Below are 68317 nucleotides of genomic sequence, written 5' to 3' on the forward strand. Positions count from 1 at the left end.
GTAAAATTTTTCCGGATTTTTTTTCGGATTTCAGTCGAACACCGAAAATTTGTGTCGGTTTTTCTTGAAGAGTGGCTTTTTGAAAAATATTTTCTAAACACGTCACATCTTCCGCGAAACAGACAGAGCCTTAAACTCGTTATGTAATTCCCTTCACCTATATTAAAATTACGCGAAAAAGCTATTTTCTTAATTTCTGTTTTTAAAAAAATACATTTCTGCTTAATCATTTAATGATATTATTTTTATTTTTGGTCAAGAAAAGTGCCCCCCCTATATATAAAAATGGGGAAGGAATTCGTTCCTGTTAAATTTAATATTATTATTGCAGCGACGAAGGGGGAAGGTGGCTCAAGAACGAACTTCCCCGTTAGCTCGCCACGCTTGATCTCAGGCGAAAACACGAGAAACCACGACCGTCGGTCAAACCACCATATCTCTCGCTTCGTCGGCGGTCGTCGTCGGAGGAGGACGAAGAAGAAGAAGAAGAAGAAGAAGAAGCGGAGAAGCGGAGCAGTTACGCACATGGCTCTCTCTCGGCTCCGGAGCCCGGTGATCTCGCGCGCGCCTCTTCTCTTCCGAGCCCGCTCGCTCTCCGCCGCCGCCGCCGCCGCCGTGTCCTCCTCTCGACGCGCCTCCCGGTAATCTCGCGGATCTTAATCTGATCGAGCCATCGCGCGACGCCGCACTAGTTTTACGGATAGGAAGTACATGGATTTTGTTTGTGTTTTTGTTTTTGTTTTTCGTTTGCAATGCCGCTTGTAGCTTCGTGAATCGGAACGAACGGTTCATGGCGTGCGGGTGGGCTTCTCGAACTTACGTATGGGAAAGGGAAACAATTCTCTGCTGCGCATTGAGGATATTTGGGAGAGAGCTTGTTTCCTCTCTGCATTTTGTGGGTGCTCGTTGAATCGAGCGACGATTCGGATTCGGCGCCCATTCGGGTGTAGATGAGACTCGAAAGGATTATTAATGCTCGTTTGTTTCGTGGAAAATGAATGATTTGAAAAACGTTTTTTTTAAATTAATCTCTTATCGTGCTGATAATTAGTCTACGAAAGATATTTTCATTGTTAACAATAATTTATGCCTAAATATTTTCATGGATGATGAAAATGTTTTTCGTTTATTTATTTTTGTAAGCGATACAAGCGATCATTTTCAAGAAAATGTTTTTCAAATCATTCATTCTGCGAAACAAACGGATCCTAAATTATGGGGAAGGTTGATTAAACTGTGGATTAAGTGGGTTAGTTTAATACTGTTTTTACGTGGCGGTGGTCGAGCGTTGAGGGTGGTTAGGTGATTTTTAACTTGTGTCTTGGATGATGGCAATACCTTGCTTTTGTATTTTTAATTGTATTCTTTTCCTTGTGTTGTTATATCTAGCCAATGCTTTGTGTTTGCTGGTTTTCTTCGTGTTTTGATATGAGGGATCATGGAAGACATCGTGACAAATGCTGTCCTTCTTAGACCACAAGAACTTGTTGCATCTTGTTCCAGACTGTACTTTACCACCACACCAGATTTGTTCCTCTATGTATATTAATCTTTAGTCGATCTAACACTAGAGTACCTGAACACCAATTTTTTGAGAAATTGATCACAGGGGAAACAATTTTCCTTTTTTAAAGTAAGGGCTTTGCTCCTTTATTGCAGGATTTGTGGAGGTTTGCTCTATCTTTTCTATACTATATTCTCTAATAACTCAAAGCTGAAATAGTATCAGAAGAGTCTGAGGATGCCATTTCATCTATTTGATATGAAAGGAAAATGCATCAGTTAATTGCATTCCATTTTCTCTCAGGCTGTATTTCTTTGATTCCTAGGTATTGATGAGAGTAGAGATATGTTACACGGATGGTTTTTGTGTGTCTGGATAGTGTTATGGTTATGATTTCTCATCTGGTTTCCTGTACTTATGTACATGAATATCCGGTTCAAGCTTTTTTGGGTGATAAATGGATAATCTAACAATTGCAACTTTTTTGTTTCTTTTTTTAAATCCTCATAAGGCAGCTCCAGGATGGTAAATTTCTAATGAATTTGTTTAGCTTGTTGGGTGGGATTCTTTTGCGACGATCATGTGCCTTAAACTAAATTGAACTTGTTGATGCAGCTCTTGCAATAGGAGGAACTCTTCTGTGATAGATGAAGCAACATTAAGGTCTGTATTTGTTGCATTTCTATTGCTGCCTGCTCGCAAATGAATACTGTTATCCTTTTACTACATCATGGTCTGCAGCTTTTATGTCCCATTCTATGGAATAAGTCTGTGTGCAATGCATTCCTCCTTTGTATGCTTAATTTTTGGCCCTTAAAGTATTTACTTTGGGAAGGTGGTGGAATGTTTCTTTTCAACTGTCCTGTTTGGTTTTATGAGGGTTTGATCGTTCTGATTGAGTTTTAACTTGGAATTAATTCAAGCCTGGTATTGTCTACAACAGAGGAATAAGTTGAACTGAAGCCATGTTAGACTGTCAAACTAATCCAACAGTGTCTCAATACATCTTTTTGCCCTTTTTCTAATCTATGTATATGCATTCCATGCATGAATCTGTGAACAATTTTGTGAACAGACATGCAAAAATGAGATTTAAACCAAAGTTCTTTGGGTCCATTCCTTGTTGTGGTACTTCATTTGATAGTGATGCCATACTATCTGATTAGACCCCTTTCCTACTTTATCTAATCATCACTTTCATTTCTGAAGATTTTTTTTTTTTGTTTCATGCTTGATTATCTCAATCCCTATGCTATAAGTTGCTCACAATAAAAATGAAATATTGTCAGGCCTTCTTCTTTCTCCACCACTGGGGTTCATGATACTTATTTGAAGAATCGGGTAAGTATGCAAATTCTAATGTGCTGGAATTTGTTATAAGCTAGTTCTCACATTTTTCTCAATGGGCAGCTGCAAGTTGGTGTGCGATACTTCTCATCCACAGGTACATAATCCTCTTTTAATAATGTATAGTTGCGAGTGTGTTTAGGATTTATATATACTATAGAAAGTTCTTTTACTTCTTGAATAAGTTCATTGTTAGAGCTGCTGAACAAGCAAATAGATCTTTGCTAAAGCTTCTATGACATTGAGTTAGGAAAGATGTATTCACGATAGGTTGTGGCAAGGTCATGTTTTCTTCTTTCTAGTATCTTGTTTCACTTTATCAGACGTTGTGTGGCTTTAGAGCCCAAGTGTGAAACTAGTGTTGCAATTGGCTTGTGAGTCAGATAAGAAAGCTCATTTTCTTAATTGTCAATAGAATTGGCTTGTGAATGATAAGATTCAATAATGAGTTTTAGGATGGTTTAAAATGCAGCTCCCCTTTCTAATTTGGTATTACTTTCTGGGATTTGGGTAATAATGTGACATTTTAAACTATACCTAAAGGTTCCCTAAAGGTTCCTTATCTCTTTTGGTTGGACTAACCTGACCTGTGAAGGTTGATGCTCATTAACTTGTCTCTCTTTATAAAGAGGCGTGATGCCATCGACAATGTTTTGACGTCTTAGAGGTGAAGGCAACATTCACTCAACCAATTTCGGCTAGGAATTCTGGATTTGAAACATTTTTCTTGTCTTCCAGACACCACTAATTCCCAATAAGAATCATACTAATTTAACAAGGAAAATGTGAGGAAAGTCTAAATGAACAATTTGAATGAAGGGTTGGATCCAAACACACACACACACACACAAATGGGATTTTCTTCTGGAAGTTTTTCAATTCTATATAGGCTTCTTTGTTGAATCAATATTTCTGCTCTTAGCAATTTCTGTAGCAGTGAAGAGTCTAATATTTTGTTACCATTAAACTTGTCATCTTAAAAGAGCCTGATTTTCTTTACCCGGTACTGTTTATTTCTGCAGATGTTCCTCCACATACCGTTCTCGGGATGCCAGCCTTGTCCCCTACAATGGTGAGATATTCGTCTGGAATTTCTGGAGGAGTTTCCATTATATGTGTTTTCCCATTTCCTTTCTCTATGATTTATGTACATTGTGCTTGGACAGAACCAAGGGAACATAGCAAAATGGAGGAAGAAAGAAGGAGATAAGGTCAGTGTTCGAGAAAGGGGGCAGTTTTGAAGATAGTGTGCATTACCTGTTAAACAACAGTAACCTGCAGTTTTTCTCTTTCGTACTCTGATGGAAGAAGACTTTTCTTTTGCTAGGGCTAACTTTACTGATTTATCTTTCTCTTTAACAGATAGAAGTGGGAGATGTATTATGTGAAATAGAGACAGACAAAGCAACTTTGGAGTTTGAAAGTCTTGAAGAAGGGTAATTCTACTGCTCTGCTATTTCTGTTACCTGGAATGTTGTGTGCAAAGAAATTCAGTCCCTTAGTTTGGCGTTTTTGCTGTGCCCCAACAGTCTTTGTTATAGTACCTACGGGTCATCTTTATTTTCTTTCCTAGTGAATTTCGGATCTCATCTCACATGCAAGTACTATTCTGCAGATTTTTGGCTAAAGTATTGGTACCTGATGGTTCAAAGGATGTTCCTGTTGGACAACCTATTGCAATAACGGTAGGATTCACCTTGATCCTTTACTCCATTTTAAATCACTAGAGAATTGCTTGGGTTCTATATTTCTTAATATTGTTCGATTTATTTATCTTCTGATTTTGGGATCTTACTTTGCATTAGTTCAGTCTAATGTCGTAGTATAATGCAATGCCTGTTTTGGCTGCAATCCTTCTTTTTATTCTGGGACTTTTAACTGAGTGCCCAGGGAAATTGTTAAAGTTCTAATTAAGGAAACTTTACAGTTTCCAATACACTAACTGAGCTCGTGTTATGTATAATCAGTGCTTTGAATTGAAGCACCTTAATTTCTTTTGTGAGACTTGTTTAGGGGTTTGTTATTAGTTTGCTGAGTATTTGAGGCCGTTGATTACTTTTAGACAAATAAAGCAATCCACTGTGGAAGTCCTTGTTTGACTGTATCCCCTGTGTTTTACTAGCAATATCAAGAAGCTTATAGGATTGTATCTTTGCTCGACAAAGGTCACACTTGTATCTAGGGTTTTATAAGTTGAAGAATGGTTTGGCATTAACGAACTTTCGTAAGGCATCTATTTTCATGTAGTAATTCTGTATTATAGTTTGACCTCGGCTTTGTTATAGTTCTAAGATTCCAGGCTCTCCATTTGTCGTTTTAGAAATGGAACATATGTTCCTTATCATGTTTTTGGAATGTTGTTGATATTTGGTCGATAGTTATTTTTAATCATGGTGTCAGCTTTTCCTTGTGGCACTGTTACTGACATTCTTGCTCTATGAGTTTCTCATTTATAAAAAATAATGAGAACTTCTGCAGTTACATTTATTTGTGTTGCTTACGTTTGCTTGTTTGTGCTACAAGGTGGAGGAATTAGATGATGTTCAGAAGATACCAGCTTCCATCACTGGAAGATCAGAAGCTAAAACTGAAAAAGTTTTTGATGAGAACATAACTTCTGAAGGTGGTGTGCGGGAGACAAGTTCTGTTAATATCAACACATCTGAACTTCCTCCTCATGTTGTCCTTGGAATGCCAGCATTATCTCCCACAATGGTAAGGAGAGGTTGGTAGTTGGCTTTGAATTGACAAACGAAGTGGAGCTTATTTTGCTGATTTATTTAGGAGCTCATTTTCTGGTTTGCTTGTGCATATGCAGAACCAGGGGAACATTGCTAAGTGGATAAAAAAGGAAGGGGAAAAGGTTGGTGTTATGAATAACTTATTAAGTAAACTTAAGATATAGGGTTTTAATTTCCTGACTAGTTCAGATCAACTAGTCAAATCAGCATGTTTTTATTGTATGCTTTTTTCTCAGATAGAAGTGGGCGATGTGATATGTGAGATAGAGACAGATAAAGCCACTCTTGAGTTTGAAAGTCTTGAAGAAGGGTAATATTTTGTAGCTAAATAAGTTTGCATATCATATATTCTGTTTCTCTTTCTGATGTTTCTGCGACAGTGTTGCCTGAGTTTAGTCATCTATTGGCTGTTATTGATTGTTCAACAGTTTCCTGTTCCATCTTTAACCTGTGAAGTTCCTTTGTACTATCTTTGCAACAATATGGGGTGCCAAAAAAGATGTCTAGGAGATTTTGGCAGAACTTGGAGAGAGATTAGTTTGGTCAGGAAGTATGAGAGAGAATATTTTAAATGCATATCCAATTTATACCAATTCAGCTATAGATCTTTGACATAAACCACAGAACATCTCTTCGTCATGTCTATAAAATAGATATGCAGAGTTGCACTATATGGTTTCCGTTGAATAGAGTTCAATAGAATTAACGAATTGATACAGTGAATAGAGATGGATGTCTGGGAATGAGAGACAAGACGGGAGAGAAGTGTAACTGGAACTTAGGAATTGAGCAAATGCTTATGTTAGAGTATATTTGGTAGTTTAGGAATTAGTTGGTAGGTGGTTATTTAATGAATTAATTATGATTTTGTGAGTCTCTCTGCATGCTCTATACGTAGAGTGCAGAAGTGACAGAAAATTATTGATGCATGTTGGTCTAGCTGTTTAGACTCTGTCAGTTTGACATTTAAATTGAAGAGGAGATGATGAAATTACCATCCTTATTATATGTAAAATGAAAAGGATCTGTAGTCTTAATTTGTATCCCCTTTTTATAGCCTGACAATGAAGCCGTGGAGAGTGTATATTGAGGATGTTAGCTGAGTTCATGTGAACTGGAGCTTCTTGATTGAACTTCAATTTCTCTAATCCCCATGAAGAATAGATGGTTGATAGTAGAGGTTTTGGATTTATTTGGATTTACAAGTGTTGGTTTCAAGACTTGGATGACCGGTAGAAAGTGGTGAGTCTCTCAAAATGAGTTTGTTAAATGGGATTGATTCTCAATGCAATTTTGATTTTTAATAGATTGGTAAACTGATCCTTTTTGGGTCGATGCTGGATTGGATTTGCTCGAGATCTCATGCATTTGAAATTGACTGGCATAAATTAAAACCTTGCTCCTTGATAAAGGTAAAATTAGGTAGTTGTGCAATGCTTAAGGCACAAGTGATTAATGAATGATAATGTCACATATTACTCAGTCGCTCATCAGAGATAAAATCTCTGTCTGACTCCCTCATGAGAGCGTGTGCATGCATGGAAAGTCCAATAAATAAATCTTGTTGAAGAGTAAAGAATCTGGCAAAAAACATACATGATCTATGTCCTAGCCTTTTTAATTGAAGTGAAACAGAAAATTCTTTGTGTATGAGGCTTTAATTTTGATGAATTATAGAATCAGTTTATGACTTTTTTTAGGCACGTTTATTTGTTGTGCCTTTGGATGTTTAACCAGAGAGCGCAGGACTGATGGGGAAGTTACTGTTCAAGTGTATTATTTTAAATCTTTTGTTTAACTTTGTGTGTTGCTATGAGCCACAGCTTTTTTGAGAAGTTTTTCTTTATATTCAAATCTAGAGATTATCTGCACTTTTACTTGTGGAAGTTACTAAATGCTGTAGTCTCTTGCTTAATAAGAATGTGCAAGATCTGAAGAACTTGTTGTGCCTTTTGGTTTCACTTGCTCATACTTTTCCTGAAATTATGCTGGTCTTAGTTACTTGGCCAAGATACTAGCACCAGAAGGTTCAAAGGATGTGCCTGTTGGACAACCAATTGCAGTAACAGTAAGTCATGGTTGCAAATACCATTATATGTTTTTATCCCCAATTATCTAGGATTATAGATACTTCTCATGTTGGTTCCTTCGAACTTTAGTCTATTTTCTCCCTATAACCTTTATCTTGTTGAGACACATCGAAATGCTAATGCACAATCCTTTTCAAGGTTGAAGATCCAGATGATATCGAGCATGTGAAAAATTCTCTTGGCAGTGGTTTGGCGCAGGAAGAAAAGCCCATCCATGAAAAACCGAGAGCTGAAGTTAATCCGGGCAAATCTACTTTTTCAAGGATCAGTCCATCTGCAAAAATGCTTATTGCGGAGCATGGACTGGACTTATCTTCATTGAGGGCAACAGGTGCCCATGGCACTTTGCTAAAAGCAGACGTTCTAGCTGCGATTAAGTCTGGAAAAGTATCTCCAAGCATACACAAAGATAAAAAACCTTCGATCGAGACTTCCCCCAAGTCAACAGCCAAAATAGCAGAGACTAGTGCTCACGTGAAGCGGTCAGATTCTTTTGAAGATCTGCCAAACAGTCAGATTCGCAAGGTTGGATTCTTATCACTGTTATTGGAATTGAGTTAGGTTCTACTTTTTCGTGTTTGCTTTTGTTTTTATGTGATTCCATTTGGGTCAAGATCTGCCAAGCATGTTCAGGTAGAGAATATCATGGCCCTTCTATCTTTCTAAAATATGTGTACTCTACTGATCAATATATGTTGGCTATTCTATTACATATTACACTAACAACAAAATAAATAGCTGTTCAGAGTGAATGGAAAGTGGCAAAGATACTCTGATGCCCTTTCATCACTTCCTTGACTTGACTTGACTTGATTAGTACTATATAATTCAGTTTGTCTATGGAAGATCAAATAACACCTTAATCTGCAGCTTACAATGAGATTATTCAAATGGATAACAAGTAGTTATTAGACAAACAAATGGATAACAACTAGTCAATTTGATATGACTGGCTTTCGGCATTCAATACGGCCATACGAAAAGAAAGCTCTTCAATAAGCGACTTGCAAAATATGTCATTGTAACATAATATGCCTGCGTTTCATCTTTTGTAGTAATCTTTGACTGGTGAGAAAGTGCTCACTAATAAAGCACCCACAAGTTGCCCATCTGTATATACAAGAGAATTTGGAAGAAATAAATCTTATCATCTCTAGAAAAAAATTGGGACTAGTGAAAGTTGGGAATTTTTTATAAAACAAAAAATTTCGGGGCAAAATATGGACTGGATGTAAAGTTTGGGGTTTTTTAAGGAATTAGGCTGGAAATTATATTCATTGTAGTTTATATTTCTGGGTTTCTTGTTATTAATGTTTTAGCTGTGTTGTAGTGGTGATTCAACTAATAACGTGTACGAGTATGACACGAAATAAGATAGGTGTTCTCATGAGGAGAAGAGTATCATTTAGCTGATGATAATAGATATTGGGAATATAAGTTTCAGTCCATCATAGTAAGGTTTTTTTCTTTTTTTTTCTCTCATTCTGTTTTTCCCCCTCGGGGTGCTCAAAGTAGTAGTTTTTCGAGCCGTGCTCTAATAATCTTGTTTTCTTGAAGGTTATCGCAAAAAGATTATTGGAGTCGAAGCAGACTACACCACATTTATACTTGTCTATTGGTTAGATATTGTCTGCTTCCCTTGCACATGTCCTTTTTTCATTCATCATAAAACTGAAATTCCGTTCTGTATTTCAGATGTTGCACTGGATCCTCTACTTTCATTTAGAAAAGAGCTGATAGGTTCGAGAAGCCACCTTCATTTGTTTTGTTCAGCTTTTACAGGTCTTTTCATTCTCACTAATTTTGTCATTTCCACCTTTCCAGAGCAGCATAATGTGAAGGTCTCAGTGAATGACATTGTCATCAAGGCTGTATCCGTTGCCCTCAGAAATGTACCAGAAGCAAATGGTGAGACACATATAGCACAGTAATGAAATAATTTGGGAAGTGAAAAACTGCTTTTTGATGCATTTTATGAGTAGTCACTAGTATTCTTCTCAGACTTTTGGTTGAATGGTGGACTGTCATAGTATTGGTCTTGTCTATCACCAACTGAGGCTTTTTTGACAGCTGACACAAATAAGTTTCTATAAGATCGTAGGACCTAACATAACACTAGATTCCTCTTGTTCATGTTTGAATATGGAAGATTTTCAATTTGGAGGTATTAAGGAGCATATTCATGTACTTTCTCACAGATTATGTAAGCTATAAAGGGGAGAGAATTTCTGTGGACTTTTATGATGAACTCACCATTGGATTGAACTGGCAGTGAAACAACCATATTCAGCTGCTTTTGTAGGTTTCTCATATAAGTGAAGTTTACAGCATTAGTGGCTGGGCTGTTGTTTGTCTTTGAATTTACATAGATAGTACCCATTGGATTGACATGTAGTTACATTCAATTTTGGTATGTCTTGTTCTGGGTGGGTTCATGGATTTGTATAAGGTCCATTGCTGGTGTCAAATTCTCACACTTGTCAACCATCCAACAATGATTGTGGGAGTATCTTTTACATCTCTATGGACTTTATGTTCTGTGAATTTATACGCTTTGCGTTTCCCAGATTAATATGGGCATGGGTATAGATTTTAAAAGTAAATATCGCATGTCTTTGTCTGTGGAAATGCTTTTTTATGTAGAAAAGTGATGGAGAACTTTGGGTAACATTTTTATTATTTTGAAACCCACTGATGTCCTGTATATCCACATTATAGAGAAGAATAACTATTGGTTCAGCCAAAATTGAGATATAGAACTTTTTTGTTGGTCATGTTGCCACTTTACATCAAGGATAAAATGGGTCTGCATATTAGGAAGTTCTTTGGTGAACAAGAGAACTGTCATATATAAATTAAGTTTTTTTGGGTGATTCATGGCAGCCTATTGGGACACTGACAAGGGGGAGGTGATTCTCTGTGATTCTGTTGATATATCAATTGCGGTCGCAACTGACAAGGTAATTGAGTGAGAATCCTTTTCTGTATCTTCATTGTAAACCTCTGCATAAAATTCATCCTGTTTGGCTCATTTTACAGGGTTTAATGACTCCAATTGTCAGAAATGCAGACCAGAAGACCATATCTTCAATATCCGCAGAGGTACTTAGTAGAATAATTCAAAAGTTTCATTAATTTCTAGTGATGCCTGTGTACTGGATCGTTAGCCAGTTAAATCATGACAAACTTATTATCTTCCTTTTAAGCATTGAATATTCATTTAATGTTGTTGACAATTAATGATGCAACTTCATCATTATCTTAGTTGTATTGTTGTTCACACCAGAATTGCAAGTTTCGGCAACTATCTAGATATAGATATTGAAATTATAACTTGATAGGTTGATATTAACCATTGGAATGTTTAGGTTCCTCTTTCATTCTCTATTTCTTTCTTGTTGACCTCGATTCTTGTTCAGATCATATAATGTTTGTGAGTCTCTTACATTTAGGTGAAGGAATTGGCTGAAAAGGCCCGAGCAGGGAAACTAAAGCCAAATGAATTCCAAGGAGGAACTTTCAGGTTTATAGATGTCTATAATTTGCTGTTAAGTTGCATTTCAGTTTCTCACTCATGCTTGACCAACAGAGCAACTGTTTGTCTTGCAGCATTTCAAATTTGGGAATGTTCCCAGTGGACCACTTTTGTGCAATTATCAACCCCCCACAGGTATTCCTATTTGCCTTGCACATTTGAGTGTATGTACTATACATTCTCACTAGTTCACTCATTCCAATATGCATGGATGCTGCCATAATGTGCTAGTAATTTTGCCGCCCTCAGTAAATAGCAGATGTGCTGGTCGAAATTTTGGGTTTAAAATTAAAACAAAAATCATGCATGTCCTCCTTTTTCCCCCCCTTTCTTGGAAGGCTTAAGCGTTTGGTTCTTTCAAATTTAGAATTAATTTTACGAAACTCCTTCAGGACAGATTATTTAGGTAATTAAATCTTTTATGAGAATTACTTTGCTATATAGTTCAATTACTGTTGTTTATTGATTTTGTGGAAGCATCAAAGCATACATGACTTTTAAGAATACATATAAAACCTAAATTAATTGGTAATCGATTTGTATTCCAATTCCATCGAGAATGACTCGAGCACACGTTGGCTGAGAAGCATGTACTTGACTGACCACAATTGATGACAATCTCGAATATATGTGCGTAGTTGGAGAAAGTGCCTTAAAAAGGATAAATATTTACAGTTAATTGAGATATAATACCACATGATAACATTTTCCTACACTATTATTGAACATCTTTTAGTTAGGGTTATTCAACTCTGCTCTTTTACTTGTGTCGACATGCATTGTCTGTGTTCCATACTCCATATATGTTAATGGAAGGAATGCGTGTTTTGCCTTTTTCTGTTTATTAGATTATTTTCTATCCATAAATGATGGGAAAAAAATTCATGCACGACCACACCCTCTATGAAAGTGTCAATGGGCGGCGACACTCCCTCAGTTTTGAATTACAAAATTAAAAGAGGAAGTAAGACTAGATTAAATTATGGGAAAAAATTCTTGTGCAACCACACCCGCTATGAAAGTGTATACTTTTGAAGGATAGTTATTTGCTTAAATTAAAGTGTCAATGAGCGGTGAGACTCTCAGTTTTGCACAAAAAGAACACTAATTGGATGAAAAGATTTACTTCTTTAAATAATTATGAATTAGCAGATTAAAATAGGAAGTAAGAACAACTAGATTAATTGATGGAAAAAAATTCATGCATGACCACACCCGCTATGAGAGTGTATACTTTTGAAGGATAGCTAGTTGCTTAGATTATAGTTTCATTGAGCGGTGACACTCCCTCTGCTTTGGATAAATAAAGCACCAATTGGATGAAAAGCCTTAGTCCTTAAAATCATTTAGGAATTAAAAATACTAAAAGAGGAAGTAAGAAAAACTAGTACCCTAGATTTGTTGATTTTGCAGAACCTTTTTCTCCTTCATTTTCCCTTTTGTTATGTGCGTAGTGTGCTTGTTTCTGCACTTGTGTGCATCCGTCTATCATATGTGCAGGCTGTGGTGAATCTTACGATAGTTAGCTCCTGTTTGATCAGAATTAGATGTTATTACCTCTTACAAATTCTTGTGCTTCTTTCCACACAGTCTGGTATACTTGCAGTTGGGAGAGGAAATAAATTCGTTGAACCAGTAACCGGAAGCGACGGTAAGATATTATTGACTGAAACTGCACTTTTCTCCGTACTGTGCATGTTTAAGGTGACTCACCTAAGCTTACCTACATGCTGCTCAGGGGTCGAGCGTCCTGCAGTTGTCACGAAAATGGCCTTGACATTATCTGCTGATCACCGAGTATTTGATGGCAAAGTCGGAGGTACTTTTTGCTGAATGATACAGTGCCATATTTCTCACTAATCATAGTGTGATAACTCTTGCATATATTATTTTTTAACTCTCCCTTGTATCAAGGATGGACCGCATGTTTCTACAATTCCTGTAGCTGGTTCCACACTGCTGAATTCACGTGTTTCTAGACCCATATGTAGATGTCACTCATTTCTCTTCTTACATCTTCGCCACGTGCATTGGAATTCATGATCATCAATGGTTGCTCAACAAGTCCCATTTTTCCCATTTTAAAATTGTCAAATTTATTGTTGGCAGTAGAGAATATGATTCTGGACTCAGCATTCTAGAGTGGTAAATGCATGCCTAATTTCCAGTTTCTTTTATCTTTGCTGAAAATTTGTGGCGTCTTCATTTGGTTCGTTTGTGATTGCAGGTGCATTTCTTTCGGCTCTCCGTTTGAACTTCAGCGACATGCGAAGGCTTATGTTGTAATAGCATGGAAAATGCCCTAGTCAGCTGTCGGGCGCTTCATCATCTTACCGAAGCAGTGGCTTCACTTCCTAGATTGTTTAGAATGATTCGGGACGATCTTTGCTACTTTATGTGGGGATCGATGTTCCATTGAACCCCCTTGCTAGTCCCATCGAAGGATCAAATTTTTGTCGATTCGTTGCACCCAACTCGCTTGAGAGGGAATTAAGTTATCCAGGCGAGGAATGATTTGCGGCACCTGACTCGGGCTTTCAAATTTTAGCTCCAGGAATAAAAATCTCATTCCACACTGCCTGTTTTGTTCCTTCCTCATGTTTAGTTTTTCTCCTTTTCTTTCCCGTGGTTTCTTTCTTTCTTTTCAAACAGACTGAGCGAGGTTTCTGAAGATATGGGGGTTACTCGGAAGATACTATGAAATATGTTGGAATGTGAATGTGTCTTGGTTCTTCTACATTTAAGGATATAATTATGTCATGAAAACATTCTCTCTTGGTTCATCGTTCTACATGTCATTCTGTATGTTTCGCACATTCGATGTCGGAACATCAGCAGGTGATAATGTCCGATCATTCGGCCGCTTTCTCTACCTCTGTTGGTGCCATTGGTGGAAGCCGGATCGACCGGAAGTACGTGTGTGGGATCAGTTTTTTTTTATTTTGGTCGAACGTGGGATCAGTTGGTTCGGTGTTTTGAGGCAGACTCAAGTTCATAACACAGTATATCTTGTATCTTGTGATAACACGGGGAAATGACAGTAAGGGTAAACGGAAAACTCAATATTTGAAAAATATTATTCGAAAAATGATTGATTATATTGCCGAGAAAAATTAGTTAATGAAAAATATTTTAATCATCGATAATAATTTGTACTTAATTATTTTTTGCGGGGCGATGAAAATATTACTAACATACGTGTAAGAAATGTTTGGCTCGGAATTCATGGAGATTTGAGTATAATTTTAGATTCTTGGTCGGTTTTGGTGAAGACCAGAGTCACGTGTGTTGATGGCACATGAGGTTAGTTGTCCTTTGCTCACATGATCTGTCCTCCCTTTTCATCTTCTTACTTACTAAAACCTAATAACGTGCGTATTGCACACGATATTATCACATGAATACGATCTCTCAGTTTCGCTGCTTGATTATTTTTTATACATAAATATTGTTGTAGTAACTGAGTGGCCTATACCTGGGTATCTTGTTTGTTAAGGTAGTATGATCTTCATAGAACTAGGAAAAAATTTCTAAATTGATCTTAATTTGTGGTTGGAGGGAACTTTCCCTCCTCGTGCAGCATTGGCGGTAGGGGTGAGGAAAAAAGATCGGGAGCCCGAAAGCCCAGATTGGCCTGAATAGGCCCGGGCCACGATTTTGGGTTTGTCCTATTTTTTTTTTATTCATTTAAAAAAAAACACTGTAAATTACCATGACACCGGTGCGCTCAACCACCACCACCACCACCACCACCTTGGCCATCACCATTACTAGACTCAATAGTCAGTACCGCCATTAGTACTCTCAAACTCGGCGAGGACCATCATCAAGTGACTTGGGGATCACCACCGGACATGTCCGACACACCACCACCTCTAGAGTCGTCCACTTCCACCACTAGCAACAATAGGCTCGACACAACCACCACGAACAGAAAACATAACGGCTTCGGACGCCAACATCACCTACAACGACTCTCTCTCTCTCTCTTCTAACTCTGAGGAAACTCGCAACAACTTCATATTCAAGATCGTGCCCTTATATTAGGGTATAAGTCTCAAAATAGGGAGAGGACAGCCTCATATTGTACACTTATATTAGGGTATGCGCCCCAAACGAGAGAGGGAGAGATTAATAGAAAATCAATATCAATCTCTTATGAAAAGAGGATTTCTACGGTCCGTCCAGATATTAGTTCTCGTATCGTAACCGTATATATTTTGATTGCAGCTTTCATATGAAATGCGATGACGCGTAAGATAACTACAAAAACAAAAATCAATAAATCAATGAGCAAGATCTCATTCCTCTTTGATTCAAGGATTATCGACTTCCCGAAGTAGCAGGATCAATTGAACAAGTCGCCAATCTTAAAAGAGGGAAAAGAAAAAGAACATAACGAAGAAAAAACCAAACAACAGCTAACAGCGTTATCAATTTTATGGTTAGCTGTGCTACAAATACTCCTGCTTTCTAGAGAAAGCTAAAGCAGCAAGAGGAGCGCCTTCAAGAAGAACCCTCTTCAAATCCCATAAATCTCTCTGTTTTCTCCGCCTCTGCCAAAAAAGTTTCACACCCAAATCCACCAAATTTCTCCACTCTCTCTCTCGCTCTCTCTGGGTCATACATGGCTGAGAAAAATGGGATCTTGGTAAGCAGTGAAGCTCCCAAAGACCAGAAGAATGCCTTCCCTTTCTTCCCCGACTTTGGTTTCAAATTTCCATTTCAATTCCGCAAGAAGGAGCCCATACCAGCGAAGAAACCCGAACCGGCCGGCGGCGAGAGCGAGGGCGGGAGCACGAGCGAGAAGCCCGACGTTGTGAGGTTCCCCCACAAGTCGTTGGAACCTCCGCCTCCGTTGAAGCTCGAGGTTGAGGAAGAGTCCGGGAAGACTTCGAATCCCGTGATTTTATGGCAGGTACGCGGATGTCGGCTGATGGGTTTTGTGTTTGGTTGCTCGGAATGTTTCAAAGTAATTGTCCTGTTAAGGCTTGTTTGACAATGTTTTAGTGAAACGAGTTTTGGTTCGATGGTCTCTTTAAACGCATGATCAGGAATTTATCAGCACTCGTGTCAATTATGAGACAAATCGCGATCTTTTTCCCATTCGGACAAATTAATTGTCGTGTCAGGAATAAAATTGTTGTTGCCTGTGGAATTACTGATTTGCAGGGTGCTCGCGAATGCTTCGATGGCAATGGGTGATGATGAAATGTGAAGACTGGAGAGAAATCATATAAATTGCTAACTACTTGACTTTTCTGGGTCCCTTAGAAGATCTATGAGAGAGATATATGCCATCATGGGCTGTGAATGATGGCAGGCAGAGAAATGTCATTTGAAAGTTCTTTTGCATTGGCCAGTGAGGATGTAAATTAACCAGATCATACGTCTGGGAGGGATGAGTGTGCCCCTCATTGCCTTCATGTTAATCCCGCAAAGTCACAGGTTCACTCGGGTATTTAGTCGTGAGGTTAGATAGTGGTGAGGTTCTTTTGATGGAGACACTGACTAAGAGCATGACGAACTAGGGCCCTGTTCGCAATCAGAAAATTATCAAAATTCTCTCTTTTTGTTTTCATTGAGAATGAAAGCGCTTGGAGGCTATAAGCACATCTGCTGTCATTTTTTAAACAGTCTTCGAAGGAAAACACTAGCAAGTGGATGTTTTTGTAGCTCACAAGAGCAAACAGGTTTTTTTGTGTCTTCAATCTTTCGAATGCGAAATAACAACCGTCTTTTTATTTAGTGGTTTAGAGTCACAAAGTGCGGTCTTCTTCACGGACGAACTGCACACGTGAAGGATCGGAACAAACAATGGTTCCCAGGCTGACTGAAGCTTGGTCCAGCTGCAATTGTGGCTGGTTGAGGCTTCCCCAGGTTCTATTGAAGCTTGGACTAGCCTCAGTCAAGGCTTGTTGAAGCTTCAGACGAAGCTCCACACAGATTCTGTAGCTGACTATGACTATTATGTATGAGTTACTTGTCAGGAAAAACAAAGTGAAGGAGTCAAACAAAACATGTGAAAGTATATACTATTATTAGGAGATTTCCTTGTTAGATATTTAGCTATTGATACAGTAACTTCTTTTCTATTATCTTTATAAAACTTCTTCTGTTTTATATATTGTGAATATACTATAATCAAACAACTTTGCCCAAATTTAATATTTGTAGGAATTCTTTTTATTGTCACGTAGTCTGCATGTTTTGAAGCAGGCGTATAAAATGTAAACACCGCAAAGGTGCTTTTGTTGTTTATTGCACTGAAAACGAAACCTGAAAATGTTTGTAGAAACCATACCATGTGCACCCCTTGGCTGTAGGTTCTTGAATGTTGTGATGTTTGTAGTAGTGTTTTTATGATGCTAATTCACTTAGATTGTAAGGTCACTCTAGCTATATAAAGTTCTATACCGTAATGAAGATGGTTGGAGGCCTACTTTTTATAGCATCTTGATGGCAAGTACGTTGAGAAGGTGGGAGGGGTTAATTAAAGAGGACAGTTAAAGAGGATGTGTTAAAGAGTGGTATGTTAACGCACGAGCTCATGATCTACTTTGTTTCACTGATTGTCCCGCTTGTGCCCTTGTGCAGTCACTTTTTGATACCGGATTCTTGCTGGCTGCTTTTATAGAAATAAATAGAACTAGGATTTCTATTTCTATCTAGACTTCTGGTTTGATTTGTTTCAGCACATGCTTCTAATAGTAATGAAGAGAAGAGGCGCATTGTCCATGCGGTTCTTATTCGTCGTGGTTCAGAACTATTAGAAGATCCAAAACCCTACTTTTAGGCTCGTTGCTTTCTCGCGTCAATTTATGGAGGAAAATTTAATTGATGAAAGTTGCAGGTTTATGCGCTTGGAGGCTTCCTCATCTTGAAGTGGGTGTGGGGAAGATGGCAAGAGAGGAAGGCCAGAAAGGGCAGCGATGATCAAGCTACCGAAGATGCGCAAGACGCCGCACCAGATGATTCCACTTTGCATTAGCGAAATGATCACTCACTCTTTCTTCAATATGTTGTGCGGTATAGTGGTTTTTGTATACTCTCCTCTCTTATAACTTGGTTCAGTGTATAAACCCTCTGATGGTTTAGTGAACTGAAAGGCTTTTCTCAAAACTTGGCTCTAGCGTATATATTCCCTCCTGAGACAGGTACTCGGCGTCGATGAGATTTGGTCTTTTGAAATGCTTTCACGAATTCAGTTTCTTTGGGGCGTTGAAGTATGGCCACTGGTTACTCAGACACTCATTTATAGTTTCTCACCGCTGTGCTTTTGTATCATTTATTAGTCTCGAAAAATATAAGAGCTTTATGGAAATCGTTCAAGAGTCCGTGTTGAAACGACCAAAGCTTTATTTGGCAAAAGCCGTGGAATGTGTCGATTGGACTTTTATCAACTTTAGCTGCTGCTCCTGCACTCTGTCTCCTTCCTTTTCCTCTTTGGCCAAGTGACTGAGCAGTCAATATAGCTTTTAGTAAAGAGGAAACAATCCAGTTCCATCATCGAAATGCCTTTCACTTTTGACGAGAAAAGAGAGCCCGCGCATCTCCATTTCGAAAATTATGGAATTTCCCTTTTGCCGGATTGATAAGTTATGCAAGCCCCTAATTTTCCTTCCCTCCGGATTCGAAAATTATACGGGGGCTAAGGGGCGTCTGGGCTTTCTATTCGAAATTCGCGAGAATGAGAGGACCACAGAAGTTACAGCATCGCAAGGCGCATCTCCATTTCGAAAATTATAGATTTTCCATTAATGCGCCGCATGTGTTAATGCAGAAGCAGATGAAGCCACCAGATAAAAAAATTTAAAATTAAGCTCTTAACTATCAAAATTGTTTGTTCCAGGGCCTACATCAATTGCCTAAGAATAAGACCTTAGGATCTGTACATAGTCTAATCTTTATTCTGCAGCGAGACACGCTAACCTTATTAGCAAAAGGGGAAAAAAATAAACATAAGCTAATGTTAATCCAATGGATGCAAATATAACTAACTATGATTAAACATAGCTTACCTCAGTTGAATACATTAGCCTCTACCTGAATCAACCGGGCATCGCAAGTACTGTAGAGGAGGCTGCAAAATGTGTCCTCTTCAGCTGTAGGTAGAGAGAGAGTCCCACAGACCATGCCCCATCCGCTAAGAACTAGGGTTGGCTTCATAAAAGCTTAGAAGAAGTGAGTAATCTCTCTTTTCCATCAAATGCCTGGCACTGAAGCTTCTCTTAATGGTTCCCTGTTGATTAAATACACCTGCCAATCATTACGCTCGTTATCTATAGTTTATCCGAGTCAAAGTAGCTGTCATAGATGGAGAGCCGGTCAAACGCATCAAAGTTCGCCCTCAATCCAACGAACTGGCTGCCAAGCTGGGCACAACCGGCATCCGGCCACCGACAGCCCCCATCCCGTGTGCGCATCGGGCATAAGCTTTCACAAACGCGATTGATTGGGTTATTGGGAAGATCTTCATCGCCCACTACAGTGATTGATACAGAAAGGTCGGATTTCTCATCGCGTTGGATGGGATCATCCGACTCTCTTTTTGAATAAGAATACATAGACACTTGCGGGCTCACTGTGGGATTAGCTTCAATGTCAACTGTGCAATCGCCATTTCCAGAAAAGTGGACCTTGCATCCCAGCGACTGAATTGCACGCTTGATAGCCGCATTTTCTTTGCTTGCTTTCTTGGCCAAGTTCACAGCATAAGTATTCAGTTGCCTCTCCCTCTGTAAATCTGCAGTTAAAGATTCTGCTGCAGCCGCCACTTCTTTAGCTTTTCTTTCTGTCACTTCCTTTGCCTGTTAACGAGACAGTACAGAGTAACTAATAAAGATGACATTGCGGTGGCGGGAAGAACCAGACAATTTTTTAATATCCAGATACCCCAGAAACAATAGGCTTGTATGGTAGCAAAGGAAGAATCTCTAGTTCACAAGACCTGACGGTCCATTGCAAGACCTGATGGTGCGATGAAATTGAACCTCAAAATTCTGAGCCATTCTGGAAGCTATGATTTCCGTAAATCTCTAGAAGGGCATGGAAGTACAACCCACATACGTATTTAGAATATCCAGTTAACTAAGTCCAATTAAATGTCACTGAAAACCCTAAAGATAATTTCTTGCTGTCCATGATGTATCCACATTCATTAGTGGGAGAATTCATAGTTACTCATTCTATTGTTGTTCTGTTTAGTGTCTGAGATTTCATTATGCATGCATAATGTTACAGGTTACCGATCACTGAGGTCCACACTAAGTTCTACATAGGTAGGGAAGTTGCGTTGTGCACCCATGTGGTTTTACCAGATGATGAGACCATAAGAGAGTTCACCTGATTATGTCTCCATCGATATACGCATGTACCATTTTAACTCATGCATTCTGCGGTCTAATCTTTAATTTATTGTACTCTAAATACGCTGATTATTTACTTATTTTTGTTCATAATTAAATTAAACTTGAGGAAAAATATCAGATTTTTAGGACATGATCACACTATCTAACACAAATTATTCTCCGAGAAATGCTGAGAACTGATGTTTTATTATTCAATCATCCGAGTAGTATAAAAATGGATACAAAAGGGAATTAGGTTGTGTTACATAATTGCCTCCAATGCTTATTTTGTGTTACAAATAGGCCTTTGATTGCCCCTAAACAATTATTATCAATAGTATATCTACCACATAGCAGCAGAGTGAAAATCACCCTTTTAATGATTTGAGGTGATTAAAATGACAAAGATGCCGCACTACGATTGATAAGAAAAACTATTAGTGGCAATAAAATTTCCCAAATCGCTAGTTTATGGGGTTTCAATTGTGCATGTATTCATATAGTCTCCTTCCATCAATCAACTAGGCTTTGGATTGGATATTCTAATATAGCGTTAGAGCAAGGTTTCATTCCAGATTTATTCCGCGTGTTAGCCTCACCATTTGTCGATTCCACGTGCCATTCTCAATTTGGTTTGCTTAAATTGATTGGTCGAGGGAGACTACATGAGTATAACGTCCGTTTAAATCCCATAGACAAGTGGTGTGGATTGGACTTTCTAACGGTATTTATCAATTTCATTGAAATATGTGCTAAAATTGTGCAGATGAAGTGCAAATTAAAGTTTTCCATCGTTGAAGAAAACTTGTCATAGAGAATGAATCACCAAAAAGCATTTATAGATATAAAAGCAGATGCTGACAGCAGACGAGATAAACAAATTACCTTCTGCAACTCAGAGAATTTCATAGCCATGTTGCGGCATTGAGCTTCAAGTTCCTCTGCTTGGGCTTCAGAGGGGCAAGCCCATCGAAGGTGAAACTGGGGCCAAAGTGTTGGGGCTAAAGCAGCAGCTGGAGGCAACAGTGGACCATTATGTTTTGATGGATCATAAAAGAGGTTATAGTGCACATGAGATTTCCCCTCTGAAATGCGTAAATCCGTCAAATAAGCCCACAAACATCCACAAGCTTCAGAAACGCTGCACTGCTGCCTCTCCTTCTCACTGAATTAGTTATAATGAATTAGAAGGTAGAAGACAGTAAGCACTCCTTAATCTACTGTAGACAATCTCACAGGCAATATTTACTACAACACAACAAAAAAAAAAAACGGGATAAGTGCACCAAAAGTCCTAAAACCTATTATGAAAATGCAATTAAGTCCTAAAACTTCTAAAAAGTACAATCAAGTCCTAAAACTTGTCACAAAAGTGCAATTGAGTCCTAAAACCTTCAAAACATGCAATCAAGTCCTACAACTTGTCAAGTTGATGCAATTAAGTCCTAAAATTTGTTAGCATTTTCTGTTTGTCAAGTTGGGCGGAGCTAATGGAAAGACTTGATTGCATAAACTCAACAAGTTTTAGAACTTGACCGCACTTTTTGAAAATTTTAAGGCTCAATTGCACTTTTGTGACAAGTTTTAGGACTTGATTGTGCTTTGTAGAAGTTTTAGAACCCAATTGTACTTTCATGACAATTTTTAGGAATTTCGGTACACTAAAACAAAAACAAGTGAGATGGGATGTTTGTATCCCATGAGAGGACATTTTTCACGAAAATTTCCATATTTTAAAGCAACCTAACTGAATTTTTTTTTTTTACTTCAATCTAATTGTTGACCCGTCATATCTTAAACTACTTAATTGAATTCATTAACTCATCACAGATTTGCAATCAATAGCTAGACCAGAATCGAGTCTCAACATAAGCTGGCTGTGATTCAATTATATATTATGAAGCCAAATGCAACAATGTTTTGTGGAGTGTTTACCTGTTGCATAAGAAGTTGCCAAAGCGACAAGAAAGCACACAGTCCAAGAAGTCAACCAGAAATGTCTGAAATACCAATACAAAATAAGTGAAACGGACGTTATAGAGAAAAGGTGCTCTATGACCAGGAGAAAAAGACAGGTTGCAGGAAAAAACAAATAACAAGAGGCTTGTATAGATGAAAAAAATGTACCGAGGAAAACTCAAAAGCAAATGGATACATCCTCAATAGTTGCGAGATGCAGTCAACCCACTGCATAATATACAAAGTCGTTGGTTACATAATAAGCCCAATCTCAACTATTGTTAAAGATTTAAGGAAATAAGAAAGTAAATAGTCCATGCGACAAGAATCTAAATGAAGTGTTAAAAGAAAAAAGTCACTCCATTTAGTGAAACAAATAAGTACAAGACTTGATATGTGTTTGGATTGGTCATCACTTTTTACTTTTTTGCTTGGTCTGAATCTTGCGACGCACATAACTTGACTTTTTTTATTCCTAAACACCTAAAACTTTCAAAACATATAAATGTGGGCACATACATTTGCATATTATTTTTTCATTATTTCTTGAACCTTCGATAACAACATATATTTTAAAAGGAACGCACAAAAGCATTTCTTGCTTATGCTTAATCTTAAACGAGCTGGATTTGCATCCTTAATATTCAGATGGACCTTAAAGAAACCACTTGAAAAATGAGAAACCTCGATAATTACATAGCTCAACCTCGATAATTACGTAGCTCAGCATTAATGTCAATACCCTAGTTCTCATGAGCTTCTGAATCAAGAAAACCTAAAAGCACAACCATGGGTAGCAGGATTTAAGGACAGGTGGTGAAACGGATATGTTATGGTTCCCCAATAAATATCGATCCAGCCGTCATCAAACTCAATAAACTGGACACATTAGAAGGACTATAACACACATGAGGCACCGCGCAGATACTTTTTCCTAACATAAGATGCTTGAGAAAGCATTGTCAACAACAAAAGCAGGCATCAAAGGCAAAAGTTTTGATTTATTTCAAAAGCAGTGAAGAATCTGCCATATACCCATTATATCATGGTACCCACCTGCAAAAATATGGGAGAACAATTATTTGAGGCCTGACTATGAGAGGAGCTGGGAGCTTGAGTTGTGAATGATCCTGATGACTGGCGCATTGGTGATGATGAGTAACTCCCAGTCGAAGATTGCCTAGATAATTCTGTGTTGCCACCTCCAGATATAGCTGGTAGTCCAAAACGATCTGAAAATGGATGGCCAAATGCTAGCCAGTCTTTTTCCACAAGTGCCTAAATCAAATTACAACCAAATGATCTAAACTGGCAAGAGAAGTCCACAAATGCAAGGAAGAATAGCACTGAACAGAAGCTTAAAGGATGCAACAAGCAAAGTGTCTGATGATTAAATCACATGATAGTCTTAAAAGAAAGGGAAAATACAAAAAAGATTATAGCTCAACTCTCATCCAATAACCAGTTACATATCTCTACTTTTGGAAGTACCAAATACATATTTGAGTCCTACCTTTTGGAGACCACTTTGCAACTTCACATCAATTTTTTGTGTCTCTACTTACGAAATGCCATTTTCTTCCCAAAAATGCCCATCCAAATCCTAAATTCTTACCCCCCAAAACACTCAAAACCAACTAAAAACAAAACCACTAAAATCCTAAGCAAGATGCTACTATGAGTTTGTAATAAGGCGTAATTTGGTCATTTCAATGTGGGGTTTCTTCGTAGAGGTAAGGGAATGATATTTGAAAAAATAAAGGTATGTAAGTGGTCATTGGATCAAATCATATGATAGAAGTCAGCTCCACAATTAAGATATAGGGATGCAATATACTATTGGGGAAACATTTCTGGCCCTTGCCCGAAGGAAATATCTTATTCTCAAGCGGTATGCTTAAGATTAAGCAATCTCAGTATTACCTGGAACCCAGCAAAAGTCCGATAGTATGGATCAAGCAACAAGCTTGCAAGTGAAACCAACTGTGTTGTTCTATCCCACCCGTCACTGCCAAAAAATGAATATAAATAATATATACGATCGCAATGGGTACATTTTACGACTAAAAAAGGCATTCAATCATGTGTCTATGACATCTATTAAGGCAGAGACAGACAGAACGAAGAGCTAGAAACTAATATTGAATTCTCAGGTGGAAATTGAAAACGCTATAAACAACAAAGAGCAACAAGACAAAAGATAACACACACATCAATTATTGCAAGAAAAATTATCATTACGAGGCATATAAGATCCTGAAGGAACATCTGCGTATGTGTGTAGGTAAATATGTACACACACACATATATATATGCATCTCATCATAATACAGGCAACAAGGACGACATTCTTGTTCACCTCATTGAAATGTTAAGCGAACAACTAATACCTGCAGTGGACAAGTACTGAAGCTGACTCTAAAGCAACGCGTGCTGCAATCCAAGCTGAACCGGCCAAAACACTCTGGATGTGTATTAGCCAACCACTATCTCCAAGTGTAGATACTGAAGCGGACATACTACTAAGATTGCCCCCACCCCAAGTCCAACCACCATGTCTCTGTTCATTTAATTTTTGCATAAGTAAACAATGAACACCATACAATATAACGGAACGACGGTCACTGACAGAGAACCCTTTAAACAATCTGGAGAATGATTAGGAGAAGGAACCAACTTTCAATCACTAGTCCGTGCAATGACTGTACTAAACTCCTAAAGAAAGTAAATTGTGTTCCTTACTCTATAAAGCAGGAAAAGATAATTTAGTTTCTTAAGACTGATAAACGCCGTAAGAGCTGTATTTATGCATAAACATAATACCACAAGCAAGAAACTCTCAACAGCCACACACAGGTACTGCATATTGCATTTTCTATACCTTTCTTGGATCGAGAAGCTTCAATTTTGGAAAGACCTTTTAGATTCCTCAACATATTTTTTTAAAGAAAAAACTGCGTAGTTATGATTCACCGAAACTACTCATGAATGTCAACCATGTAAACAATGACTACAAGAGACCAACTAATGAGGGGAACAGACCATCAAAAGCAAGTAAAGCGTTTACGGAAACAGTTAGAGAGATCTTAATCTATATAACTAGCAATTATTTATAAAGCGTTAGGGATCAAAACACCAACCAAGAATGAGGATATTCCATCTGATGAGGTTGCCCCATGAGTATCCAGATACTCCCTGAGACGAGCTAGACTTTCCCTCATTGCATGGATGTTGTCTATCCCAAAGAAAACTATCTGATTTGCAGAGAGGAAGATCGGCTTAGCAAACTAGAAACACAGATATCATATTTCAAAAAGGACAAACTTTACGAGACCTCAGACTGGAAATAATTGGAAGATGACTCGGAACCTCCCCCCATGGCACCATTAGCCAAAGCATTTTTTCTTGGTCTTGCATCAGCAATGTAGAGCTTCCTAACCAAAAGTGAGGATAAAATCAGCAAATATCAACTTACATTCATAGTATTAATAACTCATACTCACAACATGATAAAAGAATTCACCATCCTAAAGAGATGAAACATGAATATTTATGCACCAACTACCTGACCAACGATTCTCAAATAACCGAAAAAAACAAATTAACTCCTAGATTAAATTCCGAAATGGACTATGTCATGTTCAGAAGAAGTTAATGGACTGTGTCAAGTTCTGGTGAAGTTGGTGAAACGGTTTGATTTCTATAGTGAATTGCTGCAACTGCTCATAATAATTAACTTTTGTCCAACAATGCAGTCACTAGTCGCATGAAGCGGTGACACGGTGTCACAAAAGGGTGTCGCATACGTCACAATGGCTGCAGGGAACACAAATGTGTATTATTTAAAAACTTACACATGCTTTATATAAACAAATGTATTTTGTTTTCTTTAGTTAAATGTTTAGTTACAAATACAGCCTATCTGCATAATCCAACTAAATTAATCTTTTCCACTATATAAATGTGGATCTTGACTTCTTAAAATAACATTCCATTGTTATTGCTAAGAACTTTATGCTACTCACTATCTCATCAAAATTCTGGCTTTTCAATTTTTTCATAGGGCGCTTTTAGGGTCCCATATGAGAAAAACAGGACCCCATCCCGTGTACAAAAATTGACCAGCTAGAGTGAGTCACACATATCTACAAACTTAATATTTGTATGCACACATATCTACGAACTTAAAGGTAACTTACAATGCTCAAACTTCGTTTACGAAGACAAATATAACTTACAAGAAGGTACGTTATTACGACTCAATTTTGGTAGCAATCAACTAAGAATAAGTATAATTACAATCATCAAGAATTAGCACTCACTCAATTTACTACTTACAAAGGAAATTACTACTTCAAAGGTGAATAATATCTTCTAAGGTAAATTACTATCCTATAAAGTAAATTATTTTGTCTTAACAGATATTACTACCTTGAAGGTAAATTACGCTTTTTGAGGATTATAGTTAGAAGTAATTTACCACTTAAGAAAGATATTACTTTGTGAAGTTCTCCTAGAATCAAAATTAACACAAAATTTAAAATCTCTAATCCTCACAAGATCGATCATTTTACACTTGATAACCTGAGGATGTTGTTGTCACCAGTAATTATCCCATAAAAATGTAATCTTCCTCACATAGTTAAAATTGATAGTACACGGTGGTTTAAAATTTTTCATCATTAATAGTAACTTCCCTTTATATTCAGTAACTTGACGATAAAATCACTTAGTAATTTTTCTAACATATGGTAATTCTGCTCAGTTCCTGTTCTTGGGTACTGTAATTTGCCTGAAGTCGTCGTAATCTCTATTGCACCTAAAGCTAATATCTTTCCTTTAGACGTAGTTATTTAGCCATAGATTTAGTAACATGAAGTTCCTATTACTCAGTGATCAACCCACGGCCAACTAATGTACCTTAAATTGAAGTAAGAGACAGAACTTATAATCAGTAATTGTCCTCCACAATCGTAATTTACCTATAAGTCCTATTAATGATGATTAGTAATCTACCTTCAGAGATAGTAAAATTACCTTAAAGTCTCGTAAGCTTGAAGATCTTAATGATTTGTAACTTCTCTTGAGAAATGGTAAACAACCTAAAATTATTGTAACTTTCTCTTTCCCTATTCTTAGTAGATTTTACCTAAATGATTGGCACATTCCTTTCAAGTTTGCAAGTCAATGGAGCCTATCCATAAGTAATAATCCTTAGTTGTCGAAAGTTTCCTTCATGAATTGTAACATCTACAATCCTATTTCAGCAAAATTCCTTCAATGTAAGTAACTTACCACTTTAACAGGTAGTAAGTAAAAACTTTTTTTAATTGATCCAAGGATGAGAAATTTTGGCTTTAAATCCAATGGCCAATATTCTATATGGACCGGTCCGGAAAAACCTCCTACGGCACCATAGATTTTTCCTTTTTTATAAGATTCTAGCTTACATCAAAGAAAAGAAAAAAGAATCCTGCTCTTCAATCAACAAAGAATCATCTCCTCAGTTGTAAGGACATAAAACATACCCGGTGCCCAGGTAGAATAACCTAATACTAAGTTCCTCCATTACTTTTATTTAAAGAAAGTCTGCCTGCAATTAGTGCTTGCTCTAGTTTCAACCATTCTCTCACGAGAAAAGGAAGGTGGGAGTCGGTCATCTTTGAGGCCAAGCCAAGCTCGACCAATGGAACACCTTTTGGAGATATGGTCCCCATAGTATTCTGATTAGCAACTAACATTTAGTTTCCACGGGATCTTCTTCATGTTCGACTGCAAAGACCTCTTTACCTCTTTCTCTTAGCCTTCTTCTCATACTCTATATCAGTTATTGCCAACCAACAACCCAGCCCTTTTCTCCCCCAAAATTTCAGTGCCTATACAGGTCAATAACAGGAGAACTTGCCTACCACAGCCACTGCAGTAGCTGCAATGGTCACTACATAATATCATAACAGCCATTACCAGAGAGATTTTAACTATCAAAGCAACAGCAGTCTGGGGCGGAACTTGCTGCTGTTATTGTTAAGCGCTGCTACAGCCATTACAGACTCTGATTTAAAACAATAGTTATGACACAATTAAGCAGTTGCTGGCAATGCTTACATCATCTGAGCAAAGGAACATTAGAGTGCCTACCTCCGCATCCCCTTCAAACCAGAAAGGTTTGAGCAAAGTGCAGCTACAAGCTTTTCATCTGTGTTGCTGCAAAAAATATCAGGTGGAAGATGTTTAGAATGGTTTGAAGAACACAGGACAACCAATTTGAGGTTGCGATCACATGATTTACACCAAAAATCAAAAAAAGAAGAAAAGAAAAAAGGTTCAGCCCCAGGGTGCTGTTGCACATGTATCTATTCATGCGAATGGGGTCTTCAAATGCATATCCCTGTGGAAGCTACCAGTGTGAGAAATTAACATTACCTCCTCATATTCATCATGAGACCAACCAAGGGCTGGGAAGAACGTGCAAGTACTGCCCCCGTCCCTGTACATCAAAAGTATAGTGGGTCAAATCAGACAATCACAAAAAAGTGTCCACAGATAGGATGCACAGCATATACCTGGATGACACCAGGTGACTACAGGCAATCGACCCCTCGCTCGAAAATTTGAAGCCTGAAGAATTTCTTCGTCACTAAAAGAGCAACCATGGAAACTTAAGTCTTTCTTCTTATAACATCAATCAATTATATAGAGAATCTAAAAATTTAAAATATAATTTTCAACCGCACCTAATGCATTTTGGAACAATTAGGGCAAATGGGTAAGTCTGGCACAGTGTATAGTTTGCATTCACACTACTTATTCTCCACAACTCATTAGCCACCGTGAATGAACAATCTTCTACTATACTCATTGAAGCACGGTGAGATCTTCTTCCAATAAGCCGAAAATACTCATTCAACAAACGCAACTTGGGATTAGTGTTTCTGAACTTGGATGGTCCTGAGATAATAGCATAAGGTTCCCATTGTCCAGCTGGCTTGGTACATCCCAGCAGTGCATCAAATATTGCACGTCTCTGGAGAATTTGGATATTCAGCCACATTAGATTTTTCCATAAGCTCATTTACTCTGACAATGGTTGACGTATATGTGAATGCTAAACAAAAAAAGCATCTATCTTCTCTAAAGAAATTACTTTCTAAATCTCCATCAGATGATCAAACAATACAATGACAGGCACAATGACATTGCTAGTGAAACTACTCGTCGACATACTCTTAAATCATGAATCACCGAATTCCATGCTAAAAAATTTAAACAGCTGCTTTCTCATGAGTTCAATTCTACAAGTGAGAACCAACGTTTACAAGATTGTCACCTATTAAAAGAGAAATCGCTCTTATTAAGGTTTACTTAATCCCCAGAACAGTACAGAAGTAGCACGAACATTAGAGTTAGACATTTGTCTTTTCTTATGCATGCATTACAGCGGTTCCACTCTTCATACTCTTCAGTCTTTGTTAGTTTACAGCATTTATGGGATTCATATCTAGGCTCACTTAGCACTAGCTTTGCTTGGTTTTGTTCGTCTGTTCTTTTCATTTTTGTCCTTGTATTTTCCTGATGTACTAAAACAGTCCCTCTTTCAATAACGAAGGTAATTACTCATATGAGAAATCAAGCTACACATTTGTATTCATGCATCCTAACTATTTACTCTCATTAGCAGGTTGATGAACACCAAAGGGAGAAGTGAAGTCCATCTTGATTCTGAAAATTGAAACACAACGAAAAGCTACAACGAGCATCTAACAGGGAAAAGTATGAACAAAAAGAAGATTTGGAAAGGTAGAGAAAATAATGAGAGATCCCAGCACAAAAGACAATGAAATGATCGTAAGTGCTCAATATGAATCTATCTTTCTTGATAGAGAAAAGCATCCTCAATAAGCTCCACTTGCTTTTGAAGCTACTGTATTCAATTGAAGGAAGTGTATAATTCTTTCAAGCCACACAGTAAAGATCACACCATGCTTTTACCAGAATCTCCCCATCTAGAAAGAAAGTTTGTGACTAATTAACACAACACCAGTGGTTAGCATCATGATTCTCATGCAGTGGCATCAAGGAGATGGCAAACCCATTCAGAAAGAAAGTTTGTGACTCCTTCCGTAACAAGACAAAACCATCGCAAGACTCTGAAACTTAAGACGAGTAGAGAATCCACAAATTAATAAAGGATGGGATATATGTCAGTCATTTGTTTCAAGCTCTCTTCAGATACAAAATAAAAGTACACTGACAGTGCAGACAGAAGATTCTAACCTGCTTAGTCCGAGGGCGAAAGCCAAAGACAATGATTCTCATATCTTTACCTGAGAAAGCAGGAAAATACCGGAAGAAATATTAATGAAGCTGTGAAAGTAGGATGTTCAATTTTATGCAACAAAAGAGTACATCAGCCAATCAGCACTTCTAGAACAAGCCAATGCAATCATAATCATGTGAAAAGGCAGCAGTTCACACCAGCGTAAAAACAAACCTACACAAAGCAAATTGAATACCAATAAAGCTAAATAAACAGGGTTTTTCATGGGGAAAACTCTGTCTATCAGAAAAAGAGGGACCCAATGATAAAAAGAATCAACAAAGCAATAAAATAAACAATGCTATCCATCTGAAGTGAATCACATTAAAAAGGAAAAAGTTAGAAAAAGAATAACTAAAAAAGAATCAAACCTCCAAAGAATAAAACTGGACTATTGACCAATCATTTGATCAAGCAAGAAGGCGAAGGTTAATCAACAAGCTAATCATACACTCGTCCAACAAAATGGCTGAGAGGGGTCTGGGCACTACCTCTCTTCCAAAAAACTAAGTAGTGGTTAAATTTATGAGAGGTGTCCCTTGTCAGAAGCAATTGGTGGATTATCCCACTTTCAGCAAGCAAACGGAGAGTAGGCCTTTAAGAACTGTCCTCAAGAGTGGCATAACTCAAGTCGAAGTTGGTCTTTCTTTTTCCCCTTTTTCCACTTCTTCATGTGATTCCCAAAACATACACATATTTTATTACAACTGGTCAATACTATGCAGTTCTCGACTTGCTAAGAGTTTTCACTGCTTCATTTGCACCAAATTATGGCCTTGCTTTTGGTCACACTCAAAGGCTATCTTTTATCTCCTTTCTCATAAGTCAATAATGATCTGTGTCTTTCAATCTTCTGCCTAACTGTCAGTACGTCTAACACAATATAGTTTTCAGTTTGACCAGTTTTTCTTTCTTCAGAACTCTAATTAATTCATATTTTTGGATCATTTATAATGATGATCAATGCTTTTAAACTCTGAAATAGGTTCAACGAATGGTAAATATGCTGGAAGAAACCACCATAGTTGATTCACATATGGGAACGAATTTCTACATCCTTGTTAGAGATCACTATATCTTGTCAAGGCATTATAGTGATCCTGGATACAGGAATGGACTTTGACAGAGTTAATGAACTTGGACTTATACTCAATAACAAACCGATATTAATGATAACAACATTCATTCAAAATGAAATATAGTTTATGCACTTCATGTTCGCTTTCATCCTATGTGTACAAGCGATAAATTCCAAGAACACATAGTGGCATGACTTGATCGAGATATCAAATGAACGAATTTGGGTCTGTGGTAACATATTTTTATCAGGTTGCTCAACAAAAATGGATAGACAATTCATCTCTGAGTTCCACCGTTGTAACAAATTGATCGCATTTAGTTAAATGGACATCGAATGGTCATGAATCACATTAACTGGAAGATTTTTTTTTTGCCAAGACATTATTTGTTTATTCATATTTGCACTCAATTTATACTAATTTGGTCATTTGAAAGTTGTCTGTTTAAATTACATTTCAACTTAGGTTTTTTGCATATCATTCAGGTTAATATACCAGTCCATCACTAAAATGAGAATACAGCTAGACTATAGAGGTATTTGGAAATGCCACATACTTCCCACGGAAGATAATGAACACAGCGAAAGGTGAAAGCATTTGGTATAAAAGAGCCCAACTAGCACTGTTTCATGAATATAAATATCTACACATTGCTTTTTTCTTTCAATCAGAGAAGTGAACACCCCTGCCCAGTATCCTCTGAATCGCTAGAAGAAATCTACCGTTACTGAATGATACCTATGACTTGAAGCAGCCGTTGAGAAGGGCTTTTTTCAGGCTGACGTGGCGCCAATTGACCTTTTACAGCCTATGATTCGTCAAAGTAATCAGCATAAATGAGTTAGTAATTCATGCGTGAAGATATTCAAGATAACATTAGCATCACCAATAGGAAACAACTGAATACATGTAAAAAACAACCATACAGGTTGAGCTTGGGAACACTTTTCAAATGTTATATATTTGTTTTTCCTTCAAAATTTGCCCCAAAAGAAAAGCAGTTTATATTTACAGAATAGCAAACAAGATTCTGACACCGTCAATAGTCATATGTTCTAAACTTTTTAAATGTTCCAATTTATATAAAGTGCAATTTCAAATGCTAAAAGGAAAGGCATAAGCAAAAAGTTGAAAAGGAGTCCTCCCAAACCATACAGAGGGTGCGTTTGGCAAAAAGAAAAACTGTTTGGTAAACATTTTTGGGAGATGCATTGCATTGCATTTCCGAAGGCCTTTTTCTCAATGCAAGTCCTACCCAGCTTTCGGCTCTGAGCATTTCTGGAATAATAATGCATTTTTTTTGGCTAATACCACGAAAATCCCCAAACCAGTACACCCATGCCACATTTACTACAAACTAATTTTTGAGTCACAGAAACTCCCAAACTCATACACCCATGCCACATTAACCCCCAAGTTTGGGATTTTTTGTGACATACCCGTGCCACATTTCCCCCAAATTGTGATAAATTTGGGATTTTCTGGGGGTTAATGTGGCACGAGTGAATCAATTTGGGTAAATGTGGAACCGATGTACCAATTCGGGAGTTTTGTGACACAGAAATTAATTTCGGGTAAATATGGCACATGTGTACCGGTTTGAGGTTTTTTGTGATATTAACCCTTTCGTTTTCTTCCAACTTTGGCCTCACTAAACTTTTGAAATTCCAGTTTTACCCTCACCATGCAAGATGGCAGCAAGGTCAGATCTAACCGCCGGCAGGCAAACTCAGGTGAGGGCCACCTGCGGTCGGCTTGGGGTCATGCTGGCTCGCCGGGGTCTGGACATCGTGCTGCCAGTTGCTGAACTTCAATTATTTTATATTTGAAAATATAGCTAAAGTCCTCTATCAAATGTAGTTTTTTCCAAACAACATTTAAACTCAAGTTGATTCCCAATGCACCTTTTAATTAAGTTTTACCAAACACTATTTGCATATTGAAAAAACCCTTTAACCTAGAGTCCTTTGCATTTCCCCAAAGGCTTTCTACAAAAGCAGAAGTAAACGCAGCCTAAGCAATCAGGAAAAATCCAGAAGCACAAAAATAAGAGGAACTTACAATCTTGGCGATCTTCTCAATAGTGGCCAGTGGTATAGTACCCAGTGGAATGATATTCCTAGTTTCTTCACTCTTGGGAAAAAAGCAATGTCAATAAAGCACGAAACATGTAAAAGTGATGTATAAAGATTTGATATGTGGATTATTTGCTTGAATTTTGAGACAAGATGAGCTTGTGTCCCTTCATGCTTCAAACATCTTAGATGTGACATCTAGGATTTCAACACAGATATCTTTAATTGCAGTCAGCAGCAACAGCTCCAAACTTTGTATGGAAATGTAGTAGGAAAACGGAATGCAGAAAAAGGTATCTCAAGGCATGTTTATCTAGTATCAACATCACAAAGAATACTTTCTATAAGCTATTTCTGCTTCTGCTAGTTGACATACAGGATTTTATTCACCAAATACTAATGCGGATCTCTTTAACAAGAAAAGACATAACTATGTAAAAGCCTAATGCAAAATGAAAGGAAAACCAGATTACTTTGATCTGAGAAAAGATTCCAAAGAAGATTTTTGCGGATGCAAACTTACCAGAAAGAGAATACGATAATTTGTCACTAATATAGTACCCGCTTCATCAGTGTTAACAAGGACTACACCATACCCCTGTAAGATAGTAACCATACATGAACTGTATGTTCTGAAAACAAATAATAAATATAATTAATCATGATGTAAGAATCAGGAACCATTATTCTGATGGTACACTGTTGGAATTTGTTATTTAGCTGTCATAGCTATTAATTAACATGTTGGAATGTGTTATTTAGCTGTCATAGCTATTAATTAGCTATTAATTAGTGTTAGCTGTCATCCTACCAACTACCTATTAAATAGGTTTTTAAATAGGACTTATCTCTTACTAGTTCCTGTTGTGTATAAATAGAGACTTGTTGTAACTATTGTGAATATGAGAAATAGATTCTTCGGTATTTTCTCTTTCAACATGGTATCGAGAGCGAGGTCTCGTTGCATCATCACTTCTCTCTAAGAAGAGCCACCAGCCTCTCCCTTACGTCCAAAAAAAAAAAAAAAAAAAATTTGGTCTCTCTCTTTGATCATTTGATCACTATGTCGGAAGAATCATCAATCACTCGGTCTAATCCCCCATCACTTCTTCCAAAATCCACCGAACCTCACCCTATTCAAATCACTTCCATTAAGCTTAATGGAGATAACTTTCTTCGGTGGTCTCAATCGTCCGAATGTATATACGAGGCGGAGGGAAAGATTGGCTATCCTGACCGAGATGCGGAACCAGCGATAAATGACCCACTTGGGCTGTCGGGATGCGGAGAATTCGACGATTATGACATGGTGACCAACTCAATGGAAGAAGATATTGGTGCAAACTATCCGGCTATGATACTCTGCTAAGGAACTTTGGGATGCCGTGTGAGATGTATTCGGATTTGGGAAATCAATCTCAAATCTATGAGTTAACCTTGAAAGCGGGAAGATGCGGCAAGGAGAGGAAATTGTTACAAAATACTTTCACTCTTTGAAACGTTTGTGGCACGAGCTAGATTTATTCAATGACCATGAGTGGAATTGTGCGACGATGGTAATCGGTACAAGAAAATTGTAGAAGCCGAACGTATCTACGCTTTCCTGGCGGGACTTCGAGATGAGTTTGATGAAGTTCGTGGCAGAATGGGAAGCAACCTCTTCCACCTATTGGAGAGGTCTTCTCGAGGAGGTTCGGAGAAGAAAGTAGACAGGGAATAATGTTGGGCAAGGCAACAAACGGTGGAAAGGATGGATCATTGGATGGTTCGGCATTGGCAACTAGAAGACAAGAAGAGCCATGTTCCTACAACAAGGGTCTATTTTGAAGAGTTTTTCTTTGATAAAAAAGCTCGGGCGTTTGGAACTTTCAGCTCTTCCTCTTGTTTTCAATTCTTCCTCTACATTCCAGAAAAAATAATGGTTTGGCACCAAAGATTAGGCCATCCTAGCTTTGGCTACTTGAAATATTTGTTTCCTCATTTGTTCAAAGGTGTGGATATTTCTTCGCTACATTGTGACAATTGTGTTTTTTCTAAAAGTCATCGTACTCATTATAGTCCAAAACATGTATCGTGCATCATCACCATTTTATTTAATCCATAGTGATGTTTGGGGTCCTTCACCGTGCCAACAAAACGGGAAACGATGGTTTGTCACCTTTATAGATGATCATACCCGTTTATGTTGGACATACTTGATGAGTGCTAAGTCGGAAGTGGAGTCTCTGTTCAAAATTTTTATCAAATGGTTGTGACTCAATTCAAGCACTACTATTAAAATTCTTCGTACGGATAATGGTCGAATATTATAACCAGTATTTGGGGAGTTTTTGAGAGAAAAAGGCATTTTTCACCAGTCCACTTGCCGAATTACACCCCAACAGAATGGCATTTTGAACGCAAAATCCCCATCTCCTTGAAGTATCTCGTGCCCTTAGGTTTTCAATGTTTGTGCCTAAATATTTATGGGGAAGCTGTGTTAACAGCATCTTATCTAATTAATAGGCTGCCTACTCGGGTATTAAATTACATTACTCCTTAGATTGCTTCAAAAAGTGTATCCCCATCGCCCGTATTTTTCCGATATTCCTCTAGGGTGTTTGGTTGACCTGCATTTGTCCGCCTCCCAAGTCGGTGTCGAACTAAATTGGATCCTGGCTGAAAAGTGTGCGTTTATAGGATATGCACCTAACCAAAGAGGTTACAAGTGTTACAATCCACATGCGGCAAAACTCATGTCACTATGGATGTCACATTCTTAGAGTTGCAATCGTTTTTTCCAAACACATCTCTTCGGGGGAGAATGCTTGAGGTTAGTGAAGAGATTTTGTGGCAATCAAACTCTCTGTTCTTCCCACTCCTTTGTCTAAAAACTCTCCTGTTCTTCCCACTCCTTTGTCGAGTCTTCGGAAAAACCTTTGCCGGACCTTGATGTGTCAAAAGGGGGGAGAGACAGGGGGAGAAAAAGTTCAAAATATGATCAACAAGCTAGAGCTTCGGGTTTATACTAGAAGAAAAACTCTTCAAAGGTTGCGATCGAACTTTGTCTTGGAGCCTCATATGTCGCAACCCGAGAGATGATTCCTTGCCTTTGTCATCGGGTGATCCTATTAGTACTTTTTTCCCTCCATTCCATCTCAAATTCGATATTAATACCTCTAATCTTGATATGCCTATAGCTCTTAGAAAAGGGGTTAGATCATGTACTCAGCATCCTATATCAAAATATGTGTCGTACCAAAAATTGTCTCATCATCATAAAGCGTTTGTGTCAAACTTGTCTCACATATCCATTCCTAGAAATATCCATGACGCTTTGAAGGATCCAAAGTGGAAAATGGCGTAGAGGATGAAATGCGAGGCTCTTACAAAGAATGGCACATGGAATTGGTTGATACAGGAAGAAAAAAGATTGTTGGTTGTAAATGGGTATTTACTATAAAATGTAAACCCGATGGGAGTGTTGAGCGGTATAAAGCCAGGCTAGTGGCAAAGGGGTTCACTCGGACTTATGGAGTAGACTATCAAGAGACTTTTGCCCCAGGTTGCCAAGATAAATTCTTCGGATTTTACTATCTTTGTTCTTGTTTTTGATTGGTCCTTATACCAATTAGATGTGAAGAATGCGTTCTTGAATGGTGAATTGGAGGAGGAAGTGTTTATGAGTTTGCCACCGGGTTTTGCGAAAATGAAGGCAAAGTCTGCAGATTGAAAAGTCATTGTATGGACTTAAACAATCTCCAAGAGCGTGGTTTGAACGGTTCGGGAAAGTGATTAAAGGTTCGCCATCACCAAAGTCAAGGGGATCACACTCTATTCTATAAACACTCAAAGGAAGGTAAGCGTGCCATTCTAATTGTCTATGTTGATGATATAATCTCGATTGTGTGATGACAAAATTGAGTTGGAAAGCTTGCGAAAGAAGTCTGGTGAGGAGTTTGAAGTTAAGGATTTGGGTGTTTTGAAATATTTCCTTGGAATAGAATTTGCAAGATCCAAGAAAGGCATATTCGTAAACCAACGGAAATACACACTTGATTTGCTCAAAGAGGGTTTGTTAGGATGTAAAGCGGCGGATACACCCGTGGAGCCAAATCGAAACTTGAACCACTAAATTTGAAGAAGTGATAGGCGAGAAAGGTATCAAAGGCTTGTCGGATTGACTTATTTACTTATCTCACACTCGACCGACATAGCGTTTTAGTAAGTATGGTAAGTCGGTTCATGCACTCACCAGGGCCAAGGCATTTTGAAGAAGATACGGAATTCTACGCTACCTAAAGGGAAGTCCTGGTAAGGGGCTAATGTTTGAGAAACATGGACATCCGGAAATTGAGGTGTTCACCGATGCATTGGGAAGGCGGTATGGATAGGAGATCTACTTCGGCTATTGCACGTTTGTTGGTGGAAATTTAGTCACTTGGAAGAGTAAAAAGCGAGTGTGGTGGCAAGTAGAAGCGAGTTTCGGTCGTGAGCACATGGTGTTCATGAAGTTATGTGGATTAAAGGCATCTTGGATGAACTACAAATTTTGAGCTCCACACCAACGAAAGTGTATTGCGATAATAAGGCGCAATTGCTATTGCTCATAATCTGTGTTACATGAACGAACAAAGCATGTGGAAGTTGATAAACACTTCATCAAAGAAAACTTGATAGAGGGCTAATTTGTATGCAGTATATTTCAAGTGATGAGCAGTCACGACATTCGACCAAGGTGCCCGAAGACAATTTGACCATCTAGTGAGCAAGTTGTCTATGGAAGATATCTTCATGCCCTTGAGGGGGAGTGTTGGAATTTGTTATTTAGCTGTCATAGCTATTAATTAACATGTTGGAATGTGTTATTTAGCTGTCATAGCTATTAATTAGCTATTAATTAGTGTTAGCTGTCATCCTACCAACTACCTATTAAATAGGTTTTTAAATAGGACTTATCTCTTACTAGTTCTGTTGTGTATAAATAGAGACTTGTTGTAACTATTGTGAATATGAGAAATAGATTCTTCAAGTATTTTCTCTTTCAACATACACCTAACACCCTTATTAATGTAACTCTTTCAAGAATTCTTAGCTCTGTCTCTGGTACGTGATTCTTTAAAAGATAGATTATCTGCCTTAATGCCTTCTTCTCAATATAAAGGATCTCAATCTAAACGAAAGATATGAAAAGAACAGAAATGGCACTGCCCGTAATGGCTTGACATGGAAGAAAAGGGCATTTAATTTCCCAATTAACCCACAAACACTATCTAGGAATAGGTGAAGGAAGAACAAGAGTACAAAAAACTGAACGTTGATTGATTTTTGAAGCATTATCTTCAATCCAGATGCCCTGATATCTACTAAGTAAAAGGAGTGACAGCAAAGAAGCCATCCAATCGTCATCATATCTAAGTTCCAGCACTATGCAGTTATTTCTTCTTTTACTACTAAAAATGCGGCCAAGCTATTCCATAGATGGTCCCTGTGGAAGTACTATACCACCCGGCCAACCATCCCCCAAAAGAACAACAACAAAAAATAGAAAAGAAACAATAAAATCAAATGAAAACGAAAGAAAAAAATAAATTAAAAGCAATCCAACTTTAGGCGGCCACCATGGTCAATTGATTTTTAAAACCTAATATCAACCACAACTCAGCATATAGTCAATTAACCTACAAAGAGACTCCAAAATTCAACCCCATCACTCTATTCGCTAGCCCAAGCCCTTAGACTAACTCCCAGCACACAATAATCTAACAAGTGAGATTTCGAGTGAGTGGTTACATAATCTTCTTCTATCCAAAGAAATGCTTGCAATCCATCATTTTCAGAGTAATAGTAATATCCGTAACTCTTTCTCCGAGGTAGCACTGTACTGTTTCATCCTCCTTTGCTACTAAGCATCAGTGGAACTGAACATCTGGAACACCCACACCATTAAAGGTCCGTAGTAGAAATCTTAGCCTATTTCAAATGAGATGTTCATTGACCATATGATGGCAAGAAGGTACTCAACATAGGCAGTGAAAAACCTCAAAAGTTTCTCGGAAATCAGCTTTTCAAAGCCACAAAGATTCTCTTTTATTTCGGCACTGGATCAGGTCCCCCAACGAAAAAAAAATTTGTCCAGATAATAATATTATGGTTACAAACTCCTTTAGCAGCAAATGTGACCAGCTAATCTTCTCTGCACTTCAATGGAGGTGGCCCACATAAAGAAGAGATCACCGAACATGAAAATTTACGTGAATTTCAAATGCGACAATGCAGAAGTGCTGATTCCCACATCCCATATACTATTCAAATGGGGATAGCCAGTCACAGCAGGACGAAACCATTCTACATCTCAAGGATCAATGTAAATAATGATAGTAAACCAAACAGAAAGTAGCCTATGGTCCTTCTAATTAGTTCGGCAGAGAAATGGAACCATCCGACTCCCTCCGACCACATCATAAGATTACCAGCCCAAAATGTGGCGATCGATAGAAAAACACCCCTACCCAAATAATCCGCGATCACGTAGGAGATCAAATACAGACCTCAGCAACTACATATGTAAGCGGAGCCTCATTCAGATCAAACGAGCTTTGCCCAAAATCCTGTCTTTACGAATTCAACCAGCGTGCAAATCAGGTAAAGCATCTTTACGATTATTATCGATCTAGGCAGGGCGCACCCACAAGTCACCCAGCAAATTCTAGCCCGGAACCAGAGCCCCGTTCGACGCAAAAATCATGCCCAAAAAAAATCCCCTACGATCATCAAGTTCTTGATCACGGAAAACACAAATTGACCTACCTCCACAACGACCTTCTCGGCCTCGAGCAGGAAATCGCACTGCACAAGCGAGACGGACCTCGAAATTGGCTGCCAAAAAAAGAAACCGAGATTCAATCCCCAAGCACGCACCACCGCATCAACCGGGAAGATCACAGCAACAGCGGAAAGAAAGAGAAGAACCGACCTCGATCTTCGTCCATTCGAGGACGTCCCAGCTGCCGGCGCCCTCCATCTTCTCCGGCTCGGGGGCTGCTGCTGCTGCTGCTCCACCTCCACCTCCACCTCCGACGGGCGGCGCCGCCCTCGACGACCGGGGTATGCGGCGGAACGGGTCGACCTCCGCCCCTCCTGCAAAGGCTGTCGCTTTCGTGCTTTCCGGAGCGAGAGAGAGAGAGAGAGAAAGAGAAAGAGAACACCTACCGTTCAAAGAAATCTTTTTTTTTATTTTATTATTATCTCTCTTTGGGTGTTTGATGAGACTTCGTTAGATTAGCGTAAAGCGGTGTCGTTGGAATTCGGTTGACGTACCCTCTAATCCGCGTGATTAGATTTTAATTCGAAGCGCCCAATCATGTTTAACTTGATTTAATCCAAATTTATATTGCAAAGACCGCACGTGGTTAATTCACGTGGACAAGTTGTCTTTTTTTTTTTAATTTTTTGTTCAAAACGTTGAACAGGTATTGAGTACAATGAGTAGACAGTTCGATTCTAAAAATAGAAATACGGACATGAGTGGATGTGTGCATAATTTTAATTGAAAATTCCCAATTTTTCTAGAGCCTTTTCGTTCTTATTAATTAATTAAATGAATTGGTATAAAAGTGAGTATTACAGGAGGTTGGACATGATAATGCCGGTATGATTTCTTTTAAGTGTCGGTTAATTCTATATGTGCAATAGCAATTTATTTATTGTCTATGTAGATTTTTCTATATTTGATATGTACAGTCAACCAGAACTCAGCAGGATCATAACATCTGCAAGATTTTTTTTTTCCCTCTTTATGTTAATGGCTTTAAACATCTTTTGGACATGTTTCTGAAAGAAAGATTTTGAACTCTTTTTTTTTTTCCGAGAATTTGGGACATGTAGTATTAAAAATTCCAATCTTTGTTCATATTAATTCTTATGGTGCATTTGTTTCGCGAAAAATTAATTATTTGAAAAATAATTTTTCTTAAAAATAACTTTACATAAGATATACTTTTTTACGACTCCATTTTTAAAAATTGCTTCTATATCTATATTCTTGGAGGTGGTTACTAAATTTTTTATAACATCTCTTCAAGAAACAGCTCTCAATATGCAGCATTTACCATTATCTGCAATCTGCATACCCCTTTCTCCTTCATAACATCTCATGCCTGAAGTCCACATATCACTCTCTACATCATGCTAATGTAGCTAAAGGTGTCTAACGGTTCGGTACAGATCGGGTCTCCACACCCGACCCAAATCGAACACAAAAAATAAATGTCCCTTGCGACCCGAACCGAGACCCAAACTGCATAATGACCGAGTTGAAAAAAACGGTTCGGATTTTCGATTTTTCCCTTTTTCAAATTTTCTTTTCGGGCCTCCTCCTCCTCCTTCTTCCTCTTCCCCTTTTGCGTACCTCTGTTACAGCGATTTAGCAAACTCCAAGAGTCTCTCTGTTACAGTAGGTCATCAAGCTCCACAGTTGAACACAATGCCATGGACAGATCTTGATTTCACGATGCGAGCTCCTTAACGTTATCAACGGGACAATCTTCACCCACAACGTGTCTCCTCCCGGTCTAGAGATGCTTCGCTAGACCGGATTGGAAATATCATAGGAATACAAGGAAAACAATATATATACTTCAACGGAATTTAATCGACGTAAAAAATACACAAAACCTTGCCGAAATTTAACCGACGAAAAAGTAAAGTGAGATAAAAGATATAATGTCAGAATCTAATTGACGAGAAAGATCTGAAAACTACAGCTAAGATGCACACCAAAATTTAATTAACGAAGAAATATCTAAAAACTACGGTTACGGTACATGAATTGACAACTTTTGTTTGTTTTGTGCGACTGGGAAGGCTACAAAGAGTACGATGTGGCAACTTAAAATCTATGATCGACAGTTGCAAATGGAGTTTACAAACAAAGTTTACAAGCAAAGTTAACAAACATTTACTACGACTCCACTATTTGAGGATCACTAAGACTCCACTACTCGATAGTTACATTGATTCCATTACTAGATAGTTATATCAAGGGTTAGCTTAACGGTTTCATCGACTTCACGACTTCGACGGTTACTTCCTTCTACTTCGTTGATGGTTACTTCTTTGACGAGTGCATCTAGGATTGTCGATTTCACTATTTGTCAATTCCTTTAAGTTGTCAATTTCTCAAGTTGTCGACTATTTTGTACATAAATGACCAAACTCTACTTTCATCGACTAAGTCTATTACATATCGATAATAACCAAAAGTTGGTCATTTCTCGATCTAAACAAATACCCATTTTAAAAGAATTGAATGATTCATTGATCATTCGATTCATTTAAATTAAATAATCAAGAATCATCATGTGCCCTCTTATTATCGGCAAATTTGATTTTTCTCTGCCGAATTTTATATTGGGCCAAATTCATCATCTGACTCATAAATTTCATGAAAGGCACGTTTTCTGTAAAGTCTTCTTGTGGCCCTCTCTATCTTTATCCTTCAGTAGTTGCACTCTTGTTGCGAATCGAAATAAATTGGCAAAGATTTTGGCCTTCAAATTTTTCTTTGAGATTGAATTTTAATCCACTGACAGCCAAATTGTGAATTCTTTCTCTGAGAGTGAAGTAATGCATTCATTTCTAGCCATCTTAAATCGAGCAACAAACTAATTGACCGACTCATTATTGTATTGATAAATTCTAGTCAAATTCATGTTCTATAAAATTGATAATGGAATTATCTTCCCATCTCAGCCTCAAGTATGGATTGAATTAGGAGATAAATTCATATACCAACTAAATGCAGTTTTTGATAAAAACAGAGGGAACAACCTATACCTTAGAAATTCATTTATTTTTGCATCCCCATTGCCCAATGTGTTCAACAGTCGATTGATCATCTTCGCCGGTAAATACGGCGAAGTCAGGATTCTTGAATCCTTGGGTATGGTATGTTATTAACCCAATCGGGATGTGGCTATCTATATACTAGTCTAACAATTCCTCTATCGACATCTATTCGTTGTGCAATCATATATATTATTTGCTAAATATCTGAAAATTGATAGACCTAACCTTCTTTCCCTCTAGGTTCAGGCTAGATCAGTCGATAAGCCTGACCTTGTTAGCCCCTAGGTTCAAGATAGAAAGGTCGATAAGCCTGACCTTCATGCCCTCTAGGACCAGGATTCAAAGGTTAATCTTGAATCGAATTGTCGACATTGGGATTAATTGGCACATTTGACCCATATGGTAAATTTCCTGCATTTTGGAGGTAAGATTGCACCATAAGGCCTCACATTATCCCCATTTGGAATTGGCCCAACAGGAGGTCCATTCCGTGGAATACTTTCATTTGCCATATTATTGTCAACAGGATTAATTTAGATTGGATTAACTTGGTCATTTCCATTGACAGCTTTTGTAAGATCGTCACCGGTGGTGGGATCACTTGCCCTAAATTATTTTCACCGTTCAATTGATTGAGAGTTGGAGGAACATACCCAGAAGTCAAAGTGTTCGATTGGATCGGTATAAACTGATTGGATGTCCCGAGCCCTAAGATGACATTGTTGACCACGTTAATGACCATCGGCTTGATCGCATTGCAGGGATGTCTCATCATGTGATATGCCGTCTCATTTTGTTGTTCCTTGAATAGCCTCTTCATCGTAGCCACCAAAGTGGGGTTTGGTGCTAACTCCCTTGCTTGTTCTTCCGTAGAGGTGTCGTGGGATTGATGTCAGCATTCTTACCGTGGCTTATCTCTATCACTGCAGGAGCGGTTGAGGTCTAGGATTGGGTGACCCTTTCACCAGGGTTGTTACTTGCAGCATGATCGGGCCCTAGGTGATTCCTTGTTCTCGGCATTGTTAATCCGTGGGATAAATCAAAACTGATATTACTGGGCATGCCAAAAAGATATTTCGCTCAAATTGAATTCGACAAGGAAATTCATTTCACCAAAAGTCGTTCTTTGATTTTTTTTATGAGAAAAGATAGGTTCTGTGATGATTTCGGATTATGAAATATCACAGGAATGCAAGGAAACCAATATATATACTTCAACGGAATTTAATCGACGTCAAAGTATACAAAACATTGCCAATATTTAATCAATGACTAAGAACAATAAGATGAAGATTCAACGTTGGAATTTAATCGACGATGAAGATATAAAAACTATAGCTAAGATACACTTTGAAATTTAATCGACGGTGAAATATCTGAAATTTATAACTACGATACGGGAATTGAAAGATAACAAGTTTTGTTAGTTTTGTGCATGGGGGCTTATAAAGAGTACGATGTGGCTATTTAAAGTTTACAATCGACGTTACAAAATGTTACAAATACATATTACAATTGGAGGTGACAAACAGAGTTTATAAATGATTACTACGACTTCACTATTCGACATTTACTAAGACTCCACTACTCGACGGTTACATCGACTGCATTACTAGATGATTATACCAATGGTTACCTTGATGATTTTATCGACTCCATGATCTTGACGATTACTTGCATCCGAGATTGTCGACTCCATTACTTGTCAATTCTTTCAAGTAAACGATTCATCAAGTTGTTGATTCCTCAAGTTGTTGACTATTCTACTTATAAATGATTAAATTTTGCTCTCATCCATTAAGTCTATCACATGTTGATAATAACAAAAGATTGGACATTTTTTGGTGCATACAAGAAAGGGTGAGGCTCGATGACTGTTGATCTCATCGAGATCTAGATGGCCATGGAAGAGAAACAGAGCTCGATTGTGAACAAACCATGGACGCAGCTCTGGAAATCTGGATGTCCACGGATGCAATTGAGATTTGGACTACCATGAAGAGCTTAACTATTGTGGATGATGGCTCCGGCAAAGTTGATGGTAAGCTGTTGGCGTGGATCTGGAGGAGACACCGCCGACCATGGAGGTCGAACGGAGTCGGACAACTATAGCTAAGAGAAAAGACCCGCGAATGGGATTCGACGGAGATTAGGCTCCAATAGCCGTACTCACTTTGACTATCGGAGGACTATAGAGGCGCGAATAATAACCATTATGTTTCCCTATTTTTCTATTTTTTGTGTTCCCGGAAACAAGTTTGAAACAGAAAAGCGTTTGGTAAAATAATTTCATTTTTTCATTTTTGGGACAAATTTTGGCCTAGAAATAGATTTGAAACAGAAATGAGAAGTTAAAATTTTTTACTTTTCTATTTTTTGAACATAAACTAAAATAACAACTTTTTTTTATTGCTCACCCTTGCCGCCCGCCGCCGCTCGCCGCCTGGCCGCCCGCCCGCCACTACCCCCCACTTTCGCTCGTCGCCACCACCGCTCGCCGGCCATCCGCTGCCGTTCACCGGCCAACGGGAATAGAAATTTTGCGTCGTTATCAAACGAATTTCTATTCCAAGAATAGAAATTTTGTGTCGTTATCAAATACTACTTTTTGCTTAGAAACTTGTCTAGGAAAGAGAAATAGATTTTTTTATTTCGAGCCAGAAATAGGGCCGAGGATGAGAAATATTGTAATTCACGCCCTACGTGCTCTAATTCGATTTCTGTTGAGCTCTTGTTGACACATAACGCACAACAAGAAGAACAGGATTACAAAAGGAAAGGGGTTCGAATCTGATCGTTTCGGGTGAGCTCGGTTATATGACCCGAACCATCAAAATACCCAAATTCTTCCACTCAATACCCGAACCAAATGAGACCCGACCTAGAAAGACCCGAAATTTTCGATTCTAACCGGTTCGGTTATTTGGACACCCTGTAGACATAGGCATTTACACACGTGTCCTCATCTAGCTCTAGATCCATGACTTTGAGTCACTGGGAAAGGGTGATCATAACGAAAGTCAAAAGCGACAGCCTCAACCGATTTTAATTTCGTCCTCGCCTTACACATTCGGTATCGTTTTTCCCCCTCGAGACAGATCGATTTTACCAGAATTTTCCGTACAGTGAAAGCGCAGCATACAAAGTATGAACAGACAATACACGGGAGGATATGATCAACTTGGTATCAGAGGTTCAGGAATGAAGGTAAGAACGTGTCAAAATGTAGGGATACGTGTTTTGGCAAGAAGAAAAAATTGGAATACGTGTCTAAAATGAAGGTCAAAATGTCCGGACCCAAAGGATAGATAGATATCACATAGTTGATAGCTAGCAACAAGCCTGATTTTGGCCATAACCTGGGAGCAGGAGAGGCAAATGGTACATAAACAAATTGTCACCACCATACTTTTGCCAACAAATATACACCTGGGAAATCACAGACTTCTACTAAAACCCAATTGTAAAAGATTACTTACTTACGAGGTAAGCAGACCGCAGAGCCAAAATTTTTATGGCTGGTGAGACATCACATCCGCCGTCGAGCCAAAAGGGCAGGGTTGTGAAACTCCCAACTAGAGCCTCGTGTATAAGCATCTGGGTATTACACTATCTGTATTGTATTGCAGGTACAGGTAAAACTTTTTACCTCTACAGTACCAAGAAGTTTAAGTTGAAATCTTACGTGGCACGACAAGAACTTGATCGATTCAGGAGGGGGATAGAACCTTTGTTCCCCCAAGGAAAAGGGTGATTTCCAGTGAATTGCCGGTTTGGCGGAAAGTACAGTAATGCTCACTCTTTCAAATCCAGGTACTCGTCGAATATTCGACTGCTTGCGCACTCCACCAAGGTTTTCGCGTTGAGTTCTCTACCGAATCTCCATATGTAATTCAGACCCACGAGGAGCTCCGTGATGATGGCCTCTGTCTTCTCCTGATTTGCGAAATAAAGGGTCTGTACAAGGAGCATGTTCGTCCTCGAGACCAGGTTCTGTTGCTCAAAGCTACGCTCGGACTGCCACCTTATCATGTTATGCGCGAGAGGGGCCAACCAGTCCAGTATCCGTGATATCGCCTCGCTCCACTCGCCTGCAAGAGCTGTGTTGTAATCCGATGAAGCCAAGCTCTTGGCACATGGCTTTAGCCTCGATTTTAAAGTGGTCCTCACGCTTGCAGGCAACATATTGTACAGATCATCCCTGGCATCGAGACCAATCAAATGAGGAGCTTCAGCTAGCTTCTGGATTACAATAATGACATTTGCATAGTGCAGCGCTAAACCGGCAGCACCAAGACTCTCTGGCAGGGCATTCAGCAATCTGCGCTTAGAGCTGAAGCTTGATAAATTACCATCAACCTTGTATCCATTGACATCTTCAAGCTTACTGTCTTTGCTGCTGTCATGGATTCCGGGAGGTACACCATCTTTATCTACATAACAATCAGTTACAGGTGAATTGTTCCCGTTCATCACGCAACCTTTCAGAGGTCCAATTGAAGCCAACTGGTTCTGCTTGGAATTTGACTTCCTTCCTTGGAATACAGAAGAATGACCAAGACCCCGCCATAGCCCCTGCCGGATCTTATTTGCACTAATTAATGGGCCAGATTTTGTCGACTTACCAGGAGGACCAGGATGGAAGTTGACACTGTTAGCATTATGCATTCCAGGAGCAGGGCTAGCCCTCGCGCTGGAGCCTCCAAGAGGACCAGAATAGAAGCTAACGCTCTTGGGGTTATCTATTTCAGAAGCAGTGCTCGCTTTCGTGTTGGAGCTGCCAAGAGGACCCGAATAAAAATTCTTGGCATTACTTGCCTTCGGAACGCGAACTGATTTTTCAGTCGACCTCCCAATGGCACCAGAAAAGAACCTCGGATGGTTGTTCTCAGAGGGATGAACAGAAGATTGAAGTTGTGCAGACAGCGGCTGGCTGCGAGATACATGATTTGACGCCTTTGGTTCCTTGATATCACTGCCATCATCAAGCTGTTGAATCCCGAAGACACGTTTTATCTGCACAAACACTGTAAACAATGACCTTGCCAATAGCCGAACTACATAGTCATGATTTTTGTTCCAGAGAGACATCTCCTGCAATGTCTTGACCTCATGCCGCTTCCACACGACCTTTTTCTGGTATTCCAGTAAATTGGCTGGATCGCCATCATTACTCTTCATTCTTTTCAGAGTCTGCTCAAGGTCAGCAAGAACTTCCGTCTCTTGATACAAGTTCGCGTTAACCGAAACAAATCTTTCCATCTTCTTGATTTTCCTCTCCATCTTCTTCCATGTGAGTTTCCAACCACATGGGTCGTCACCCCTCCTCATCAAATTTTCAAAGAAGACCTCAAAACTCTTCAAGCCAGGGTCGGTGCATTTCTTCCCCAGCCTGGCCACAGATTTTGCAATGTTTCTCATATTCTCGATCATCTCGTAACATATCAGCCGCACAATGAACTCCTCATCATCCGAAATGAGCTTCTTTATACCAACTGAATCTGCGATCTCCTCTCTCAGCCGCTTAATGTTCTTGTCACTCAGAGACTGCCAGAGATGTACCACCTTCGACATCAAGCTTGCAGACTCAAACGCTAATACACCAATCACCACCTTCTGAGAACCGGCCGCATTCTTCCGCGGCGTTCCCCAAAGACTACGAAACCAAGATTCTGCAACCATCTTCCCCGAAAATTGCACCTAACAAAAGTCTTTACAGCAAACTCACCATCAAATCCCTCGATTCTGCGACATTGAACGACGAATATACTAAAAACTTAATGAAGCTGATGAGACCAAATTAAGCAAAAGAATCAATCACAACAACAAATAAAATTTCAGAAGTCTCCAAGATCTATAGAAAGGAATGAATAGCCAAGGGACCATAAAGTCCACTGCATGTGAAGTAACAAGGATACAAGGAACTATTTCAGCTGACAAATATGAGCGTTTCAGAGGTAATACCAACCACACTGTTTGCAGCTCAAATCGAGAATTTCAGAGATCAAAAGCCCAAGAAGATCAATAGAAGAACAATCCAAACAAAGAAAAAAAAATAGCTAAACAAAATTCCTTCTTTTACCAAAAATACAAATAAAGCGTGCAACAAAAAAAAAACAGACTGATTTTCAGAAAAACAGGCAGCAACAAGTCAAACCAATAATCATAGAATAACAACGGATTTAAACAAAAAAAGCACCTCAAACCCAAGTTCTCTTCACCCCCTTCTTTCACAAAATTCGTGTAAAACAACAGGAACGAAGCCGCAACATGAAATCGAAAAAATCCCAAACACTTGAGATTTTCATCCTGTAAAGAGCTTCCCTCGAGAGCTTTCCCGGCAATCAAAAAGCAATACCCAGAAAGAGAAAAAAAAAGAAGAAGGAAGAAAGAAACAATAAAGAAAACCTCAACAGCTACTTTTCACAGGGTCACGAACTGCTTTCACTCGCTTCAGCGTGACAAGATCGAGCCATCGAAACAAGAAGGCGACCCAGCAAACACCCCCAGGAGTCCAGGCTCCACGCACTACAAATTCCAACCGAGGCCCGAATTCAAGAGAGGCAAGAAAGTTCAAACAGCTGAACCGAACTGGGCACAGCACAGCACACTACATTCGCACAGACCCAAAAGGCCCAGAAAAGCAGAGCAATCAAAAGAGCGACTTTTACCAGCAGCATGAGCCTTGCAGGGTCATCTCCTCACCGCCCACCTAGAGAGAGAGAGAGTGTGTGTGTGGAGGAAGGAGGAGGGAAGGTGCAGAAGAGGAGGAGTGAAGGGCACATGGGAGGAAGCCGAAATTTTAGAAAGAGCGAACAAAACGAGTGAATTAAAGAATTCCTTCCAGCACCAGTGTGCCTCCCTTTTGCAATCCCGGTCCCTCTACTTCCTCCTATTTACCCAATTGGCCCCTCCCATCCTGGCCCACAAGTAATCATTTTTTCTAGATTGACCCACATAAAGGAATTCGAAAGTTTCTTTTGCTCCTCGCTTCGTTTGGGGGGGTGGCAAAGAGTCAAAGGCGAGGGGGAAGATGATGGACAGCGGGAGAACAAAAGCGTTGTTTCTTTTTTTTTTTCTGTTCTTTGAGCTAATAAAATTTGACCCAATTATTTGGTCAAACTAATGATTAACTATGATTCTCGAACGGGGTCATTTTTTTTTTCTTTTTACCATTCCACGTTTTATAAACCACACGTCCCCGCACAATCTGATTTTTATCTAGAATTACATAAATGTCGGCATGCATATACACTAATTATTCTTTCGAAAATTTTAAAAGGAAAAAAGAGCCATAAAAAACCTTCAAATTATGCCCGTGTGATACATTTACACTCCGTTAAGATTCTGTCAATGAACGCCGCTAAAAATCTGCATATATGGACGCTGGAAGGTAAACGGGGTTAAAATGGTGTCTACGCGGCTTAAATGAAACAAAAACGATATTGTTTTGGCTGAAAAATCATCTGACACAAACATTGACGAAGACAAATGTGTTATGTAGGTACAATTTTGGGATTCTTCACGGTAAATGTGCCATCATATGCATGATTCGTGAATTTTTGATGACTTATTCCCATGGTTGAGATGGAAAATAAATCGACTAGCCCAAACCCAAATTGCGGGTTGACTCGAGTCAAAACTCACAGGCGAGTCAATCATTTTGTATGGTCCCAATCATGTGTTGTAGGATGATAAAGCGACTTTGGCCAATTAACTGTTGGGACATTGACATGTAATTAAAAAGGAATCTCACAGGGGAGGATTATTCGGCCGAATTGAAAATGAGAGGTTTCTACTACTCCAATCTGTGCAAAGAAAGGTAGGCCGAACGAAGGAAAAACAGCCAACAGAATTATGCATTTTGGTGCATTCACTTATCCGCATGAACAAATATGAAAAAAAGAAAGATTCAATTAAAATAGAAATTATAAAATACGGTACGATCCTTAGAAAAATAATATTAATTGCCGGCGAAGTGAATTAACTCGAGCAAGCCGACTGCCATCACCATCCATGAATAAAAGGGTGATATCCTGAACAGACTGTTAACGGGATCTTGATTTATCCTATCTTTTTTTTTTCTCTCTCTCGATGATTATAACGACAGTCGATATTATTTTATAGCAAGTGTAGAGCTCGCCAAAAGCCCCGCCCCGAGTTTACCCTCTCTTTTTTATCCTTTTCTCCCCGCATACATCGAATAAATTATAGCCATGTGGTTGATCTGTCAACAGGGGTCTACTCAAATCTTCCGTTTTAAAAACCCGACCCCCCCTAATTTTCCTTGCGGTGTACACAAATATATATAAAATTAATTGTCTAATTAAATGTAATCGCTATCATAGTGTTAAAGAGTTTTAGGAAAAAGCCACTTCAGCCATCGAGATTGCGGGGCCCGCCACTTAAGACCGTTCAAAAAAGGCTGGGAGAAACTGGGAGCCTCTCGGTTTTTTGATGAAACAAAATCCCGATCGCTCATCGGGGTGTTTTCTCTCCCCCCGGGGGGGGGCTAATGTGAAAAGATCGGGAACGTTTCGGGGACCGGAACGTGGATAGCCAAAAGAGGAAGGCCCCGGTGAGGAATTAAGTGGAAGTCGAGGGGCCACACGGGAAAAGATGAGAGGAGAGCAGTCGCCATCATTAATGGCTACCACGCGGAAACGAGCCGTTTTTACCGATTTGACCCCGGCGTCTTATGGGAGAGGAGCTGCGAGTCGCCGTGGCCGCGAGGGGAAAAGAGGAGCCGACGCTACTTTTCTTTAATGAAAAGGGAATTTACTTATTTGAGCCCTGTTCCTTTTGTTTTCTTTCGGGGAAAACTGATACGAATAGGCATTAAACTTTAATTTAATATATAACGTCGCCTCTCGACTTTTAATTTGTTCAATATGATAATATTATCATCGAACTTTTCATCTGTTCAGTACAATCCTTGAACTTTTGGTACGTGTTCAATTTAATCACTGTACTATACGAATATATTCAATATTGTCCCTGGGTTTGAATTAATGGAAGGATAACATTTGATGTAATTGTACTGTTCGGGGACTAGATTGAACATTTACCAAAATTTTAAGGATCACATTAAACACATTAAAAGTTCATGAACGACATTGCATATTAGGTCAAAGTCCAATAACTATTTATGTAATTATCAATTTTCTTTTCTTCGTGGGCAACAAGGGCAGCTATCCCTTTCGGCATTTACCATGACGATTTTACTTCTTACAGAATGTTCGGTATGAGTGATTCAACTCAATCCACTTATAGATGGGGTTAATTCCAAAAAAGCACCAACTTTAGGTCGAGGGACGATTTCGAACTTTTTTTGTCCCATAAAAAGCACCAACTTTAGGTCGAGGGACGATTCGCCCGAACTTTTTTTGGTCTCGTAAAAAGCACCAACTTTCATTTAAATCCTAAATTTGACCCCCAGTGACTTTTGTCAAAGTTATCCTTGTTTGAGAAAAAAAGTTATGGTGGTGAGGCCGGCGAATCTCTTCCATGGCGTCTGTTGACGGGCGGTGGTCTACACTTTAGATTACGACAAAACGACGAAGTTTGGTTAGAAAGATTCAATCTGGAGATATTTTTGACTTGCTTAGGTGAAGTGAAGGAGACGAACGGTTTCACCGTTATTCTTCAAGCCGTGGTTCGGAGAGAATAAGACAATGAATAATGCTTTAAATCCAGTCGCAAGTCACGTGGATTTATTCTAAGGTAGAATAGTCTAGTTGGAAAATCAATTGTTTTAAGTCAATAATGATTTGGGATTTAAGTGAAAGTTGGTGCTTTTTATGGGACAAAAAAAGTTTGGGCCATAATTGTCCATCGACCTAAAGTTGATGCTTTTTATGGGAACAAAAAAAAGTTCAGGCCAAAATTATCCCTTGACCTAAAATTGGTGTTTTTTTTTGGAATTAACCCCTTATAGATGTATGAGCCCGTCATGGCTTAGGTAATAAATGTCCAGAGCACAAATGTTCTCTTGTGACCACGTGGAAGACGATGTGACCCGTTTATCATTGGACTATCACGACTCGATAATGATATTTTGGTTTTAGCTTTCAATTTTTTAGTTTTCTAAGACGTACTTGTTTTATTATGTGTAGCGATTAAGGATTTTAACTTATGGGAAGATTCTTGTTGGAATCACAAATAGGAACGGAATCGAGTCAACACAAATTACTATTGAGCTTGATTTAGCTTGAATATCCAAGGCTCCATACTTGACTCGAGCTCAATGGAGCTTGATATATCGAGCTCAAACTCGACTCGATTAGGTTTTCATTAAGCTCGAGCTCACTCAACTCAATTTAGTAAGTAAATAATTTATTCAAAACTCAAATTTGAGCTCACATCTGAGCTCGAATTCGGGAAACAAATTACAGTTAAAAACTTAATAATTTTTGTCAATTGACTCGTACTTATAAACGATCATAATTAAAGCATGTAAAAGTATAATTGCTCAATTAGACTCGCGAGTTACTCCAGTCTAGCATCATCAAACTCGAGCTCGACTCGACTAAGTATTTGAGCTACTCAAACTCAAAAAGAATTGAACCGAGTTCAGCTAATCCCTAGTCGAATTAGAGTAGCTCGCGAGCAGCTTACCTCATTTACGTCCCTAATCACGATCGTTCCTCTCAAAGTATCCTTAAGGGTCGAATCAATCATCTTGTTACCGTAGCCTTACTCGATGCACTCGCGCAAAAGTATTCGCGTGGAACCATCGGAAGCAACCAAGCTGAAAAAGTTCGAATACTCATCCAATGAAAGCACGCAATTAATAAGAAATTCTCCAAGCCAAAAAGTTTTAAAAGCAATTCCATTGCAATCCAAGAATGTTTTCATGTATCTTTGGAATTACTTTGACAGGTTAACGGGAATAATATCTGACCTAATTTTCACGGGATGTCGCGAATATTGCATTGCACAGCAGATGCTAGTTGTCCAAGAAGCAATTAATAAGACGAACTATTAATCAAATTGCTTTATTAATTTAGTCGAAGAAAATTGCAACGATGCATGTTCTGGCTGTCCGGGCGTTATGTTAAGCCAAAGCAACATTAAAAAAAGCAAAATAAAAAAATTGCTAAGTTCCAGTCGGTGTCCTGATTCTTAAGATCCGGGTACTTAGGGTTATTTTGGCGCTCCATTGCATGTGAATCTAAAAACAGCATTTGCCCCTTTGCATGCATGACATTGCCTTATAATATATAGGCAAGCAATTTGTCTCTACTATACTCTGCAAAAGAAGGAAGATATTAATACATACTTTTGGCTTTGGGAAGTGACCGCTGACCACATAAACCCAATATTTATAAATTATATGGTATGCGATGTAGGAATCTTTTTTGTGATCACTTACTCTTTGTTGGGATCAATTCCTTCGGATGACCATCCTCAGTGAAGCCAACCTACCACTTGTGAAAAGCGAAATGTCTCGTATTCCTAACTGGTTAGTTAGGTCCGGTGTCGTTCAAGGGATGATTACCTTTTGATCGATCCATTTGGATTTCGTCGACACGCCGATTAAATCGATCTTATCGGTCGCTCCTTTGACCGGAGCTTTTCCTCGGTCCATCCGATCCCCAATTTGGACGAGTCAAATAATTGCGGCCGGTCGACATGATTTGGTGAAGCTCGCCGTGTACCATTAACATAAAACGTATCGATTGCGAATACGAGTACTAATGATTAGCATGGAAGACTAAGGGGTCAATGAATTTCTTTTATTTTTGGGCAATGGCTTTACTTTCATCCCCACCAATTCGTCCTTCTCTAGGGAACTCAAATTATGATTGCATCTTCAGGTAAGAGGAGGGGGGGTGATTAGCTTTCACTATCTCGTAGTGGCTCCTTTAAAATATTAGATGAAATGACGGGTATAAAAGATGCTTTCCTTGTATATTCTTAATGCTGTAATCGATGAGGAGGAGGGTTTCGACTCGACAAGAGCAGTCGCTCAATGATTCCGGAGGCGATAGGCTCTTTTTGACTTGCGATGGGCAATCATTCACATTACTGCTGGGCAAAAACCAAAGCAACGTGGGGTCGGTCCTCCACACTTGGCCAGTAATTTTGCTTGGAGGTCGTTGTCCTATTTGTCATTTTACCCTTTTGGTGAGGCAAGACGAGAAAATCTAGTGTCGTGTCGCGACACGACAATAATGGGATTGAGATGAAGGGGTGCTTTCATTTCGTTGAAAATTTCGTAATAAAGAAAAAAATATCTTACATAAAGAAAATGATTAGTTTTTTATTTAATTTGTGAATCAGAGAAAGTGATTTTCATCTTACCAAAAGAAAAAGTCATTTTCTCTCAAAAAAATATTTTTTGGTCAAAGAAACATTTTATTCATTTTTACGGATATGCAATAGAGATACACAATCCAAGACAACAAAACAAGTTTTATAAATCATTAGAGCAAAGTTATGGGTCATACGCTTAAAAAGCATATTTGAGACTTCATCAAATTAAAATCGGTGCCCGATCACCAAATTCGTTTTCAGTAACGAGCACACAGCGAGATCTCCATCTATTGCTTTGGTTTTGCCTTTTGGCGGTGCACGCCTAAGTTCGACATCCCCAACACCATCGCCGTGCAAAGTAACAAAGTCGAACATGCACAGATCTGACACATGTGAGAGCAAAACCATCTTGAAATTGCTTTGATATCCTTCGAAACTGGACTTGTACACTAACGAAACTCGAGAAAAGCGAAACCCCAAAATCATAAACGCAAAAATAAACCCCAAATCTAGACTAGATCAGGATAAAAACCTCCCCGAAACGAGAGAGAGAAACTTCTAGATTTACACTAGGTCAGAAGAAAGAAGCTACTCAAAATGGGAGGAAAACAAGAAAAAGAAAACAAAGAACCAAATCAATCAAAGAAAAAAAAAAGGGAGAGGAGGGGGAGATCTAACTCAAACCCTCCCCTCCATCGTTTTCCCCAAATTTAAGTTCGTTGCTTTTAGTCCATGGATAACATTTTTCGTAGATCGATTAGTTTTCTATCATCTAAATATTGAAAAGTAGGAAAATAATTTATTGCAAAACAATTTTCCTTCAAACAAACGGACCCAAAATTACTATTTCAAAGTAACCGGTAAACGGTATACTTTCTTGTATTATCCTTGACTGAAGAAATTTTTTTTTCTTTTTCTTTAAATAAGTAGACTAACTAGATTGGAGTCGGGAATACCGTTTATATTCGATGTAGCAAGTTGGGTGTAAAATATTAGTAGTGGTAACACTTGGATGGTATTTGGAATCGGATCACTAAACTTTGATTTAAACTTTCAAATATACTGAAATTATGATTATGATTTTGTTTTTTTAGCAATCGATCCACTTTGATTACCGTTTGACCTATTTCCCGGCAAAACCCTAACACGGTAGCCACGTGGCATTGATATAGCGTCAGCACTAACATTACAACTAAAAAAAAAATCAAATCTAACAAAATATAAGTAAAAAGATTAAGGAAAAGAAAAGGTAAAAGGTAAAGAGTCGTTAGTCTCTACCATATTTAGCGAAGGGTTGGCGATCATTCATAGCAACAAAGGGTCACCGGGCCCTCTACCGCTATCACAAAAGGTAGTGCTGCCCTCTGCGACGGTAGAAGAGAGTTGTGCCACCTCTACTCATGAGTGTAGGGGTAGCTCAATTCATTTCATGCCATGGCAAAGGACCCGCGACCCCTTATCTTTTCTAGCAAAGGGCCGACGACCTTCCGCTGGAGATGGATGTTAGAGGGTTGCAACCCTTTCTTCTCTCTTTCTCTCTCTTTTTTTTTTAAGTAATTTTTTTAGTTTTTTTCATTAGGGCAAACATGGCATCCAGCGTGACACCATGTCACCACCACGTGTCACGATGTCAGAAAATCGAATGGTTGGTAACTTGATTACAAATACCGCATATATCTATTAATGAGGTTCTTTCCTTATATTTTATTTTCCAACTCCATCTCTATGCTAAGACTGCAATAAACCCAATTCGTTTGGTTTTGTTAGCGATTGTTGGGACTCAGCAATAGAAACCGAGAAGTGAAGAAGCCTATACATATAATATACCCAAAAGAGGAAGCATCCCTCCTACGGAATTCGAGTCTGCGATACACGTACCTACAAAACTACTAACGCTAGATACATTGTGTCCGTAGCCCACAGATTCAAACGAAAGGACGAAACATCAACGAAAAACAGCAAGACCTTTGTGAAGGCTTATTCCCCGGTCTAAACACGTGGTCCATCTTCACATGTTGGAAAGCGGCCATCAATCTTGTACGCGTTCATAATTTTCAAAGTGCAATGTTGATCTTCAACTCTTAATTTTGTGTAATGTGGTCTCTGAACTTTAACCCAATATGCAATGTTGTCCCTAGACTTATAATTTATTCAATATGGTTCATGAACTATTGTTAAACATTCAATATAGTCCATAAACTATATGTATATATATCACATTAAACATTGGACCAAATTTTAGGCGTTGAACAAATTAAAGTTCAGGGATGACATTGCATATTGACCAAAATCCATGGACCACGTTGAACAAATTAAAGTCCAGGAACGACATTACACATCAGACTAAAATTTAAGGACCATCTATGTCATTTTCTCAAATTTTCCCATTACGAACCCTTTAATGCGAGAATTACATTCACGGCCTCCAATTCTATGTGCAAAGACAATAGTTGACCCTATCCCGATGACACTGTGAATCTATGATGTTTCGTGGATGGGTCATGTCTGAGTGCTAGCCTCAATTTATATTCTCTTCGAGAAAATTTCTTCGGCAATTCGTTGCCTTTCCCTCCCGTCCGCTCAACCAAAGGAAACATATAAAACATAAGAGTGACAGAGATGTATTTGTCGAGCTGATATGTGCTGATCTCAGTTTCTCACTCTAGAAGTTGTCATATACTATGTGCGACTATCATAATCCAATAAAGCATGATACTAGGGCTCTGTTTATTTCACAGAAAACGAATGATTTGAAAAATATTTTTCTAAAAGTGATCGTTTGTATCGCTGGCAAAAATGAATAGACCAAAAAATGTTTCATCATCCACGAAAATATTTAGACATAATTTGTTGTCGATAATGAAAATATTTTTCATTGGCTATTTATTTCAAGCGCTATAAACGATCATTTTTATAAAATTATTTTTCATATCATTTATTTTTTACGAAATAAATGGAGTCCAAGGAAAATTAGTTGGAGAGGCAAGTACATTGTGACCGGCTAAGAGCCCCTATTGTTTCGTATCAAACTTGGTCTCTCTTGCGATTGGTAAAGTGAAAGTCTTGATTTCATACCCTCTTCTTTTGGCCGCAAGTCCAATTTCATAACTCAATCTACTTTACTTTATCTCACGCAGACAAAAACTATCATAAACAAATCAATCCCCTTCTGGACGATAAATAGCACAAGAGCTTTCTTTTATAGCGTGCAGACCCAAAAACAGAAGAAGAAGAAGCACCTATCGGTATTTTTTTGGGTTAATACCACAAAAAACTCCAAACTGATACAGCTGTGATAAATTTACCCCAAACTAATTTTTTTGACCACAAAAAATCCCAAACTGGTACACCTGTGACAAATTTATTTTTTGTTAGTTTTTCGTTAAATTTTACCGTCAAATTGCTGAGTTAAATGACATATAGTAGTTGACGGATGTACTTATTTGGGGTTTTACCCCTCCGTTTGTCACAGATTTACCAAGTGTACTAGTTTAGGGTTTGTTGTGGTCAAAAAATTAGTTTGAGGTAAATTTATCACAGGTGTACCAGTTTGGGGTTTTTTATAGTTAAAAAATTAATTCGGGGTAAATTTATCACAGATGTACCAGTTTAGAGTTTTTCGTGGTATTAACCCTTTTTTGTTGTTTTCTGTTCTACTTAGAATAGGACGAGTCGAGGGTCCAATCAAGGGAAAATCCAGAGAATCTCCCGCGGTTGATAGATTTCCGAAGATGTCGGTAAATTTCTAATACTCTTCATAAAAAAAAAAAACAACCGATAACCTATTGTTAGGTAACTCATTTGTAACTTAACATTAAAATTAGAAATTTATGAACTTTCAAATTAATCGTTGTTTACCAACTTGTCTGAAATTTTGTAGGTGTGGAAATAAATTACTAATGTTGACACCTAAATTTTGCCCAAATCATTTACGGTTTTATCGCATAAAAATTAGGGTTTAATCTTTTAACCCCTTAACAAAAATATTTTCATTAAATTGCATGGCACATAGACATTAGGTGCATTTGCATTAACATGATCGATTAGGACATATTTTACTTAAATTTCAAAAAAAAAAAAGGGTTTCCGAGCCAAGTTAGTCGACCCATCCTTTTTTTTTTTTTTCGTGTGGCCCATCTAGCTCTTCCTTCTTTTTTATTTTTCGCGTGGGCCGGCCCATTCCTCCCGGGCCCGGCCCGCGCACTGTTCAAACCTCCCCCCCAGTCAACATTTCTGAGCGTACGGGGGGGAGAAGACCGGAACAGTGGCAAAACGCCACAGCGACAGTAGCAACAGAGAGGCAGAGGCAGAGCAGGGGCGCGGGGGAGTCCAGGCGATCACCCAGCGTGATCCGCGGGTCGGGGCCAGGCCGACAGCGCGGGCTGGCGGTGGCAGGGGCCATGCGCGCCTGCTGGCCGACCTTAAAGCCGAGAGGGAGATCGCGAGAGAAACGGGAGGGGGGGTCCGGAGAGAACAGAAACCGGGAGAGAGAGAGAGAGAGAGAGAGCTCCACAGAGTGAGAAAGAGAACTGAGAGAGAGATCCGAGGCCGAGTGGGCTCCCGTCGACGACCGTCGCGCCTCAACCGCGGCCGGCGGACCAGACGTTTCTCGCGGTAGGTCCCGGCCCCGAGTTTTCGTCGGGTTTTTTTTGTTCGGTTTGGTTCGGGGTCGATTTCCCGAGGATTTCGGCTCGGAGACGTGCGGGACGACCGGACAAAGTCCGATCTGTAGTCGTCCCCGCTCGCCGCCCCCGAGTCGGATAGGGAGCGCCACAAAGGCCGCCCCTCCTTCCCCTGTTTTTGGTCTGCTGGTCAGCGTCCCCTGTTTTTCGGGTTCACTGGCCGGAGCTCGCGGCCGTCCGGCTCGCGCGAGTTCCGGCCCGTGATACCACGTGCTTGATCCTGCCTGTTGATGCGTCTTTCTGTGTGAATCCCGGACATGTTTGAGCCCCGATCGAACCTGAAATCTCCCGTTTTCGTTGCGCCCTCCAACCGTTCGATGTTATGCTTGAATGAGATCCTTTTTTTTTCGTTTGTGCGTAATGCATTCCGGAGTCTGGGTGTCTCTCTCTTCACTTGTGATGTCTCGGGTGCGTCGCCGGGCGTGTGGTAGAAGCTCAGCCCGTTGGTTTTCGGTCGGTCGAGTCGTTTCTGTTTTTGCCGACGAACGAGGAACGTCTGTTGGGCGCGAGCAGAGCCTCGCCGGGGCTTGGCCGGTGCGTGGTTGTCCGGTCCCTCGTCGGGGCTTGGTCAGTCCGGCCCAGTCGTCGGCTGGTGGCTCAGGTGGCGGAGGAGTCTCGCGGTCCGAGCGGCGGTTCGGGCGTGACCGCGTGCGGAGTTGGTCAGCCTGTCCCTTGTCGGGGCTTGGCTGGTCCGCGGTCGGCCATCCCCTCGTCGGGGTCTGGGCAGTCCTGGCCGGTCGCCGGTCTTCGCGGCGAAGACGCCGATGTGACGCGGTGGCCGCCCCTCGTCGGGGCAGTGGCCGCGGGTAGAGAATCGCCGGTCGCCGGTCGTCGCTCGTCGCGGTGGCCGCCCCTCGTCGGGGCAGTGACCGCGAATCAGATTGGCGGCCTTGAGTCGGGTCGGCGGCCGGACCCCGGGTCGGGCGCACGGGTCTAACCGGGTAGGGTTTTGGTGTCTGGGCTGATTTTAGGTTTATTATGTTCTAATGGTTTTGGGCTTTATATTTCAGGTTTTGGGCCTTTTTGCGGGTGGGCTGAATTGGATAAGTTGGGCTGAAGGGTTATTTGGTCTTTTGTTCCTAGTGGGCTTTGGGCTTTCGTTTTTTTTTTAAAAAAAATTTGGGCTGGCCCCTTTTCTTTCTTTTTTAATTTGCCCGACCGGGCTCAATAAATGAGCCCGGTCCGGTTGTGGACCCGGGCCGGCGCGCCCGGGTTAGTCCCGACCCGGGTTGGATGTGGAGATCCGACCCGGGTCCATTTTATATTATTATTATGTTATTATTTTAATATAAAAATATTTTAAAAATGTTTTTTTTAAAAATTAAAAAAAAATTTAAAAATTTCGAAAATCAAAAAAAATATTGTTTGGGTTTTGGAATTGGTTTTTCTGGCCCTATTGTGTGATTAGTGTCATATTCGATCGCACATTGCTTAGTTCATACACTTTGAATGACGCGTTTAATTTAACCTCGCATGTAGATGATTATGCACGTTAGGTTCACGTAGTGGTTGTTGTTTCCCTTAGCTTGGTTAGGAATGAATTTTTTAGTCTCCCAGTTAGTGTGAACACGTTAGGTGGTGAATTGAACAAGATTAGGTACCGAAAGGGCACTAATTAGTCAATTAGTGTAATCAAGTTCTCGTACCCATTGAATCTCTGGTTCGTAGAAGTAAAGCATTTCTCCCGTGCTTTACTTGGGTGTCTAATCGACCCACCAAAAATCGATTAGTGGCGACTCCTAGATGAAATTGATTTGCATGTTAACAACTTAAACTTAAGTCGCGAATTGGTATGGGCTTGGAAGAGCTCGAGCTAGGTTTAACTTAGTAATCCAATAGCCAAACACCTTAGGCGGTCGGGGCCGGATCGGGGAGGTCGCGACAGCTTGGCGACTCCGCTGGGGACTTGAGGACTTAGGCCTAGTATATCTTGATTGTTTGTTAACTAACGTGGTCTTATGGCAGCACATTGTGAAGGCTTAGGTATGTTCGCTAACAAAGTGTTAAATGGTCTTGTAGGTTGGGAGTTATAAGGTGTGGAGTAATTGTTGACCCTTTGTTGACTCTTGAATTGCTTTGTGTATAAACTGTTGTGCATGCTTTAAATGTTTTAGCACTACACCGTTGCACACACAATCATGCTGCCGGACCTGGGCTGCACTAGGAATGTTTAGGATGGTATTGAGTTGGATACGACTTCGACCGCGATGCCGCGTAGTAGAGGTTGCCCAACTCAATCCCGAAAGCTTCTTTCTTGGTGTCAAGAATGCTTACCTTTGCCCGCGAGGCCGCGTCGCATCGAGGTATCATTCTTGACCGAGCCGGAGTTACAAGGACTTGGCTTAGTGCGCGAGGCCGCGACTAGTCATCTCACCCTCGTAACTCCAATTTGTTAAGCCATCTAGAGTAGAAGTCTAGCCGCACGTTACATTCGCATGTTTATGTGATTAAAAGTTTGTCATCCACTGTAAGTATGGTTTCTCTCTTTACCTGTTCACTTTTGGTTGAAATTTTCATTTTTGAAAATCGTGGAAATCAATCGAATGCCCTAGGTGATCTAAGCTTATAATTGAAAATTTCAGGCAATCACTCTTGACAATGAACCTTGAGCATAAATCTCAAACACCTTTGATTTGGCCCTACCAAAACAGATGGTTTTGTCTAAAGTTTCAGTTATAGGCTTAAAATCACATTTTTTGTTCAGAAATTCTTTCAAGTCAAGATTGTATTTTGGGGCATAAAATTGAAATCACATTTTCAATAAAATTCTTTCTTGTTCACATTTCGGAATCAAAATTCAAATCACTTTTTGTGTATTAATTTTTTAAAATAGGAATCACCTCATTTTTGCAAAAATGAAATCGCAAATCAGTCTTTCAAATTTGATATGCTGCATTTTACGATGAAACTTTTGGAATAAAAAGGGCGCTCGATTGATAGCCGCAATTTGATCTTTTAATGATGTCCCCACTTATGACGAAAGCGAGGCAACAATACATGCCCCCATGGTTCCTATTTGTGGGCATTTAGTATTTCACCAAGATTTCGTCATAAGAGGCGGCATCAGTGAAAGACCACTTTTTCATTCACATACTAACATTGTCTTCCTTTCGCAGGTTATGCGTAACAGTCATCCCTTAGAATTCTCTTGCTTAATCATGCAAGGAGGTGTACTTTAGAGTTAGAACGGGAATTGTTTGTTTGCACTCCTCTATTCAAGAGTTTTTCAAACTTTATCCTTGGGAACCAATGTTTTCTGATTTGGGTTTTAATTGTGAACCCAATCGATATTTTTGTAAATCACGCAACTCACGTCTTTGAGTAATGAGGTTCTAATTTAGATCATTGTCATTTGAAAGGAATTGCAGTATTTCCAATTGAGTCATCGAGTTAGGCTTTTATGCCTTACCTTCAAAATGTTTTGAAATTGAGTTTCAAGAACGACTTGCATAAAATTGTATCTCTTCACCTGGCCAATTTTGCAGGTTGATTTGCAAAAGGACATCGTGAGATGGTAACTCTGTAATCGTTCCAATAAGAACTCTTTGTGCAACAACTGACCCGTTCATCTATTTTTGTCAAAACAGATAATTGCAAAGTGGGTAATACCGAAGCGTGAGATGACAATTGAAGGACTCTAATGGCGCAGCTGACTTTCAAGAAGGAATAATGAAAAGTGAGCGGAGTTCTACAAGTAAACATGATAAGTCATTGCAATGCCAATTTACCCCCACAAAAAAGAGAGCACTTAATAGGGAGATGATGTGGCCAAAACGAAGATGAGATTGGAGGGGCACAATATTTCAAGAAATTCCCAAACAAAGCACGATGGAACGACAATGGAGATGGATTGAGGACCGGATGCCAAACTTCATCTAACTCGATGTGAAGCATTTGATCAAAGGGCAAAGTCTTGCCTTCCCCCCACCAAGACAAAGGCACACATTAACCGCGGAGGCGACACCTCCTACCAAGGAAGCATGCAATAGATAGGGCAAAGCATCCAAGGGAAAATGCCCTTAAATATCGAAATGATGTCGAAAAGTCAAGGCGAAGAAGGCGGATGAAGGGAGTTGTCAAACATATAAGAAAGCAAATTCGAATGAAGGGAGTTGTCAAACACCCGAGAAAGCGAATTCAAATGAGGGTAAATTGTATCGTTTCCCAATTGCCCATGTTGGTTCCATTTTTGATGTGATTCTTTCTTCCCTTGATAGGAAGCATCAAAAACATGAAGGACAAATGCAAGTGAAGGGTAATGATGTATCGTTCCCAATTTTTCAATCCTTAAAGGGTCTTTAACTAACACATTCTTTTTTACTCTTTATAGGGTTACCAAGTCGCCATGACGCAGGTAAGTACCCTTCTTCCAAAATTCAAATGGAAATCAAATGGATAATTTTCATCACAAAGAAAAAGTCTTTGATGCTTTTGAGAAAAAACAAGCACTAAAGTGGAGACTGAGAAAGCAAGCTCTTCACAAAAATTTTGAATATCATCCTTATTCAAAAATTGTCTTTGTGCTTGGTGAATCATTCATTTTGAATCAAAATTCCCCATGGAGATTAATTTACTCAAATGATCTCAACAAAATGAGAGGAGATGTTAATTATGCCAAGCGAGAAACACTTAGGATGAAGAAAGGCAAGCCATTCCTAAACACGTCCTATGAACACTTTGAGAGTGGAGTGAAAAAGAGAAACTCGTGCTGTTTAAGGGCAAGAAATTCATTCGCAAGTGGTACATGGATCGAAATGAAAGGAGGCATTTTCTTCTTCTATCCTATACACTACAGGTGATCATAGTTAAGCCCATTCGAGCCTTTAAATGTGAAGAATTCTCAAAATACCCCTGTCAAGAACCACCCCACAATTGGGGCAAATTTGGAGATTTTGGTTAACATCATTTGGTGAAAAGATGAGAAAGATTTCTTTGCTCTCATTGGTATCAATCTTTTTGTGGTAACTTCAGGTGAGTCCTTATGGAAGCTTGAAACATCCCAAAATAAAGATGAGCATTTCTTTCTCTATCCAAACACTCATACCCTTTGTTCAGCCAAGTTGAGCCTGAATATTCATTTATAAAGCCCGAATGGTGATTATCTCCCTACACTGGGGCAAAGCACGTGATTTATCAAGACAATTGGTACTCATGAGACAGCGTGAAAAACATCTCGAAAGTTTTAAAAGCTCAAAAAATGAAAAGAGCAAAAGTCAAATGAAAACTAGGGGGCATGAAAAAGCAGTGTGCCTGGTAAAAGCAAAGCCAATGCCCATTGTAAAAAAAGAGAGCAAAAAAAAAAAGAAGAAGTTGCATCAAGAGGAAAATTCTCAAAAAAAAAAAAAAGGGATGTCAAAAGCAAAATGCTTGCAAAGAAAAAATCATTGCAAATGCAAAAGTCATTAGAGAAAAGAGTAAAGCTCTTACATTAAAATGATTAGTCAATGGACTTTCGAGACAAGTTAGATTTCAAAAGTCGAGTGCCTTCAAAAGATTGGATGATATGGTAATGATGCCATGGTAATCACCAACTCCTAAATCCCATTTGAGAATTTCTGAGCCTTTCGAAACTTTCACCAAATCAATATTACAACCATTTCCCAAAGTCTCTTCTGATTGTGATGATTCAAGTGAAAATAAGGACTTTACAAAGAAGCTGCCGCTTGAAGAAGTGGGGGCAATGTTATCTTATCTCATCTTAAGGTTTCTTGACTTGTGAACCTGGCGGAGATGCTGATCCACAATTATTTCATTTCTTAGCCGATAATGCTTATCCTTTGTTGAAACCTATGACCAAACCTGCATTACAGTCCTTAAAAGACCTCTTGGATTGCTCAGTGCATACTTATTGCGAATGATTCTCGAAGCCTTTGACACTGATAGTGTGAGGTATATAGAGAGAACATGCCTATTTCCCGCATCAATGGATGGGAGTAAACAACCTTCTCTGAGAGCTTGCAAGAAGCCCTTTCTGACTAAGGAACTCTTGTTTGGTATATTTAACTAACCCTTTCCATGAGCCAAGGTCTTTCTGACAAAGGTTTATCTCCTAAGAGAATTTGATGATTAATGACATTTCTCAAATCCAATGGCAATTTTGTGATATTGAATGATGCTAAATGTTTGAAACTAGTTCGATTTGCTCATGCAATCAACACTTTGTCAGTGATACTATTCCTTTGATCGTGTCCTTCATGGCGTCTGAATGATATCAATCTCGCCTGGTATGCTTTCCCTACCAGGGCATCTGTTATAACATATTCCGTTAGATGTGCAGTGGCCATTTCGGAATCTTCTTGATTGATAGGTTTATAGCCTCAGAATTGCACGGTGAGCTTTTGCAGCCCGGAGCACCCTATTGACCTGGCGAGCCTTCGCAGCCCAGAGTCTTTTTCTTTGCACGGTGAGCTTCTGTAGCCCGGAGCACCCCTTCGACCTGGCGAGCTTTCGCAGCCTAGAGTCTTCTTTTGCAGCCCGGAGTTTCCTTTATTTCTCTTGTAAACATCAGGTAAGTATTTTTACCCTCTTTTAAATAAATAAAAAATAAATAAAAAAGAAGAAGAGAAGAGAAAAAAAAGAAAAAGAAAAAGGAGGCCTTCACAGGTATGTCCCTGAGGCATGCTCCTTATGTCAAATCCTTTTAGAGAAACTTAGGCACCTCAAGTCCTTCGTGAGAAACTTAGGCACAATCTATCAAATCCTCGAGTGAAGAACCCCGAGTGCTCATTCATTGAATCTTTTCAAGCCTCGCTGGCAAAGAGCCTCTGAGCAATCCGATCCAACCTACAGGTATGTAAATCCAGGTACGCTTCAAAGGTTTGTGGTCCAACCTTAAACCACGCTTCCAAGGTTTGTGGTCCAACCTTAAACCACGCATCAAAGGTTTGTGGTCCAACCTTAAACCACGCTTCCAAGGTTTGTGGTCCAACCTTAAACCACGCATCAAAGGTTTGTGGTTCAACCTTAAACCACGCTTCCAAGGTTTGTGGTCCAACCTTAAACCATGCATCAAAGGTTTGTGGTTCAACCTTAAATCACGTTTCCAAAGGTTTGTGGTCCAACCTTAAACCACGCTTTTCAAAAGGTTTGTGGTCCAACCTTAAACCACGTTTCCAAAGGTTTGTGGTCCAACCCTAAACCACGTTTTTCAAAAGGTTTGTGATCCAACCTTAAACCACGTTTCCAAAGGTTTGTGGTCCAACCTTAAACCACTCTTTCCAAAAGGTTTGTGGTCCAACCTTAAACCACGTTTTTCAAAGGTTTGTGGTCCAACCTTAAACCACTCTTTCCAAAAGGTTTGTGGTCCAACCTTAAACCATGCTTCCAAAGGTTTGTGGTCCAACCTTAAACCACGCTTTTCAAAGGTTTGTGGTTCAACCTTAAACCACATTTTCTTTAAACTATGCTTTTCGTTTATTTAGATTTTATTTTATTTTCTCTCTCCTCTTTCTTGCATTGCATCATCCCGTTCCCTCCGTCAACAAAATTTAGGCGTCTCTTATCTTTGAAAGGAACCTCTTCGAGCTCCCATTCAAAGAGGGGCAGCTGTTGA

The 68317-nt window shown here is 39.2% G+C and overlaps 4 protein-coding genes across 7 annotated transcripts; 2 read left to right on the forward strand and 2 right to left on the reverse strand.

Annotated features, from left to right (window-relative positions):
* Window positions 1-324: 324 nt before the first annotated feature.
* On the forward strand, window positions 325-13792 carry LOC115661900 (dihydrolipoyllysine-residue acetyltransferase component 1 of pyruvate dehydrogenase complex, mitochondrial). Its single transcript, XM_030584094.2, has 23 exons — window positions 325-641; window positions 2120-2167; window positions 2794-2845; window positions 2915-2948; window positions 3874-3923; window positions 4018-4062; window positions 4214-4287; window positions 4467-4536; window positions 5375-5566; window positions 5670-5714; window positions 5829-5902; window positions 7591-7660; window positions 7821-8207; window positions 9240-9300; window positions 9378-9422; window positions 9507-9590; window positions 10566-10642; window positions 10722-10784; window positions 11135-11205; window positions 11292-11352; window positions 12808-12868; window positions 12956-13036; window positions 13445-13792. The coding sequence occupies exons 1-23, from the start codon at window positions 526-528 to the stop codon at window positions 13501-13503; spliced, it is 1920 nt and encodes a 639-aa protein (XP_030439954.2). The 5' UTR covers window positions 325-525; the 3' UTR covers window positions 13504-13792.
* A 1868-nt stretch (window positions 13793-15660) lies between these two features.
* On the forward strand, window positions 15661-18339 carry LOC115661849 (uncharacterized). Its single transcript, XM_030584047.2, has 2 exons — window positions 15661-16135; window positions 18071-18339. The coding sequence occupies exons 1-2, from the start codon at window positions 15845-15847 to the stop codon at window positions 18206-18208; spliced, it is 429 nt and encodes a 142-aa protein (XP_030439907.1). The 5' UTR covers window positions 15661-15844; the 3' UTR covers window positions 18209-18339.
* Window positions 18340-18991: 652 nt separating this feature from the next.
* On the reverse strand, window positions 18992-44645 carry LOC115661899 (phosphatidylinositol-3-phosphatase myotubularin-1-like). Its single transcript, XM_056313100.1, has 20 exons — window positions 44479-44645; window positions 40953-41247; window positions 40787-40855; window positions 34521-34595; window positions 33984-34055; window positions 32661-32730; window positions 30801-30850; window positions 29261-29550; window positions 29090-29163; window positions 28950-29013; window positions 28665-28730; window positions 25861-25960; window positions 25667-25780; window positions 24917-25086; window positions 24450-24534; window positions 23583-23804; window positions 22695-22754; window positions 22503-22567; window positions 21453-21732; window positions 18992-20027 (listed from the first exon to the last, which is right to left on the reverse strand). The coding sequence occupies exons 1-20, from the start codon at window positions 44643-44645 to the stop codon at window positions 19500-19502; spliced, it is 2916 nt and encodes a 971-aa protein (XP_056169075.1). The 3' UTR covers window positions 18992-19499.
* A 2472-nt stretch (window positions 44646-47117) lies between these two features.
* LOC115663830 (uncharacterized) lies at window positions 47118-50641 on the reverse strand. Of its 4 annotated transcripts, XM_056313043.1 has the most exons (3): window positions 50497-50608; window positions 50234-50353; window positions 47118-49570 (listed from the first exon to the last, which is right to left on the reverse strand). In XM_056313043.1, exon 3 carries the CDS (start codon window positions 49505-49507, stop codon window positions 47621-47623), a length of 1887 nt encoding a protein of 628 aa, XP_056169018.1. In that variant the 5' UTR covers window positions 49508-49570; window positions 50234-50353; window positions 50497-50608; the 3' UTR covers window positions 47118-47620. The 4 variants fall into 4 exon arrangements, with proteins under 4 accessions (XP_056169018.1, XP_030441658.1, XP_056169019.1 ...); XM_030585798.2 differs by lacking the exon at window positions 50234-50353 and having other exon boundaries at window positions 50497-50641; XM_056313044.1 differs by lacking the exon at window positions 50234-50353 and having other exon boundaries at window positions 47118-49536; window positions 50497-50632.
* Window positions 50642-68317: the final 17676 nt, after the last annotated feature.

The sequence above is a fragment of the Syzygium oleosum genome, unplaced genomic scaffold, assembly GCF_021117445.2.
Source record: "Syzygium oleosum isolate NSW1041296 unplaced genomic scaffold, Sole_v2.1 Sole_v2.07, whole genome shotgun sequence".
NCBI lineage: Eukaryota > Viridiplantae > Streptophyta > Magnoliopsida > Myrtales > Myrtaceae > Syzygium > Syzygium oleosum.

Excerpts from the sequence above, each read along its gene's own strand:
- LOC115661900 (XM_030584094.2), top strand. The coding sequence starts at position 526 with ATGGCTCTCTCTCGGCTCCGGAGCCCGGTGATCTCGCGCGCGCCTCTT. Across the intron at positions 5,903-7,590 it reads TTTGAAAGTCTTGAAGAAGG|TTACTTGGCCAAGATACTAG; the intron begins GTAATATTTTGT and ends TGCTGGTCTTAG. Across the intron at positions 13,037-13,444 it reads ATTTGATGGCAAAGTCGGAG|GTGCATTTCTTTCGGCTCTC; the intron begins GTACTTTTTGCT and ends TTGTGATTGCAG.
- LOC115661849 (XM_030584047.2), top strand. The coding sequence starts at position 15,845 with ATGGCTGAGAAAAATGGGATCTTGGTAAGCAGTGAAGCTCCCAAAGAC. Across the intron at positions 16,136-18,070 it reads ATCCCGTGATTTTATGGCAG|GTTTATGCGCTTGGAGGCTT; the intron begins GTACGCGGATGT and ends TGAAAGTTGCAG.
- LOC115661899 (XM_056313100.1), bottom strand. The coding sequence starts at position 44,645 with ATGAAGAGGCTATTCAAGGAACAACAAAATGAGACGGCATATCACATG. Across the intron at positions 30,851-32,660 it reads ACGGCTGCTTCAAGTCATAG|GTAAAGATATGAGAATCATT; the intron begins GTATCATTCAGT and ends CTGCTTTCTCAG. Across the intron at positions 25,961-28,664 it reads GGTTTGAAGGGGATGCGGAG|GAAGCTCTACATTGCTGATG; the intron begins GTAGGCACTCTA and ends ACTTTTGGTTAG.
- LOC115663830 (XM_030585798.2), bottom strand. The coding sequence starts at position 49,507 with ATGGTTGCAGAATCTTGGTTTCGTAGTCTTTGGGGAACGCCGCGGAAG.